Source organism: Bufo gargarizans, chromosome 2 (genome assembly GCF_014858855.1).
Source record: "Bufo gargarizans isolate SCDJY-AF-19 chromosome 2, ASM1485885v1, whole genome shotgun sequence".
Taxonomy (NCBI): Eukaryota; Metazoa; Chordata; class Amphibia; order Anura; family Bufonidae; genus Bufo; species Bufo gargarizans.
The window spans coordinates 492742946-492815034 of NC_058081.1; the positions used below are offsets into that span (position 1 = coordinate 492742946).

Below are 72089 nucleotides of genomic sequence, written 5' to 3' on the forward strand. Positions count from 1 at the left end.
ACCTGCAGGTTACACATACAGATCTGCTACACAGTACACAGCTCTGCTACCTGCAGGTTACACATACAGATCTGCTACCTGCAGGTTACACATACATCTCTGTAACACAGTACACAGCTCTGCTACATGCAGGTTACACATACATTTCTGTAACACAGTACACAGCTCTGCTACATGCAGGTTACACACACATCTCTAGTGCAGAGCTCTATTTGATGGCTACTGTTCTGTACACTCTACCAGCTGCTGTGCACATCTGACCCCTCCCACACACGTGACTTGTCACATGGTCATGACGTCATCACAGGTCCTTTGCCTCTCCAGCAGCTAGCAGCTCCGTCAGGTGAAGAGTGTGTGTAGTAGGGCGTATTTTGAGTTAGGGAGGACGGAGTTTTGGCTGATGTCTGAGGGAGGACAGAGTTTTAGCTGATGTCTGAGGTCTGATGGAGTTTTGCCTGACGGAGGACGGAGTTTTGTCTGATGTCTGAGGTCTGATGGAGTTTTGGGTGACGGAGGACGGAGTTTTGTCTGATGTCTGAGGTCTGATGGAGTTTTGGGTGACGGAGGACGGAGTTTTGTGTGATGTCTGAGGTCTGATGGAGTTTTGTCTGACGGAGGACGGAGTTTTGTCTGATGTCTGATGGAGTTTTGCCTGACGGAGGACTGAGTTTTGTCTGATGTCTGAGGTCTGATGGAGTTTTGGCTGATGTCTGAGGGAGGACAGAGTTTTAGCTGATGTCTGAGGTCTGATGGAGTTTTGGGTGACGGAGGACGGAGTTTTGGCTGATGTCTGAGGGAGGACAGAGTTTTAGCTGATGTCTGAGGTCTGATGGAGTTTTGGGTGACGGAGGACGGAGTTTTGTCTGATGTCTGAGGTCTGATGGAGTTTTGGGTGACGGAGGACGGAGTTTTGTCTGATGTCTGAGGGCTGATGGAGTTTTGTCTGACGGAGGACGGAGTTTTGTCTGATGTCTGATGGAGTTTTGCCTGACGGAGGACTGAGTTTTGTCTGATGTCTGATGGAGTTTTGCCTGACGGAGGATGGAGTTGTGGATGATGTCTGACGATGTCCTAATATGTATGCCGTACAGTCATGCTCCGTCAGGTGATGAGGGAAATAGTTCCTAATTTGTGACCCCTCTATAAGGCAGACTAGTGCACCGCCCTACAATAACACAGGGGCCACACCAGGTCTCCAACAGGGGGGCGACCATGTGGCTTGGATAATAGTCGCACTGCACAAGTAGCCTCAGCCTAAATTTGTACAGTTCCTTCAAGCACCACCACCATAAGACAGGCTGGGCTATTTATCATAGGACTACGACCCCCACAATGTGTTTCTGGCCTTAGCACCAACTCATACAAGTTTGAAAAGCGCCACAGGTCGCGCAGCTACTACTACTCTGTGTACGAGCTGCTGCTGTGTATAAACGGTCGCGGGGAGGAGCTATCACCCAGCGCATCTCAGTCCCTCATTGGTCAGCGCTTGTATCAGGAAAAGGATTGTCTGCACCCATTTTAACTGACAACCGCTACAACCAATCATACTCCTCCTTGTCGGCAGCAAGCCCCGCCCTTCTAAAGGTCCGCCCTGCCAGTGTGAGGAGGAGGGCGGGACTTCCGTTGTCAGGGTGCTGGCGGCTCGGTTGCTGCTGCGGTGTGTCTGGGGAAGGCCCGGCATGTCTGGACGGTTCTGGTGGTAAACAAGGATGAACGGCTTCAGCACCGAGGAGGACAGCAGAGATGGGCCTCCCGCCCCGGCTGCTCCGTTCTTCGGACAGACGTGCTGTCTCATAGATGGAGGGGAGCGCTGCGCACGGCCGGCGGGGAACGCGTCGTTTAGTAAGAGGGTGCAGAAGAGCATCTCCCAGAAGAAGCTCAAACTGGACATCGACAAGAGCGTGAGTGCCACCCTACTGCTCCCGTATACAGTGTGCACTGCTGCCATATACTGTGTATATACTATCTGTACTACACTGCTGTACACACATACTGCTCCCGTATACAGTGTGCTGCCATATACTGTATATACTATCTGTACTGATCTATACTGTACTGCCGTACACATACTGCTCCCGTATACAGTGTGCTGCCATATACTATCTGTACTGATCTATACTGTACTGCCGTACACATACTGCTCCCGTATACAGTGTGCTGCCATATACTATCTGTACTGATCTATACTGTACTGCCGTACACATACTGCTCCCGTATACAGTGTGCAGCCATATACTGTATATACTATCTGTACTGATCTATACTGTACTGCCGTACACATACTGCTCCCGTATACAGTGTGCTGCCATATACTGTATATACTATCTGTACTGATCTATACTGCACTGCTGTACACATACTGCTCCTGTATACAGTGTGCTGCCATATACTGTAATGTACTGATCTGTACTGCACTGCTGTACACATACTGCTCCCGTATACAGTGTGCTGCCATATACTGTATATATACACCCCTGTGTATACTAGTACGTACTGATCTATACTGCACTGCTCCGGTATACAGTGTGCTGCCATATACTGTATATATACACACCTCTGTATATACTCTGTATACTAGTACGTACTGATCTATACTGCACTGCTCCCATATACAGAGTGCTGCCATATACTTTATATATACTATCTGTACTGTAATGTACAGATCTATACTGCTGTACACATATGGCTATATATACCGTACTACAATGTGCTGCCATATACTGCTATCTTACTATAGCAGTACGTGTCAGCTTCTCCAACATACAGTCCCATGTAAATAACATTGCTCCCCTCCCTCCAGGAGAGGGTTAACAAGCCCCTTGGAGGGTCTGGAGTGAGTGCAGAGCAGGTTCAGGAAGACCCGCTATACTGTACTGTATCGCTTGTCTCCAGTGATTACGATCTTCTCCGGGCTCAGAACTCCTGTGGAAAACCGCACAGCGTTCAGTGGGGGAAAAGGTCCCAAAACAAACACAAGCGTTAAAATGCAGTTGAAGAAATCTCATTGTGTGGATTGTGATGTGTAGAGCTGGCTGTAGACATGAGATGGAGACAGGATGCCCCCCAGGCTCAGCTGCCGGCAGGAGGCCTCTTGCTCAAGGACTTAAGTCTGTGGGTGCCCTAACACACTGTACAACTTGGGGCTTGCATGGAGCTGTAGTAAGCCACCTATATCTGTGCGTGTGCAGCGCTTGTACAGGCGTTATTGTGACTTCTGATGCTGCCACATACTATGCTGCTTTACCCACTCCTATATAATACGCTGCCACATCAGTAATGCACTGCTGGGCACTTCACTATATAGCAGGGATGCCCAACCTGCGGCTCTCCAGCTGTTGCAAAACTACAATTCCCAGCATGCCTGACAGCTTACAGCTATCAGCCTACAGCCGAGCATGGTGGGAGTTGTAGTTTTACAACAGATGGAGGGCAGCAGGTTGGGCATCCCTGCTATATACGATACTACCTCATACTCTATTCTATAATATACTGCTATATACAGTGCTTCTTTACACACATTTATATAATATACTGCCATATACTCTGTCTGAACATATACTGTACTGATGGATATATCAGTATATACTACCTCATTCTTCATATTATAAAGTATTGTCATATACTATACTGCTTTACACATGTCTATATAATACCACCTATCTATAAAATAATGCACTGCTATATACTGTACTGCTGGTCACATCCCTATATACTATACTACCTTATACTCTGTGCTGTAATACAGTGCCATATTCAGTACTACTTGCAATCCATCTATATACCATACTATAATATGCCGTCATCTACTATGCAGCCTTACAAACATCTATATCTAATGTTACCATGTATCTAAACTGCTATATACTGTACTGCTGGACCCATCACTATATATTATACTCTGTACTGTAATATAGTGCCATATTCAGTACTTTTTTTCACCAGTTTATACTACCTTATAATCTACAGCAGGGATGCTCAACCTGCGGCCCTCCAGCTGTGGTAAAACTACAACTCCCATCATGCTTGGCTGTAGGCTGATTGCTGTAGGCTTTCCGAGCATGCTGGGAGTTGTAGTTTTGCAACATCTGGGGGGCCGCAGGTTGAGCATCCCTGGTCTACAGTGTAAACTATATCATAAACTACCACATATGTATACAGTAATGCACTGCTATATAGTGTTGTGCTGGACACATCACCCACTCTATGCTACACTTACTTCTTCATACTGTAAACTGTAATATACTGCCATATACTGTACTGCCACTTTTCCTGAATTAATGGCAAGCCCCCCTCTCTTTTTTGACAGGGTCTTCTATACTTTTGGATATCCTATAACCCACTCATATTTTCCAGGTCCGACACCTTTACATTTGCGACTTCCACAAGAATTTCATTCAAAGTGTTCGGAACAAGAGGAAGAGAAAAACCAGCGATGATGGGGGTGACTCTCCAGAACACGACACAGATGTTCCAGAGGTGAGTTGTCCGCACTCAGGGGTCATTAGGTTCTCTGAACGCAGATTGTGATGGACTCTAATCTAGCATAACTCAGCAGTGAGAGTTCAAATTCCCTGCAGCGCCATCACAGGGGAAATTAAGTATTACACGGTTCTCATTGAGATCGGTGGGCTGTGTGTGTAAGGCTCTGGCACGCTGGGTCCTCCAGAGTAAGGTCCAGTGTGACAAGTTCTATCTAACGTTGAAATAACTGAGGAGAACATCATGCGTTCAGACAACCATGTCTGAAGATGACATTATCTGGAAGCAGCCGAACTGCTAAAGTCCTTGTAACTGGGGGCGCTGCTGAGTTGGGCAGTCCTTCTAGCTCTTTGTTGGCTCCCTATGGTCACATCATGGAGTAACGCAGCTTCTCTGCCTCTTCTGCAGGTCGACCTCTTTCAGCTTCAGGTGAACACCCTCCGCAGGTACAAGAGGCATTACAAACTGCAGACCCGTCCAGGACTTAACAAGGCACAGCTAGCAGAGGTAGGTCCTAGTGCTGGGGGAGCTTCCACATTGTAATATGCATTTCCTCAGCAGTGGCCACTACAGGAGAAATGTATAATTACATGCAACACATAACCAGGCAAAGTCTGCTGGGATACCAGCCCTTTCATAGTGGGGACAGGGGTTGTCATTTGGAGCCATACTCCGGCAACGCGTTTCAACTGTTACAGTCTTACTCATGACTAACATGTGGCTGTCATGAGCTGCGACCAATACAGGTCAGGTGGACACAAAATGTAAATGATACCTCGATTATTGCTTGCTCTCAGGACCCCATTCACTCTATGCTGCAAAAAGATAAAATAATAAAATGTTATTGGAGGACGTGTCCCTGGGGGTTTTGAATTCCAAGGTTGCAGATTATTTGTATGTGGCTGATCCAGTGACCCCCAAACTTCATGCACTATCCAAAGTGTATAAATCCACCACTGACCCCCCCAATGAGCCCTATAGTCAGGGTGATTGGTTCAGTGTGTGAAAGGATCGGGGGGTGGCTGGACAGTCCGTTACAACCTCTGGGCTTCCTAAAGGACAGCAGAGATGTGCTCTGCGATTTAAAGGGCTTCTGTCACCCCACTAAAGTGTTGTTTTTTTTTTGGGCTAGGTGAAATTAGTTATATTGCGATATATCACAATATAATTCTGTCACTTACTTTGATCCAGCAGTTTCTTCCAAAAACGAAGTTTTATCATATGTAAATTCGGTCTCTTCCAGCAAGTAGGGCGGCTACTTGCTGGTAGCTGCCTGCAGAAATCCGCCCCCTCGCCATGTTGATTGACAGGGCCAGCCGGGATCTCCTCCTCCGGCCAGCCCTGTCGGCATTTCAAAAATCGCGCGCCTCTGTGGGTTCGGCGCAGGCGCTCTGAGATGAGGAGGCTCGTCTCCTCAGCACTCCCTCAGTGCGCCTGCGCCGATGACGTCTTCTATTTCGGTGATGTCATCGGCGCAGGCGCACTGAGGGAGTGCTGAGGAGACGAGCCTCCTCATCTCAGAGCGCCTGCGCCGAACCCACAGAGGCGCGCGATTTTTGAAATGCCGACAGGGCTGGCCGGAGGAGGAGATCCCGGCTGGCCCTGTCAATCAACACGGCGAGGGGGCGGATTTCTGCAGCAGCTAGCAGCAAGTAGCCGCCCTACTTGCTGTTAGAGACCTAATTTACATATGATAAAACTTCGTTTTTGGAAGAAACTGCTGGATCAAAGTAAGTGACAGAATTATATTGTGATATATCGCAATATAACTAATTTCACCAGCCCAAAAAAAAAAAAACACTTTAGTGGGGTGACAGAAGCCCTTTAACTAATAAGTAGTGGAGCGAGGGCATGGTATGGCTGACCTGCGATGTCTCTGCTCTATATACACCCTGTAGGCCCTCACTTTTCAATTGCAGGGGCACATTTATTAAGACCGGCGTTTCAATAACTCCTATATCAGGTGGTGGATCATCAAAGTTAGGAAGATGCGCAGGCCTCTCCATAACTTCCGAGCTGTCTTACATTTAGACCTTTTTCTAAGCTTGAAACAGGAGTACAAAATGGTCAATGAGACGGGCCTGCCGGCCCATCCCCTTCCCCGCCAACAATTTTAGACCTGGCGTGAGCTTGTCAGGGATTATGATCCTGAATACAGTTTAATATGATCTTCAGCAGGTTCTCTGTAGAAATGGAGTTCATGAAGTACAGAGAGGAGGTGGGGATGTGACTGATGAGCAGCAGCCCTTGTATGCAGTCTCCATTACCACAGTCTGTCCTCTCTCTACTTCATGTCTTCTCATGAACTCCATTCCTACAGAGATTCAGCTGAAGATCTTATCAGCTGTATTCAGGATCATAATCCCTGACAAGTAGAGCAGAGAGGAGGATGAGGCAGCTCCATAGCTCAGTGTTGTGAAGTAACTTGTCCTCCTGTGTGATTAGGACAGGTTTTGTGTCTACTAATAGGACAGCCATTTTGTTTCTCCTGATGATTGTTCACTAGACAAAACAAACCATTATAACTAATGGAAGGTATTGGAGAATATATTTATAATAAAGTCTCCTATTTTAATTCTCCCTTTAAAGTGGTTCCCCAGGATTTACATATTGTTGACCTAGGTCAGTGATGGTGAACCTTTTACAGACCGAGTGCCCAAACTGCAACATAAACCCACTTATTTATCGCAAAGTGCCAACACAGCAATTTACCTTGAATACTACAGTCCAATATAGTATATCCTCCATGTACTTTATCATTTATCTACAATAGCCTGCCTACATTCAGTGCGCTACCTGTGCTGTTCATGGTGCGCCCTGCGCTGATGACTGACAGGAGAAGTCTAAGGCATATTGGTACACCATAGACGTTTTCCAGGGTGTGGGTGCCCACAGAGAAGGCTCTGAGTGCCAGCTCTGGCACCCGTGCCATAGGTTCGCCATCACTGACCTAGGTCATCAATATAAGATCGGTGGGGGTCCTAATGCCGGCACCCCTGCCAATCAGCTGTATGAAGAGTCTCCATGAGCATTTTGGCCTCTTTCTAGGCCATATTATGTCACGTTCATTGGTCACATGACCTAGGTGCAGCTGAGCTTAAAGAGGACCTTTCACTAGTATACAAACTAAAAACGAACTCTATCTTTGGGCAGAGCGGCGCCCAGGGGTCCCCCTGCACTTACTAGTATGCCTGGGCGCCGCTCCGTTTGCCTGGCTATGAGCTGTGTGCTGCGATTGGCCAGCACTGCAGCAAGGGACACGCCTCCTACAAAAAAATCAGTCCAGTACAACAGACGGAGCTGAGACACCGGAGCCTATACTGGGCGCCGCTCTGCCCACAGATAGTTAGTTTTTAGTTTGTATACTAGTGAAAGGTCCTCTTTAAGTGAATGGGGCTGAGGTGCTGTACCAAGCATAGCCACTATACTGTGCTTGGTAACCTGCAAGGAGGCTGTGGTGCCCTTCAAACAGTTGATTGACACGGGGTGCCGGGGGATGGACCTCCACCAGTCTCATATTGATGACCTATCCTGTAGATAGATCCCCAATATTTAAATTGCAGAGAGCCCTTTTAAGGAGATCCAGTACCCACCTTTCCCCCTCAGCTTGTAATACCCGGCACAGCCACAACTAAAAGTAGAGTGCTGTGCCTGGTAAGCAAAGAAGGGGATGCCTCACTTGGTGGGGTACTGCACCTGTTCAATGATGTCATTGTCTGGAGTGCCTAGAGTCGTACATGAAGGATAGAGCATCGATATTCCGGTCCTAAGGGACCTGTTAATTCTCTAACTTGATGACTAAATGTCCTGGTTTTCCTAATTCCTCATAGTCCGGAGTCCTGCCTGCTGGTAGATACATCATAAAGTTGGTTTTCTATATGATTTTTTTTTATATTCCAGCCTAACTTTTCCACTATTTCTCACTTGTTTTCTCCAGACTGTGAGCCGGCACTTCCGGAACATTCCTGTAAATGAAAAGGAAACCTTGGCCTATTTCATCTACATGGTGAAAAGCAACCGGAGCCGCCTGGACCAGAAATCTGAAAGCGGCAAACAGCTGGACGCGTAGCCACAGAGACTATGGGTTGGAAGAAGAAGCAACAAACTGTTATTTGTACATAAGAATAGTGAATGCGGCAAGACCACACATCCTGTGCCATAGCAGATGGTCCACAGGGGCAGATGGATAGGGACCAGGGCGGCACTGCGCATTGCATGAGGCCAGAAAAGCCCCCCATCCTCTTACTGCTCTATGCCTGGAAGATGTAGCGTGAGCTGCGTCCAGAGTGGGAGTAATCCTTACTGGTGGGCACAGATCTGTGTCTGTAAATGAAAGAGACATGAATGGCCAGAGACTGGAGGGTTTTTCTTTTGCTATTGGTGACAACCAGGGTTTGTAGATCCAGATCCTGGGACTAGAGGTGAGCACATTGGTTCATAGAAATGGATTTGTCTCATCAAGCAGAGTTCTGCAACGAGGTGTCGCCAACGCAGAGGACGTTCTCTATACCGATAGATTGACAAGGCCACCATCCCGGTTGGCCTTGACAATCTTGCGGCTGTGCCATTGCTCCAAGTAGCAACGCAAGCGCAGAGGCTCTACTTCCATGAGCGGTGCAGTGACTCTTCATGTGCCACTACCCATCGAATCGCTCATTTCCACCTGGGACCTTTACCTAAGTTCTTTGCCAGTCACTTGTCTGACGCCTTAAAAGCTCTACAGAGAAACGGAGACTATCTGCCCATCGACCAGTGTGATACCATAATAGTTATACCAGTGCCAAACCAAGGAGCGCAGCACTGACGAGAAGGCACAAGGGGCATAGAAGTTCTGTGTTGTAAAATAGAAACTTCTACAAGTACTGTTTGAAACCATTCTTCACAGTCGTCAAGATCTCTGCTTGCTGACGTTAATAGGACCTTTCATTGGTTACTTCCTGTGGATGAAACTCTCTCCTGGGTATGTGATGAGCGCAATGGTCCGGGGCTTGTCACAGTAATCAGAGCTATGTCTCATAAGGTGCCCAACACCTATGTGTCTGTTGCATGACCAGTAAATAATGCATGTTCTTGTTGAATGACAGCAAGCAGAGATCTTGAAAAAGGTGAGACATCTCTCACTATCCTCATTATACATCTCTCATTATCCAGTGAAGCTTTACTTTCTGAATCCAGTTCTGTGAAGTTCTGAAAAAGATTGTATGGCATCCACTCCATGACATGTCAGAAGTGCACACTGAATTACACCGCCCCCTTCAGGGGCACTGATTGGCAGTTTTGGGTGTAGCTGTACCCACTGGTATAACATTATTGTACTCCTAGGTCCGCCGCAGGGACGCGTTTTCTTCAGTGATGTTGAGGAAGGACACCAGTCCTGAATCCTTCTGCTTTGGATATTTCACTAAGGGCAAATTCACACGCGGCAAATCTGTTGCCGAAATTTCTATGACTGAAAATCCGTTCTATTCATCCGAATGGGCAAGCACATGGGTGTCTGCAAGCAGCATTGCATGTGATTCACCCCTAGTACAGTAGGTACTTGCAGACCCCATACTGAAGCAGCTTCCCCCACTCCAGCGGGTCTGATTCTCAGCAATAATTGGCGCTCACATTGGCAGCTGCCTCTCCAGGACCGGACGTGATCTTTTTATTTTTTTACTATGTTTTCATAGCCCCCGTATATCCGATTCACCCAGACCCTTCCAGTGATTGTCACATTTACTTGTGGTTGTGATTTCCATGTTGTAACGTCGGGCACCTCTATGTATGTGATTGGCAGACAGTGCATCTGCTTGGTATAATCTGTATCCAACAATTGTTTTCTTCTTATGTGATGTTTTATAAATGAGTGTACTTCATCTGGTATTTGTCACTCAGTGTGTCTACCTGTATGACTGCGCTATAGTATTAGTCCTATAGAGAGGATTTGTCTGTAGTATTAGTCCTATAGAGAGGATCTGTCACCTCTACTGAAATGTCTCTAGTATAAGTCCTATAGAGAGGATCTGTCACCTCCGCTGACATGTTTCTAGTATTAGTCCTGTAGAGAGGACCTGTCACCTCTACTGAAATGTCTCTAGTATAAGTCCTATAGAGAGGATCTGTCACCTCCGCTGACATGTTTCTAGTATTAGTCCCGTAGAGAGGACCTGTCTCCTCTGCTGACATGTTTCTAGTATTAGTCCTGTAGAGAGGACCTGTCACCTCTGCTGACATGTTTCTAGTATTAGTCCCGTAGAGAGGACCTGTCACCTCTGCTGACATGTTTCTAGTATTAGTCCCGTAGAGAGGACCTGTCACCTCTGCTGACATGTTTCTAGTATTAGTCCTGTAGAGAGGACCTGTCACCTCTGCTGACATGTTTCTAGTATTAGTCCCGTAGAGAGGACCTGTCACCTCTGCTGACACGTTTCTAGTATTAGTCCCGTAGAGAGGACCTGTCACCTCTGCTGACATGTTTCTAGCATTAGTCCCGTAGAGAGGACCTGTCACCCTTGCTGACATGTTTCTAGCATTAGTCCCGTAGAGAGGACCTGTCTCCTCTGCTGACATGTTTCTAGCATTAGTCCCGTAGAGAGGACCTGTCTCCTCTGCTGACATGTTTCTAGTATTAGTCCCGTAGAGAGGACCTGTCTCCTCTGCTGACATATTTCTAGTATTAGTCCCGTAGAGAGGACCTGTCACCTCTGCTGACATGTTTCTAGTATTAGTCCCGTAGAGAGGACCTGTCACCTCTGCTGACACGTTTCTAGCATTAGTCCCGTAGAGAGGACCTGTCACCCTTGCTGACATGTTTCTAGCATTAGTCCCGTAGAGAGGACCTGTCTCCTCTGCTGACATGTTTCTAGTATTAGTCCCGTAGAGAGGACCTGTCTCCTCTGCTGACATATTTCTTGTATTAGTCCTTTAAAGAGGATCTGTCGCCGGGGGGGGGTCTGTCTGCACAGTTTGTCATTCATTGTCCAGTTGTTACTGACAGTTAACACCCAATCTATTCATTAAAAGGGTATATAAGATTCAAGGTGCAGATAGGGTCATTCTCAATAGCTTCACACACACGCTACTGTGCAATTCCAAGTCTAATTCTGTGTGTAAACGTATACCTGTCACCCAGCGCCTAAATAATAGACCTCAAATTTATATTCATCTAAATCTGTCATTATTGCTGTGGCTGGTCAAGTTATTTAGTGTCCGTCAAAGCACAGTTTTTGTTCTGGGTTGAAATACAATTCCCAATTTAGCAATTCTCAAAATTAGTGGTTTCTGCTGTATCAGGCCTACTTTAAATCTATCCCTAAAAGGGTATATTAGATTCAAGGTGCTGATAGGGTCATTCTCAATAACTTCACACACACGCTACTGTGCAATTCCAAGTCTAATTCTGTGTGTAAACGTATACCTGTCACCCAGCGCCTAAATACTAGGCCTCAAATTTATATTCAGCTAAATCTGTCATTACTGCTGTGCCTTTATTAGTGTAATACGGTACCTAAATAGATAGCCAGATAGTGTTAGGTGTCTGTAAAAAAAAGGCCTGAATTTGAATTCAATACATTGGGCCAAATAATATTTTTGTTATTGTGGTGAACGGTAACAATGAGGAAAACATCTAGTAAGGGACGCGGACATGGTCGTGGTGGTGTTAGTGGACCCTCTGGTTCTGGGAGAGGACGTGGCCGTCTGCCACAGCCACACGTCCTAGTGTACCAACTACCTCAGGTCCCAGTAGCCGCCATAATTTACAGTGATATTTGGTGGGGCCCAATGCCGTTCTAAGGATGTTCTAAATCCCTTTCCTCAGATACTGAGGTCAGGACTGTGTCGAATATTCTATATTCTGCCCTTGGGTTTTTACGCCCCAGGTGCATTATCTTGCACTTATCCACATTAAATTTCAGTTGCCAGAGTTCTGACCAGTTAAGGGGAGTATCGCAATACTTTTTCATGGTATCGAAACCGAATAAAAATTTTGGTATCGCAACAACTCTATTCTGAACCTTAGCACAACCTGCATGACCAGGCACCTGCATGCAAAGCATGAACTGCAGTGGAGTAAACACCTTTAAAAACAAGGAAGTCACTCAGGCTCCCCCTGCTACCTCTTCTGCTGCCGCCGCCGCCTCTGCCTCTTCCTCCGCCTCTGGAGGAACGTTGGCACCTGCCGCCCAGCAAACATGGGATGTACCACCAACACCACCACCTGCGTCACCAAGCATCTCAACCATGTCACACGGCAGCGTTCAGCTCTCCATCTCACAAACATTTGAGAGAAAGCGTAAATTCCCACCTAGCCACCCTCGATCCCTGGCCCTGAATGCCAGCATTTCTAAACTACTGGCCTATGAAATGCTGTCATTCAAGCTGGTGGACACAGACAGCTTCAAACAGCTCATGTCGCTTGCTGTCCCACAGTATGTTGTTCCCAGCCGGCACTACTTCTCCAAGAGAGCTGTGCCTTCCCTGCACAACCAAGAATCCAATAAAATCAAGTGTGCACTGCGCAACGCCATCTGTGGCAAGGTCCACCTAACCACAGATACGTGGACCAGTAAGCACGGCCAGGGACGCTATATCTCCCTAACTGCACACTGGGTAAATGTAGTGGCGGCTAGGCCCCAGGCGGAGAGCTGTTTGGCGCACGTCCTTCCGCCGCCAAGGATCGCAGGGCAACATTCTTTGCCTCCTGTTGCCACCTCCTCCTACTCAGCTTCCTCCTCCTCTTCCACCTGCTCATCCAGTCAGCCACACACCTTCACCACCAACTTCAGCACAGCCCGAGGTAAACGTCAGCAGGCCATTCTGAAACTCATATGTTTGGGGGGAGAGGCCCCACACCGCACAGGAGTTGTGGCGGGGTATAGAACAACAGACCGACGAGTGGTTGCTGCCGGTGAGCCTCAAGCCCGGCCTGGTGGTGTGCGATAATGGGCGAAATCTCGTTGCAGCTCTGGGAATAGCCGGTTTGACGCACATCCCTTGCTTGGCGCATGTGCTGAATTTGGTGGTGCAGAAGTTCATTCACAACTAGCCCGACATGTCAGAGCTGCTGCATAAAGTGCGGGCCGTCTGTTCGCGCTTCCGGCGTTCACATCCTGCCGCTGCTCGCCTGTCTGCACTACAGCGTAACTTCGGCCTTCCCCGCTCACCGCCTCATATGCGACGTGCCCACCAGGTGGAACTCCACCTTGCACATGCTGGACAGACTGTGCGAGCAGCAGCAGGCCATAGTGGAGTTTCAGCTGCAGCACGCACGGGTCAGTCGTACTGCGGAACAGCACCACTTCACCACCAATGACTGGGCCTCCATGCGAGACCTGCGTGCCCTGTTGCGCTGTTTCGAGTACTCCACCAACATGGCCAGTGGCGATGACGCCGTTATCAGCATTACAATACCACTTCTATGTCTCCTTGAGAAAACACTTAGGGCGATGATGGAAGAGGAGGTGGCCCAGGAGGAGGAGGAGGAAGAGGGGTCATTTTTAGCACTTTCAGGCCAGTCTCTTTGAAGTGACTCAGAGGGAGGTTTTTTGCAACAGCAGAGGCCAGGTACAAATGTGGCCAGCCAGGGCCCACTACTGGAGGAGGAGGTGGAGGAGGATGAAGCATGGTCACAGCGGGGTGGCACCCAACGCAGCTCGGGCCCATCACTGGTGCGTGGCTGGGGGGGAAACGCAGGACGATGACGATACGCCTCCCACAGAGGACAGCTTGTCCTTACCTCTGGGCAGCCTGGCACACATGAGCGACTACATGCTGCAGTGCCTGCGCAACGACAGCAGAGTTGCCCACATTTTAACGTGTGCGGACTACTGGGTTGCCACCCTGCTGGATCCACGGTACAAAGACAATGTGCCCACCTTACTTCCTGCACTGGAGCGTGATAGGAAGATGCGCGAGTACAAGCACACGTTGGTAGACGCGCTACTAAGAGCATTCCCAAATGTCATAGGGGAACAAGTGGAAGCCCAAGGCAGAGGAGGAGCAAGAGGTCGCCAAGGCAGCTGTGTCACGGCCAGCTCCTCTGAGGGCAGGGTTAGCATGGCAGAGGTGTGGAAAAGTTTTGTCAACACACCACAGCTAACTGCACCACCACCTGATACGCAACGTGTTAGCAGGAGGCAACATTTCACTAACATGGTGGAACAGTACGTGTGCACACCCCTCCACGTACTGACTGATGGTTCGGCCCCATTCAACTTCTGGGTCTCTAAATTGTCCACGTGGCCAGAGCTAGCCTTTTATGCCTTGGAGGTGCTGGCCTGCCCGGCGGCCAGCGTTTTGTCTGAACGTGTATTCAGCACGGCAGGGGGCGTCATTACAGACAAACGCAGCCGCCTGTCTACAGCCAATGTGGACAAGCTGACGTTCATAAAAATGAACCAGGCATGGATCCCACAGGACCTGTCCATCCCTTGTGCAGATTAGACATTAACTACCTCCCCTTAACCATATATTATTGTACTCCAGGGCACTTCCTCATTCAATCCTATTTTTATTTTCATTTTACCATTATATTGCGGGGCAACCCAAAGTTGAATGAACCTCTCCTCTGTCTGGGTGCCGGGCCTAAATATATGACAATGGACTGTTCCAATGTTGGGTGACGTGAAGCATGATTCTCTGCTATGACATGAAGACTGATTCTCTGCTGACATGAAGCCAGATTCTCTGTTACGGGACCTCTCTCCTGTGCCTGGGTGCCTGGGCCTAAATATCTGACAATGGACTGTTACAGTGGTGGGTGATGTGAAGCCTGATTCTCTGCTATGACATGAAGACTGATTCTCTGCTGACATGAAACCAGATTCTTTGTTACGGGACCTCTCTCCTCTGCCTGGGTGCCTGGGCCTAAATATCTGACAATGGACTGTTCCAGTGTTGGGTGACGTGAAGCCTGATTCTCTGCTATGACATGAAGACAGATTCTCTGCTGACATGAAGCCAGATTGTCTGTTACGGGACCTCTCTCCTCTGCCTGGGTGCCTGGGCCTAAATATATGACAATGGACTGTTACAGTGGTGACTGACGTGAAGCCTGATTCTCTGCTATGGGACCTCTCTCCTCTGCCTGGGTGCTGGGCCTAAATATATGCCAATGGACTGTTGCAGTGGTGGCTGACGTGAAGCCTCATTCTCTGCTATGACATGCAGACTAATTCTCTGCTGACATGAAGCCAGACTCTCTGTTATGGGACCTCTCTCCTCTGCCTGGGTGCCGGGGCCTAAATATAGGACAATGGACTGTTACAGTGGTGGGTGACGTGAAGCCAGATTCTCTGCTATGGGACCTCTCTCCAATTGATATTGGTTCATTTTTATTTATTTTATTTTTATTTTTATTCATTTCCCTATCCACATTTGTTTGCAGGGGATTTACCTGCATGTTGCTGCCTTTTTCAGCCCTCTAGCCCTTTCCTGGGCTGTTTTACAGCCTTTTTAGTGCCGAAAAGTTTGGGTCCCCATTGACTTCAATGGGGTTCGGGTTCGGGACGAAGTTCGGGTCGGGTTCGGATCCCGAACCCGAACATTTCCGGGAAGTTCGGCCGAACTTCTCGAACCCGAACATCCAGGTGTTCGCTCAACTCTACTATAGACTTTTATGTTCAACCGCCACACCAAACAGTGCATACAAGGCCCCATTCTTTTGATCATGGGGGTCCCAGAAGTCCAACTCCATCATCGGACACTTATCGCCTATCGCGTGAGTAAAGGCCCCTTTACACTGCTTGATGTTTGAGCAGAGTATTGCTAATGAAACTCATATGAGCGCTCATTAGTGATAATCTGCCTGTGTATAGGTGCTGCTGATTACCCAGTGAATGAACACAGGTAATAGGATAGTTCATATGGTCACCTAAATCATCAATTGCAGATAGTCTCTTTCCCAAAAGTCTACATTGGGCCTAGTAAAGGGGCCTTAAAGGAGTTATATCATAACTAATGTGAAAAATTAAATATGATACAGTACATGCAAACCTCTTTCTAACAAAGCTAGAACCAGCCCTGTACCTCACATGGATCCAGAGATCTCCCCATTCATTGCTCTGCTAGATTTATATCAAGCTGATTGCTCAAGGGGAGTATCTTTTCTGCTGCAGCTCAGGGGGCGTGTCTCAGCTCTCCCTATCACAGCTCAGGAAGCAGTTGAAGGATGAAACTGAGCATGTGCAGCCATCTAGGTGAGCAGGACAAATACAAACAGCAGGTGGCGTTATACCGGTACTTTACTTTTTGTTAACTCAGCAGCTATGCTACATTTCTTTTTTACATACAATTCTAAAAGGATTCAGTTTCAGGTACTGGTCTGAAAACCTAGAATATTTTTCGTGGGACATGTCATTCTGGATTAACCTTTTGTTTAAATTCACTTTATTGAGGTTTTTTTTTAACACAATTGGCATAAAAGTTCAGATAATAGCGTACGTACAAAGTACATATTTACGTACTAGAGTTTAGGATAAGTGTTCACAAAGTAACCAACAGAGTGTTACGTAAAGAGTCCACAAGGTATACAAGGTGTTCAACAGGCAGCTACAATAACAATACACTATTTTCTCTGTCTAACTGGTGTGTAGTTGCCATAACTGGCAATGGGACATGTCTCTATTAGGTCGCTAGCGGATACGAGAAAACCACTTTTGCCTCTGGTACTCAAACAAACTACAGACACAATAGACAAGACAAACGAAAACAAAGGACCAATGGGAAAATAGGGGGGGGGGGGGGGGAATTAGGCTATAGCTTTTAGGCTATACCTCTCCAGATCCTACACTTATTCCAAGTTTTAAAGGATAACTGTCACACTTAGACCCTAATTTCAATTTTCATATATATATAGTTACTAATAACATGATATTCCAGAATCAGTTACTATTAGACTGACGCACCCCATATTTAATAAGATTCAACCCTTAGCAACCAGTCTGCATAAAACTGCAATTTCACTATTCAGTTAAGATGGCCGCCACTGCCCTCACTCTGAGGCTAATCCCGCCTGCCCTCACTAGCCAGTAACAATAGCCCCCCAAAAGTGTCAGTAACCAAAGCCCTCCCCCTAAAGGGTTAATCTCCTGCAGCACAAAGGGGTCCTCTTACCACATGTTGCTTTCATTTATACACTGAGCAGATGGCAGATCTCCCTTCCCTGGTCTGTGCTGCTTCAACTCTACTTCTCCAGCTCTGCTGAGTGAGGGAGCGTCTGCCAAGTGCAGGGACAGGGAGAAGTGCACACAGCCCAGGCACTGGTATCAGCTGCTGGGGAGGACCTGGCTTTAATAATTTACACACAGTCCCTGGCTGTCAGTAATGTGACCTTGCACGCTGCGTCCTTCTGCGTCCTCCGTCCTTCAACAAATAGACGGACCATGCCTAGCTACCCTATTTTAAGCACAGGTAAAAGTAGGCAGTACAGGGAACAAAAATGTGGAATTAAGGGGCAATTGAATACACAGTGAAAAGTTGAAATAGGGCCACCAAGGAGATATTAATCACCACAATCCAATACTCCCAAAAATAAAAATAAATGACAGTTATACTTCAAGGAAGGACTCATGATTACTTTCAGTCCAGCCGATAAGCTCTTCAAAATTGCACACCTGATCAACCTTCAAACACCAACTTTCCAATGTAGGGGGCACAGGTTGTAACCAATGCAGCGGAATGAGTGACTTCGTCACAGCCAGTAGATGCGTAATAAGATTTGATCTAGAAGGACTATAGGAGTCCTCTGGTTTGGCTAGGAACACCATTGCAGGGGTGATGACGAATGGAGATTTTAGGAGACCTTGAATGGCTACCTCAATTTGGTTCCAGAAAGGAGCAATAGCGTCACACGTCCACCAGATGTGCAGAAAAGAACCTCTATGCTTCTGACACCTCCAACACCTGTCAGATTCAATACCCCTATGCAAAAAAAGGGACTCAGGGGTTTTGTACTAGCGACTCAATAGCTTAAAATGACTTTCTTGTAGTCTGACACAGCAAGAGAAGCCTTGGGCGTGTGACAGAATAAAGCGTGACTCTGAATCTGTTAGGGTAAGGTCGATCTCTCTTTCCCAGGAGCCCAGGTATATCGGCTTGAACTGATGTGAATTTATCGCAAACTGTTGGTACATGAATGAGATCTTCCTCATTTTGGGGAGGTCAGAAACCATCACCCTCTCGAAATCCGTGAGATTCCTAACTGCTGTGTTTAAAGCCAAGAATTTGGAGCAAATATGTCTGAAATGAGTGTAATAAAAGGACATTGTCATTGCAGGTATATTTTCAGGGAGGAAGGTCCTGAAAGTTTCCATAGAAGGAATCGACCCCTTTGAGAAAGCTTCTTGCACCGTCCACCTCTTTAGATTGCGCCATAACCCCTCCTTGGCCGAACCTGGGGAAGAGAGCAGGGCTGGTAGCGAGGACATTGGCATTAGCGGGGAAGGTTTTGGAGCTAAAGTGTTGCCCATTTGTCTCCACACTTCAACTGGGCCTTGAAACATTGGGCTCAAATCTCCATACGACATAGGATTGGATTTCGGAATCCACATGAGCCCTGAGACATCACCACCCTCTTCCATGTTAGGTAAGGCAAAGGGGTCAAACTCTCCCACTGGGAACAAAAATTGCAGCCATCTATTTAGTTGCACCGCTCTGTAATAGGACAGAACGTCGGGAAAGTCCAAACCTCCAGACTCCTTCTTTCTAATCAACATAGAGTAAGACATCCTAGATCTCCTGCCCTTCCATAGAAATCTCACAAGGAGGCTACGCACCGAAGCAAAGAAGGCAGGCGATAACAGAATCAGTACCATTTGTAGGATATAAAGGATCTTATTCTTAGGCATGATGTATGTCTTCACTAAGTTTCTCCTTCCTAGCCAAGAGATCCACAGTGGGTCATAGAATTTGAGGAGCTTATTGACCTCTGATACAAGTGGAGTAGAGTTCAAGCTATAAAGTTTGGTCATATCTCTCGAGAGGCGGATCCCTAGATATTTGATTGTAGAGGTTGCCCACAAATTGTGAACGCCTTTTCAAGTCCGATATTAAACGCTGGGGTATTGATATGTTGAGGATCTCGGACTTAGACACATTTACCTTGGAATTGGAGATAAAACTAAACTCCTGCAGCAGTTTCTCAATCTCGGAGAGGCTAGAAGCAGGTTTCGAGATTAGGAAGAGTAGGTCATCCGCGAAGGCTAGGAATTTTAGCTGTCTATCCCTTACGGTGAAACCCTGAATTAGCTTGTGTTCTCTAACTGCCTGTAGCAATGTCTCCATAACTAGAACGAACAGGGTCGGCGAGAGAGGGCAACCCTGCCTCGTTCCATTGGATATTTCAAAGGGCTGGGATAATGTGCTATTGATATTAAGCCGCACATGAGGTGAGTTATATAACGTGAAAATCGCATGAATTAGTGGGTGTGGAAATGCAAACTTTTGAAGTGTCACTTCCATAAATGCCCATTTGGCTGTCAAACGCCTTCTCGGCATCAATGCCGAGAAGTGCCAACGCAATGTTAGATTTGCGGGCCACATGAATGGCATGGAACAAACGGGTTGTATTACTCTTCCCTTCCCTACCCTGTACAAATCCCGCTTGTTCAGGCCCCACTATGGTGGGGATAACAGCTCTAAGTCTATTAGCTAACAGCTTGGCCCATATCTTACAATCTTGGTTCAACAGGGAGATTGGCCTGTAACTTCAGCACTCCGCGGGGTCTTTTCCGTCTTTATGGATTAGGGTAATAAATGCTTCCTGAGTTTGCCTGGGCAGAAAACCCCCTGTAAGCAGGGCATTGCATACCTCGGTCAAGCATGGTATGATAATTGCTTGAAACGACTTAAAGTATTGTAGGGGAAAGCCATCAGGGCCTGGACTTTTCTTTGGGGAGAAGCTATACAGTATGTTTCTGACCTCTTCTTCCAAAACTGGAGCGATTGACTGGGATTAAGACTATAGACAGACAAGACACAAACAACAAGTAAGAATCTACAGCTAATAAATTTAATAAACAGATTCTAGTAAAGAAATACAATTACTTGACAAGGAGATATTATGGGCCGAGGCCCAGAGAAACAGATGTAAAAGGAGATGTAAAAAACGCACCTGGGACGACTGATAGCTCCCTTTCACTAAGGCCCAAATTTGAGAATGGGGACAGTGAAAGGGAGGAGGGTCGGGGTAGTCAGACAAGCCCAGACATGTCGTGCATCCCAGACCACCGATAAGATGACAACTACAGGGTTGCATATGCTAATGAGCCTTGATGCTTAAAGACATATAGGGTAGTAACCTGCAGTGTCACTGCTACAGCCTCTGTAATGCTTAACTATACCTAGGTCAGGATCTCCCGGTTAAGGATAAAAAAAGCAATTGGAGAAATAAATGGTTAAGGTATTCAACTAAACAAAAAAAAAGGTAACCTGCACCTATCACTAGCGCGTGTATGGGTGCGCTTGGATGACCATTACTGTCACTATAACACCATAACACAAAGCACCTAAGCGGCCCCTAAAGCCACCAAGGAACAAACTGGCTCGACTTGATGTGACTCAGTCCATTAGGTGATTGAGTGCGTTGACTTAGATGGTGTCTTCTTCGGATTTGACTGATGTCTTCTCCGCACCTCTTTCCATGGTTCCATCTTTGGGTGCTGTGGGAGATCCTGTTCCTCTACCAACGGCAGCCACTGGATTAACCTTTTTAAAAGGGACTGTTTTATTTAGAAAACGAGTTTTCAAATCCCTAATTAAAGACCTCCATCTGTATTGGTGGAGCGTGGCTGTAAAGATCTCCCTGTTCTCTGTGGGTATTTGTGTCTGTCCATTAGTCCACCACCAGCTTACCACCATTAGGCCATTGCATACTTTCTATACAGAATTTAGACCACGTGTTTGAAGCCAATTTCACACAAGCGCTTTCAGTCCAGGAAACAACACTCCATGTGACGGCTATATTTCCCAGACTGAACGCTGCTCCTCTAACTGATCTCATAGCATCCCCATGATTCATGTGTCCCTGCCTGATCGGGAGTCTACGGTACTGTAGTATAATGCCGTCAGTACAGTACAGTGTGAAATTAGCTTAAAGGGAATGAATCATCACAGATATTGGGGGAATATCGCCAGGATATGCCCCCAATGTGTGATAGGTGTGGATCCCAGCGGTTAGACCCAAATCTATCTTTACAACAGAGCCAAACAAAGCTGTCTCTGCTATTTCCATCAGCCCCTTAGAAGTGCTTACGCAGTCCGCTCTTCATTCAATTCTATGCGAATGCTGTAAATAGATGAGCGCGGCACTGGGTTATTGTCGGTGCTCCCATAGGAATGAATAAAGGGGTGCCGCGCAAGTGCGGTACGCCCTTATTCACTTCTAAAGATAAGTGCGGGTCCTAGAGGTACAACCCGCAGCTATCAGACATTGGGGGCTTATCCTAGTGATATGACCCCAATGTCTGAAATGATACAACCCCTTTAAAACGCGTGGTTAAAATTCTGTATTGGAAGTATGCAATGGCCTAGTGGTGGTAAGCTGGCCTTAGACAGCCCATGCACATCTGCATGAAAATCACCCTTATGCTCTAATTAAGAACCCACAACAGCTTGTTGATGGTTTCCTGTTTGCAGAAGCCACAAACTAAAACCATCCTGAAAGAATTGTGAGAACGGTAGCAAGATAAGGTGAAGAACAGTGATGGCCAGTTCGCATTGTTTGCCTGCGAACATATGCGGGCTGCCATATTTTTTCACAAGTCCGGCGAGGCACAGGTAAGCCCTTACCTGTGCCGCGAGCCGGTCTGAAAACAAATGCGGTCACCGGGAGCAGGCAGTTCCGAGAACAGCCCAATAAAGGCCCCCGGTGGCTGTTCTCGGAACTGCCTGCTCCCACTGACCGCACTTGTTTTCAGACCGTCTCGCGCACAGGCACAAGTAAGGGCTTACCTGTGTCTCGCCGGACTTGTGAAAAAAGATGGCAGCCCGCATATGTTCGCGGGCGAACAATGGGAACTGGCCATCACTGGTGAAGAACATTGCCGGTTACTGAATATAAAGCAATGGGTTGAGCTCTCCAGCAGTCATGGAACGCATTGCTCCACAGCAGCTGAGGAGTCATAAATCCTGGGATCTGTGAACATACTCCCCTTGTAGTCTCCTTGAGGTAGCCTGACTTGCTCATACTAATACATTTCCCCTCCCGAAATCCTTTTGCTTTAACATTTCTCTTTTAAAACCATTTTTACACATTTGTAGTAAAGTATTAGCAATTATCTGGCAGTGTAAAGGTGCGGCCGATTTCGCTCGTTCATCGGGTAATCGCATCTTTCATGCGGTCACCTAAATCATCATTTGTGGTTATGTATGAGGACGAGCAATGGCATTAGTGATCTCCCCTCCACTGACGAGCAGGCGCTTGCCGGGAAGGAACGCTACTTTCCTGACAATCGACTGATGAATTGTCCCCTTCTTTGATTTGCCTTTGAAGTGGTTTTCTGGGATTAAATTATTGATAACCTATAGCGGAAGAAAACCTTAGTGCACTGGAGCTACGCTTGAACATGCCGGCATGAGACGTTTCCGATTTGTTCCTACTGGTCAGCCTTCTCTTTCTCATGGAATGCTATTTTGTATTGCAGTTCTGGAGATTATAGTATTTTCTGAGCTGTGGGATATCGGATTAAGGCCTCATGCACACAAACGTATTTTCTTTCCGTGTTACTCTGTGTGTATTCCGTTTCCGTATTTCCATTCCGCATGTCCTATTATTGTCCGCATTACGGACAAGGATAGTACTGTTCTATTAGGGGCCAGCTGTTCTATTCCGCAAAATACGGAATGCACACGGACGTCATCCGTATTTTTTGCGGACCGCAGAATACATACGGTCGTGTGCATGAGGCCTAAAGGAATGTTACTGTTAAGCCAGATACACTTGTATGTGCTACCTGTCCATATTATCCATCCGTATTACATACCTGAACTCACCGCATCATCACTCTCTCATGGCAGGAGAGTAAGCAGACTTGTGGGGTCGAACATGTAAGTAATGTTTTTGGGGTTTTTTGGGTTGTTTTTTTTGGTATTTTATTTCATCATCTTTCCAGCTCTCAGACAACCCTTTTATAGCAAAATAACGCCAGAGGTAGGGTTACATAAATGTTTTTGTCTTTGCTGTTAGTACAGACCACCAAAATGACAACATGCATTTAAAGGGTTTGTTCACCCCTTGGGACCTTTTCTGCAGACCCAATTGCCCTGGGTTGTATAGCTATACCCCAATTGAGGTTTTCTGCCTTTGTATGATTATGGACTTTGTCCGAGATTTTTATATATCTATTGTGATAAAGTATTATTTTCATTTTATCGTTCTCTTTAGGCAGTGATTTTTTTTTCATATAGTGAGATGCCTACTTAATTGATCTTTCCCAGTGACCTTTTCTGCAGACCCTTCCATGGTGGGCGGACATGCAGGGGGAATCATACCTGATCCCCGCTGCTGCGTTCCTACTCCATCGCTTCCCCTTGGGTGCAGCACATCTCGGGTCTCCTCGCGTCAACACCCAGTTTGATGTGGGTCACTGGGCCGATGGAGCCAATGAGTGGCCAAAACAGTTGTGTGGACCAAACCAGATGTTAATGAGGGGGGAGATCCAAGATCTGTGGTGGGGGTTATAGAGCTAAACCCAGCAGCAGTAACTATGATTCACAATGTGGGTCTAGTCACGCTGGGGGCCTGCAGAAAAGGTCCCCAGGGATGGAAAATCCTGTTAAAGCTAGGTGGCACCTCTGTCAAGCCTTGACAATATGCTTCAGGTTCTTCCACATCAAACTCTATCAAATGGTGGGTTGTTTTATTTTATTTTTAATTTTTTTTCCAAAGCTTTATTGGAATGTCTAGTAAGATACACATACAGAGAATAATCTGTACAGTAAACAATATTAAGGAACCGTACAGGAACATTTACAAAAAGATAGTACATTTGATTCTACAATGAAATGTTTATTAACATATCTGAGAGATAGCGAATCAGATTGAAATCATACTTTAGGCTTTCTAAATTCTTCCCAATCCTTCCATTTAGCTTTAAACTTAGCGTGTGTACGGCTTTCCTAGGATGCTATTTCCTCAAATCTATATAAAGAATCAATCTTGTTAATCCAATGGTCAAATGAGGGAAGGTCTGATGATAACCAGTGTCGAGCTACTAATAATAGTTTTTTAAATAAAAAAGGAACTCTAGTGGCACCGTCGGGAGGAGACAGATGTAAGAGAGCTAATTGGTGAGATAACAACACAGAAGATCTGCATATCCCATTGCTTCTCTCAAAAATTTCAGACCACCATTTTTTTTAACTGGTGGGCAATTCCACCAGACGTGATAGAAAGCACCTTCCTCCTCCCCACAGCGCCAGCATGTGTCTGTCTTGGCCGTATCGTATCTACAAGTGATGTCAGGGGTCCTATACCACCTCGTGGGCACTTTGTAGCCGTTTTCCTGCATTCTCACACATCTTGAGGAGGTGTAAGGGCTTATGAGTATTCTGGATTGATCTTCACAGGTGAGAACGAGGTCTCCAGGTCTTTTTCCCTATGACCAATGAAAGAGGGTTTGGCATCAAGATAGGGGAACTAAGTTTTGTATATAGCTGTGATATCGGTTTACGTGTGTGTGTGGGGGGGGGGGGGGGGGTACTATTACTAATCAGACTTTCAAACCATGTGAGTGGTCTGAGTAATGTTTGTAAAGGAATGTGTTTAGATATGTAAGAATGCAGGAAGGAGACTAAGCTGGGGTATAAGCCCGCTCCAGGAAGTGTTAAAGTAAGGGAATGGCCATCTCTCAGTACCCCTTTCTCATCAAACATGGAGAGAACAGGTAACTCAGATTTACGTAGCGAGCTTGGGAGACTCTGTTTCAGCTCAATAGGAGCTAGGTCAATCAAGTCTCTCACCTGTATGAAGGGGGAGGGTAGTGGGAAACCCCATGCTGAGCAGTGGAACCACCTCCATGCGTCAGTAGTAGCTTTAATTGTTGGGCATGTGGTTTGTGTGGTGATAGGATTGTTTTGGATCCCAACCAGTAGGCCTCTATTTATTTTGTTTTTTTAAGTCGTATTCTGACATCTGGATGAGAACTTAAAAGAAGGCTGCGGGTTCATTATGCAGAGCAGCAGTATAAAACTAATACTACACCCTAAAGATGTACCAATTGGTGCTTTTCCTCAGTAGCAGCCCATATGGGTGGCGAACTACAGTTCCCATCTGGCATCTGCTCCAGACTGTAGTCCTCTCCCTGTCTGGCTGCTGAAGGACAAGTCTCCTCCCTTTTGTGTATTCCATATTGTCCTCCCTCACTGCTCAGCCTTTTATAATTGTTCCCAGTTACAGCCTCCTTGAACTCCTAGTGCTGGAACTGGGCATGCTCGACCAGCTATCTCAAGCTACAGGAAATGACCCTATGAACATCATATTGTGGGCCATTAAGGGTCCTATAAACTGTCCGATGTTCAGAAAGACAAGGGTCGATTAACCGCCTTCGGACCGCCTAACGCAGATGTGCGGTCCGGAGGCGGCATCGCTGCGCAGAGTCACGCATATACGCGTCATCTCACGAGATGCGAGATGACGCGCTATGCCGGCGCGCGCATGCGCAGTTCGGGCCGGCATTTCGTCAGGGAGTAAATCGTCATCAGCTTGCCAGCCAATGATCGTGGCTGGCAAGCTGATGATTTTTAAAAAATCCAATCAGAGCGCCAGATAACAGATCATATTAGTAAATATGATCTGTTATATGGCTGCCCTGCTCCTCTGCTGGTTCTTTTCGTCGGTTGGATCCAGCAGAGGAGCAGGCTACACAGTGAGTACCCACCAACACTACACATAGGTCCAGATCACCCCCCTGAACCCCAATTAACCCTTTGATCACCCCTTTGATCGCCCCTGTCAATCACTAGTGAAAGGAAAAAAGTGATCAGTGCAAACTGTCACTTTTTTTTCCCACTGGTATTGACCGTTAGGTTTTAGGTATAGTTTAGGCCCCTTGGTTAGGTAGTTTAGGGATCGGTTAGCGCCCAGCCCACCGCACCGCAGTCCATTATTCGCTGATTAGCGTATCGCTAATCAGCATTTGTACTTTTATAGTATCTGGAAGTGATCAAAACTGATCACGGTCAGATCTATAATTGTATTAGTGTCACTTTAGTTCTCCCTCCACCCAAAACGCAGTGTTTGCCCGATCAGGCCTGATCGCTCGCCAACACGTGCGCTCGCCCACACCCGCCCCACCGCAGTGACAAAAAAAAATTTTTTTTTGATCGCTGCACATTCACTTTACACACACTGCGGCGATAAAAAAATCAGTTTTGATATTTTTATCAACCGCAGCGGCCTCCGGTACTTCGCTAGCCTCCCCTTTGTAAGACAGGCTTGCTTTTTTTTCTTGGGTAGTCTCAGGGAATACCCCTAAATTTAGTTGCCCACATGTCTAACAGGGGGTATTCTTCTGAAGAGGCCTACAGGCTTCTGACCCAGTCGGATGAGGAATGGGAACCCTCATCTGATGAATCCAGCGGGTCAGAATACGAACCTGTAGAAAGCAGTGGCTCTCTGACCCAAAGTTCGGACGAGGAGGCTGAGGTCCCTGATAGCACCAGGCGTACCCGGCCCCGTGTCGCTAGACCGCAGGTTGCGCAGGATCCGCTTCAAGAGCAGCAGAGTGGGGCTGGTGCTGTCGGATTACGTGGTGAGGCATACACCAGCAGCCCAGCCCTTCCTGGACCTAGTACCAGCACTGCCGTACGACCTGGTGAAGTAGCGAGCACCAGAAGGGCAGTTGAAGCTGGTACGGTGGCACGTGCAGTAGTGACCCCGTCGCAGCCACCGCAAAGACGTGCCCGTAGAGCCCCTAGAATCCCAGAGGTGCTGGCAAACCCTGATTGGCAGTCCCCAACTTCAGCCGCACCTGTAGTTTTCCCTTTCACTGCCCAGTCTGGAGTTCGGGTTGAGACAGCTCAGATCGGTTCGGCCCTGGGATTTTTTGAGCTGTTCTTGACTGCGGAGCTCTTAGACATAGTTGTGGCCGAAACAAACAGGTATGCCACACAATTTATAACCGCTAACCCGGGAAGCTATTATGCCCAGCCTTTCCGGTGGAAACCAGTCCAAGTTTCCGAAATTAAAACTTTTCTGGGCCTCCTCCTCAACATGGGTCTAACTAAAAAGCATGAATTGCGGTCATATTGGTCCACGAACCCGATTCATCACATGCCCATGTTCTCTGCTGCTATGTCCAGGACACGATTTGAGACCATCCTGCGTTTCCTGCACTTTGTCCCAGAGGCCACCCTGCTTTTGACCGGCTCCACAAAATTCGGCCCCTCATAGACCATTTCAACCTGAAATTTGCAGATTTGTATACCCCAGAGCAAAACATCTGCGTAGACGAGTCCCTGATACATTTTACCGGGCGCCTTGGCTTCAAACAATACATCCCAAGCAAGCGCGCCCGGTATGGGGTCAAATTGTATAAGCTCTGTGAAAGGGCCACAGGCTATACCCACAAATTTCGGATCTATGAGGGAAAAGATCAGACCCTGGAGCCGGTCGGTTGCCCTGACTACCTGGGGAGCAGTGGGAAGACAGTTTGGGACTTGGTGTCACCCTTATTCGGCAAGGGGTACCATCTTTATGTGGACAATTTTTACACAAGTGTGGCCCTCTTTAGGCATTTGTTTCTAGAACGGATTGGCGCCTGTGGTACCGCACGAACTAGTCGCGCGGGCTTCCCCCAACGGCTCGTTAGCACCCGTCTTGCAAGAGGGCAGAGGGCCGCACTGTGTAACGAAGAACTGCTCGCGGTGAAATGGAGAGACAAGCGTGACGTTTACATGCTCTCCTCCATTCACGCAGACACGACAATACAAATTGATCGAGCAACCCGTGTAATTGAAAAGCCCCTCTCAGTCCACGACTATAACCTTCACATGGGAGGGGTGGACTTCAATGACCAGATGTTGTCTCCGTATTTAGTTTCCCGCAGAACCAGACGCTGGTATAAGAAGGTGTCTGTATATTTAATTCAATTGGCTCTGTATAATAGTTTTGTTCTCTACAGTAAGGCTGGGAGAACTGGATCCTTCCTCAAATTTCAGGAAGAGATCATCGAGAACCTCCTGTACCCAGGAGGTTCAGTGGCCCCATCCACCAGTGTAGTTAGCCGTCTACACGAGCGACATTTCCCCAATGTCGTTCCTGGTACCTCAACCCAACCGTCACCCCGAAAAAGATGTTGTGTCTGTAGCAGGAGTGGAATAAGGCATGACACCCGCTATTTCTGTCCTGACTGTCCTGACCACCCTGCCCTATGCTTTGGAGAGTGTTTCCGGAAGTACCACTCACAGGTACACTATTAGCATAGGGATCATCTCACCAGGACAGGCACACAGCGCTATTAAGGCCCATTCACTCACACAGCTGCTGCAAACATCTCCTTTCACATGGGACAAAGTGCATAACGCACTTCGCCACATCTTTGGGCGATTTGCGCTTTGCACATTGACCCATGGGGAAGAAAAGGTTTGTTCTATAAAGGTAAAAAAAAAAAAAAAAACACCAGTAAGCAAAAAGGTTAATGTTCAGTTAAAAAAGTTAAAGTTTATATGTTCTGTTGCAAAGTTAATAAAATTATTGCGTTGCGGCCTGGTTTTTTTTTTAATTTTTTTTTTACCTTCCAGGTGGACCAACCGATCGACCAGCTGCAGCACTGATGTGCATTCTGACAGAAGCATTGCGCTGCTGTCAGATTACACGCAAGTCGGTGTATGCGGAGCTGCAAGACGAGATTTCTACTCTGCAGTAACAGATACGTTTGCCAAGGCATACGAGCTGAGGAGGAGGCGGCGTTCCTATGCTTTGGCAAACACTTTGTATGTAAAAAAAAAAAAATCCCGGCAATGATTTATTCATCCACATCGATTGATGTGAATGGAGAAATCTGGTTTGCCAGGGCATACGAGCTAAGTGGGTATGGATGTTGGGCGGAGCTCCTATGTCCTGGCAGACGCCTTTCCCCTCCTTTTTTTTTTTTGGTAGAGATTTTTTCATCCACATTGATCGATGCGAATGAAGAAATCTGTGCCGTTCATTTTTTTCTTTCAGCCCAGAGGCTGAACGGAAAAAAAAAATCTCATTACCTGTATGCTCAATATAAGGAGAATAGCAGAAACTCCTAATGCTGACCATACATGTAATGATTGCGGAGACCCTCAAATGCCAGGGCAGTACAAACACCCCACAACTGACCCCATTTTGGAAAGAAGACACCCCAAGGTATTCGCTGAGGGGCATATTGAGTCCATGAAAGATTTAAATTTTTGTCCTAAGTTAGCGGAAAGTGAGACTTTGTGAGGAAAAAAAAAAAAAAACAATTTCCGCTAACTTATGCCCAAAAATGGTTTTTCTATAAACTCGCCAGGCCCCTCATTGAATACCTTGGGGTGTCTTCTTTCCAAAGTGGGGTCACATGTGGGGTATTTATACTGCCCTGGCTTTTTAGGGGCCCTAAAGCGTGAGAAGAAGTCTGGGATCCAAATGTCTAAAAATGCCCTCCTAAAAGGAATTTGGGCACCTTTGCGCATCTAGGCTGCAAAAAAGTGTGACACATCTGGTATCGCCGTACTCAGGAGAAGTTGGGGAATGTGTTTTGGGGTGTCATTTTACATATACCCATGCTGGGTGAGAGAAATATCTTGGTCAAATGCCAACTTTGTATAAAAAAATTGGAAAAGTTGTCTTTTGCCAAGATATTTCTCTCACCCAGCATGGGTATATGTAAAATGACACCCCAAAACACATTCCCCAACTTCTCCTGAGTATGGCGATACCAGATGTGTGACACTTTTTTGTAGCCAAGACGGGCAAAGGAGCACATATTCCAAAGTGCACCTTTCGGATTTCACCGGTCATTTTTTACACATTTTGATTGCAAAGTACTTCTCACAAATATGGGCCCCTAAATTGCCAGGGCAGTATAACTACGCCACAAGTGACCCCATTTTGGAAAGAAGACACCCCAAGGTATTCCGTGAGGGGCATGGCGAGTTCCTAGAATTTTTTTTTTTTTTGTCGCAAGTTAGTGGAATATGAGACTTTGTAAGGAAAAAGGAGAAAAAATAAAAAATCATCATTTTCCGCTAACTTGTGACTAAAAATAAAAAATTCTAGGAACTCGCCGTGCCCCTCACGGAATACCTTGGGGTGTCTTCTTTCCAAAATGGGGTCACTTGTGGGGTAGTTATACTGCCCTGGCAATTTAGGGGCCTAAATGTGTGAGAAGAACTTTGCAATCAAAATGTGTAAAAAATGACCGGTGAAATCCGAAAGGTGCACTTTGGAGTATGTGCCCCTTTGCCCACCTTGGCAGCAAAAAAGTGTCACACATCTGGTATTGCCGTACTCAGGAGAAGTTAGGGAATGTGTTTTGGGGTGTCATTTTACATATACCCATGCTGGGTGAGAAAAATATCTTGGTCAAATGCCAACTTTGTATAAAAAAATTGGAAAAGTTGTATTTTGCCAAGATATTTCTCTCACCCAGCATGGGTATATGTAAAATGACATCCCAAAACACATTCCCCAACTTCTCCTGAGTAAGGCGATACCAGATGTGTGACACTTTTTTGCAGCCAAGGTGGGCAAAGGGACCCACATTCCAAAGTGCACCTTTCGGATTTCACCGGTCATTTTTTACACATTTTGATTGCAAAGTTCTTCTCACACATATGGGCCCCTAAATTGCCAGGGCAGTATACCTACGCCACAAGTGACCCCATTTTGGAAAGAAGACACCCCAAGGTATTCTGTGAGGGGCATGGCGAGTTCCTAGAATTTTTTATTTTTTGTCGCAAGTTAGTGGAATATGAGACTATGTAAGGAAAAAAGAGAAAAAAAAAATCATCATTTTCCGCTAACTTGTGACAAAAAAAAAAATTCTAGGAACTCACCGTGCCCCTCACGGAATACCTTGGGGTGTCTTCTTTCTAAAATGGGGTCACTTGTGGCGTAGTTATACTGCCCTGGCAATTTAGGGGCCCATATGTGTGAGAAGTACTTTGCAATCAAAATCTGTAAAAAATGGCCTGCGAAATCCGAAAGGTGCACTTTGGAATATGTGCCCCTTTGCCCACCTTGGCAGCAAAAAAGTGTCACACATCTGGTATCGCCGTACTCAGGAGAAGTTGGGGAATGTGTTTTGGGGTGTCATTTTACATATACCCATGCTGGGTGAGAGAAATATCTTGGCAAAAGACAACTTTTCCCATTTTTTTATACAAAGTTGGCATTTGACCAAGATATTTCTCTCACCCAGCATGGGTATATGTAAAATGACACCCCAAAACACATTCCCCAACTTCTCCTGAGTACGGCGATACCAGATGTGTGACACTTTTTTGATGCCAAGGTGGGCAAAGGGACCCACATTCCAAAGTGCACCTTTCGGATTTCACCGGTCATTTTTTACACATTTTGATTGCAAAGTTCTTCTCACACATTTGGGCCCCTAAATTGCCAGGGCAGTATAACTACGCCACAAGTGACCCCATTTTGGAAAGAAGACACCCCAAGGTATTCTGTGAGGGGCATGGCGAGTTCCTAGAATTTTTTATTTTTTGTCGCAAGTTAGTGGAATATGAGACTTTGTAAGAAAAAAAATAATAATAAAAATCATCATCATTTTCCGCTAACTTGTGACAAAAAATAAAAAGTTCTATGAACTCACTATGCCCATCAGCGAATACCTTAGGGTGTCTACTTTCCGAAATGGGGTCATTTGTGGGGTTTTTCTACTGTTTGGGCATTGTAGAACCTCAGGAATCATGACAGGTGCTCAGAAAGTCAGAGCTGCTTCAAAAAGCGGAAATTCACATTTTTGTAAACGCTATAACTTTTACCTAAACCATTTTTTTTTTTATCAAAAGACATGTAGAACTATAAATTTAGCGAAAAATGTATATATGGATGTCGTTTTTTTTTGCAAAATTTTACAGCTGAAAGTGAAAAATGACATTTTTTTGCAAAAAAATCGTTAAATTTCGATTAATAACAAAAAAAGTAAAAATGTCAGCAGCAATGAAATACCACCAAATGAAAGCTCTATTAGTGAGAAGAAAAGGAGGTAAAATTCATTTGGGTGGTAAGTTGCATGACCGAGCGATAAGGCTAGGTCTACACGACGACATTTGTCGCGCGACAGTTTGTTGCACCAATGTCGCGCGACAATTTTTATAATGGCAGTCTATGGTGTCGCACTGAAACATGCGACATGCTGCGACTGCGATGCGACAGTCGCAGAAAATCCATTCAAGATGGATTTTTCTGCGACTGTCGCGTCGCAGTCGCAACATGTCGCATGTTGCAGTGCGACACCATAGACTGCCATTGTAAAAATTGTCGCGCGACATTGGTGCAACAAAATGTCGCGCGACAACTGTTGCGCCCTATCTGTCGCGACGACAAATGTCGTCGTGTAGACCTAGTCTGAACGGTGAAAGGAGTGTAGTGCCGAAGTGTAAAAAGTGCTCTGGTCATGAAGGGGGTTTCAGCTAGCGGGGCTGAAGTGGTTAATGATTAACTTGTCAATCGTGGCTCGTTTGCATCGGCCTGTTGCCCTCCCAATGCAAAGTATATGTAGAAGTAATAATTGCTACTGCTAGCGGTCATTCTCCATTCTGACCTGCAACATAATTACACAGGCCGATTAATGGGAATGTTATGAACGCTTGTAACTAATAATTGGTCTGAAAATGGGGCATTGTAATAGGCCCTTAAAGGGAACCTGTCACCATGAAAATCCAATGTGAGCTACAGGCATGATGTTATAGGACAGGAAGAGCTGAGCAGATTGATATATTGTTTGTTGGGAAAAGATTCAGTAAAACTTATTCATTTAAATTCCTGGTCATTCTGGGCTTTGAAGTCATAGAGACAGTCCTATCAGTGACTGACAGCTATCTGTGTATACACAGTCATAGAGGGAAGGTTGTCAATCAGTGGTAGGACCACCTCCTTGATTTCAAAGCCAAAAAATGAATTTAAAAAAAGATGTAGTAAATCTTCTCCCATTTCAGAAGTGTGTATCCATTGGTGGAGAGCGCTTGTACGCATGGGTGGCATGGTCATAGACCCTACAGGGAGATTTCCCAGTGGGCCGATGCCCAGAGTGTCCCCCAAGCCGCCCCTCTTGGCCACCAGCCAGGTACATAAAGATCTGATGCTCTCGGCATTAATGTAGGAGCATCAGCTTCTTATGCACCTGGCCAGCAGCTGCATGTGCCCTCTAGAATTCACATTGCTGTCCTCAGCACAATGATACAGTTTTATACTGTTGCTCAAGCGGCAGTATATTGTTTTGCACTGTGGCATTTGGTTCTGCTGGGGCGGTATTTTGTGCTGCACTGTGGTATTTTGTGCTGCACTGTGGTATTTGGTTCTGCTGAGGCAGTATTTTGCTCAGCACTGTGGTATTTGGTTCTGCTGGGGCAGTATTTTGTGCTGCACTGTGGTATTTGGTTCTGCTGGGGCGGTATTTTGTTATGGTATTGTTGGCCCCACCTACTTCTGTTGTCCTGCCTTCTGTCTATTTGGACCTACCTACAACTTGGGGCCACTTTCAGTTTTTTTTTAAGTTCCCAGTCCGCCCCTGGATCTACAGGGACAAGAAAATACTTACCTTGCAATCCTCCCAGCAGCTGTGCTCCTTCACTGCCTGTGAAGCCTCCAGCACCTCCACTTCTGGGTGGACTTACAGCGGAGGAACGTCCCCCTTCTGCAGAGGCTCTGCTGCCACCAGTGAGTGCAGGCAACCAAATATAGTCCATAGAGCATTAGCAAAATCATGCAATCTTGCTGGAACACTCAGACAACGATTGACAATATTTACAGGAATCATATTGGTGGCAAAGAAACATGAACACACAGGGCTATCTCATCTTGCCCTGTCAATAGAAAGGGAGCGGAGAGTGTACTGAGCATCTAGGAGTGTAGCTGTAGTGGTGCTACAAGAGCTACTGCAGGGCCCCTGGTGCTTAAAAATACCAAAAATGCATAAATTAAAATATCTCTGCAGCCGTTCAACCTACAAAGAAAACCCTGATCAACCCTACCGGGCAATATTCTTGCTTTAATCCGTTCCCAACCAGGGCCATACATGTACAGCGCTGGCCGGGACTTTAAAGATGGCTGTCACGGCCTATGGTGTGCGCTGTGACACTGTTGCTACACTTGCGGTTGCCAGCGGCAACGTGTTGCTGTTAGAGCATGCGGTGGCAGTGTCTCTGCCTTCTGCGTGATTGCCGGGACATGGTTGCCATGCATGCTGTTGCCGGTGGTAACATGTGCATTGGTATGCTTGTGTGTGCACTTCCCCTTTAAGTGGCTTCCTTTCCTTGTCTGTTGTTGGAAGGGTTAACTCCCTTCCTAGTGTTTTGTTAACACTGGGTTTATGTGTGTGGGTGTGGCTGCTTTGGCTATTTAGCCTCTGCTGGATGCCTGAAGCTGAGGGGTACTCCAGCCATGGTGTATGCTGGAGCTATCCTCCTGGTCTTCATATTCCATCTTTCCAGTGAGGGCCACCCTTTTGGTCATAGATGTTAGATGTTCTTATGGTGTCTCACGTTTATTACAGCTATGGATGTCCTGGGTTCCTGTGTGGTTTGTGGTGTGTGCTGTGTCCCTTTAATGTTGGTGTGGACAACAGCACTTGTGCACGGGTTCCAGTCAGTGTGTCTGTGGCAGGTAAGTGTGTTACTGGTTTCACTTACCTGCCATCTTCTTATAGCTGTATGTGTTCCCCTCTCCTTGCAGCCTGGCCCCAGATAGAGACTCCTGTTCCTCCATGACTGGGATGAACAGGTCGTCTCTCCCCTGCTCCTAAGTGAGGGATTTCCAGGGCGACTCAGGATATTAGGTATCCAGGGTATGAGCCGTCCCACCATCGGATCCGCTCATACGGTGAGGAGTCAGGGAGAGGATTAGGGATGTTGTAGGAAGTGACCTGCTCCCTTATTACTCCTTTTTGGCCAGGCTGATCCCCTTTACCCTTTGACACCGCACAGTGGGGGGTTTCCCCCACTCCCCGTTGTGACCATGGACTAATGTCCGTGACCATTGCACATTTAACCCATCAGATGCCGTGGACAGCAACTCCACTCATCACTCCAGGGGCATTCATGTGCACAATAGATTTAATGGATTTACATGACCATATTCCAATACATACAGACTGCAAACAGTTTCTAAGGTTTGCTTTAAAGGTAGACGGAGAGATACATCACTTCGGAGTATATTCTGCACCTCGAGTCTGGTGGTGTAGATAATGATGTATCTAAGACAAGATAACTATTGTACCATATCTGAACGATTTTCTATTAACAGCTAAATCACAGGAGACTCTGAAAAATCACCTACAGATAACCCTGCAGATATTGACAAGACTGGGCTGGATTATCAACTTAAAAAAATCTGATCTACAGATCTACTCTTCTGGATTCAAGAAAGCAGAAATATTTCCTTCCTGTTCCCAAACATATCAAATCAAAAATCTCTCTCTTCAGGAAGAAGAAAAATTGTACCCTGAGAGTGTCACGGTGCGGTGTGGGTAGTAAACTCCACACCGAATACAAGAGGGAAGGGAAAAGGTACTAGGCCTGGAAACTAGGGAAAGGTCACCACCTAGTAGTCAGGGCTCGGTTTAGGGATTCATTATCAGTATGAACAGACCTCGATGGTAGGAATGTTCATACGCAGGAACCTAGAGCCTATCTGACCCTAAAGGCTCTGGAAATAGTGTCAGGACAAAGAAGTCCTGTTCCTTCCCAGATGAAGAAACAGGAGACTCCCTCAGGCCTAATACCAAAAGATAGGGGAACACCACCAACAAGAAATAAGGAAAAGACACTTAACTCCGAAGTACGCGGATGAGAGGGAACTAAGAGGAGAACCAACACCAGCACTTCCACAACCAAAAAGGAGCTATCAACCGCATAGTATGATGGGTGAGAACAGATTAAATAGAGGAGTTGGAATGACCACTTAAGCTACACCTGAGACAAGAGGTGTGGTCATACCCAGCAACAACACAGAAACAAGTGAAACCAAAGAGGCTGTCAGATCGCATCACATGCAGCCAGTCGCTTAGACCTTCTGACCCCTTTCACGGGAGAGACTGTGACAGAGAGAAGCTATGCAGATATTGGGTATAATGACGTCATGCATACCCATGGTTCCTTGGGCCCAATTTCATTCAAGACCTCTACAAAGAATAATATTATCCAGATGGGACAGAAACAAAAACTCCTTTAACAAGAAAATGAGTCTACCAACCAGGGTGAAGAATTCTCTGGTTTGGTGGATTGATCCAGACAATTTACAGAGAGGTGTTCCCTGGAATTCTACGTGGTAGTAAACACTGACGCCAGCAAGCAAAGCTGGGGAGCCTAAGTAGAGAACCACTTTTTTCTGAGAGAATGGTCTCCTCAGGAAAGAGACACATCTTCAAACACAAAAGAATTAAGAGCAGTTTTGAAGACATTGACAATGGCCGAAGATCTGCTGAGAGGGAGACAACGTGACTACATTTTGCAACCTCAAACATTAGAGATTAACAGGGAGTCCTTACCTCTAGGAGATTATAGATCAAATATTCTGTTAGGCCCAGACCAACATACAGTCAATTTCAGCACTATACCTGAAAGATACAGACAATGATATAGCAGACTTCCTAAGCAGGAAAAAAGTTCGACCCAGGGGAGTGGACGTTAAACAAAGAAGTATTTCAGGAAATATGTTGCAAGTGGGGCCATCCACAGATAGACTTGTTTGTAACCAAAATAAATACTCAAACATGTTTTTACTCCCGTGGACAATCCGTTGGGAGTGAATGCACTTTGCCAGGAATGGAATATAGACTTAAGGTAATGAATAGGATGCACAGGTGTGTTGGTCCTCCAAAAAGGGTGCTCACAGTCGCACAGTGTCACCACACTGTTAAATCGGACAAACAAAAGTTAGGAAAAATGGACTGGGCACACCTAGGATATGGGATCAGTCACTTTATTAGTATAGTAAAAATAGCGTTTTTGGACGGTATAAAAAGGATACAAAGAAGACTGTGACGAAACCAACCTCGCCACGGTGTTTTGGAGGGGGCTGGTTGCTAGCCTCTTGCCTCAGGATTATGGCCCATACTAACTTTAAAGAAAACATACCGGCCGCACAGCTTAAATCTGTCTTTGGAATTGTGTTTTATGTTATTATGAGTTCGGTTAAATTGTATGTTATGTGAGGGCACCCAGATAGCTAATATTATTGTATTCGTGTATTCTGAGTGCCATTCACCTAATGATATGCACTCAGACTTGAGCTATCTGGGGATATGTTAAATGTCTGTGTTTGCTGTGGGGGTGTGCCATTGTGTGTTTGGGTGGTGATTTCTGTCCTGTTGTCTCCACGTGTGTATTGGTGTTTCCCCTTTGTCCTGAGAGATAATTGGATTATCCCTCGGTTGTCTCTGGGGCAGAGAGGAGGAAACCATGATGCATTGTGGGGATGTGCTGTATCTGTTTGGTGTGTCGCAGTCTCCATTCTGGTCCCCTGGGGGCGTGTCCACCAGATATGGACCTGCATAAATACGGGCGAGTAGCCCTCAATAAAGTGTTCCTGTTTTATCCTTCATCATGCTGAGACTGGTGTTTGGATAACTGATCAAACTGGGGGATTGCTATACGCTGAAGATTTGCTATACTCCCCTGGTATAACTACTAGCTCTTGTAAGAGCTGTTCCTGCTCTCTGGCTGTAGGAGAGGTTCACCCACTGGAGCCTGGAGCCTTGTCGTAGGTCCAGCGTGGGTGGGGGACGGTGAGACCCCAACCAAGCTGCGGCGGTTCGTGGGGTCTGCAGGGCGTACGGTGTCAAGTGGAGTGCTTGGAGTCCTCGGAAAGCACTAGGAGCATCTATCGACGGAGGTACCCGGTCGGGGTGCCAGGAGATCCGTTACAAAGACAATATATTAAAACTTATAATACCACCTTAAATAAATGACATAATGTTAGACATATAATTAATAATACGTAATGAGTTGTGTAACAAATATCTGAATGGTAGCAAAGGTTATTAAATAAAGTAACGAAGTTCATAAAATGCAATAAAAATTCAATAAAAAATTCCTTTGATTGGAATGAAAGCAGTGCTTCTGTGTCCACTTGCAATAGATGATATAATGCCTTGGGTGATACACAGTTTATAATGAACCCAATTGTTCTTTGAGAGAGGGGTATTATTAGTACGTTTCTATAATGATAAGTTCCTCCTCACCAAAGTATTTCAAATGCTGATATTAAAGTCCTTAAATCTGACTTTTCTGAGCAGTCAGAAAAAGTTATTAATTCACTGTAAGGGGTCTGTAAGCAATCTGTAATTGTTCTGTGATGCGGCTAATATGAATAGTCTTCCTGGCCTGGCGGCGTCCCGCTTACGGTCAGTGTAACAACTATAATAATATTGCCGACTTTTAGTTTTGAAACAGTCTTACCGGTATAGTTAGTCTCCGGTCTTGTTATGTTCGGCGGTTTCTTCAGTCCAAAGGAAGCTTGCCCAGGTCCCCTCCTACAGTCCGGAGGATGGCGTGTCCACAGTGTTCAGCGTTTACTCCACGTGGGATCGCTTGTTAGGACGAGAACGCCGTCTCACTTTCACCTTTCAGGCTTTCACTTCTCACTTGGTCTCCGCGGTATTCGTTAATGAATATATTGATGTGGTGCACTCACATATGTTCGGGGGTCGGACCCCCGAACATATGTGAGTGCACCACATCAATATATTCATTAACGAATACCGCGGAGACCAAGTGAGAAGTGAAAGCCTGAAAGGTGAAAGTGAGACGGCGTTCTCGTCCTAACAAGCGATCCCACGTGGAGTAAACGCTGAACACTGTGGACACGCCATCCTCCGGACTGTAGGAGGGGACCTGGGCAAGCTTCCTTTGGACTGAAGAAACCGCCGAACATAACAAGACCGGAGACTAACTATACCGGTAAGACTGTTTCAAAACTAAAAGTCGGCAATATTATTATAGTTGTTACACTGACCGTAAGCGGGACGCCGCCAGGCCAGGAAGACTATTCATATTAGCCGCATCACAGAACAATTACAGATTGCTTACAGACCCCTTACAGTGAATTAATAACTTTTTCTGACTGCTCAGAAAAGTCAGATTTAAGGACTTTAATATCAGCATTTGAAATACTTTGGTGAGGAGGAACTTATCATTATAGAAACGTACTAATAATACCCCTCTCTCAAAGAACAATTGGGTTCATTATAAACTGTGTATCACCCAAGGCATTATATCATCTATTGCAAGTGGACACAGAAGCACTGCTTTCATTCCAATCAAAGGAATTTTTTATTGAATTTTTATTGCATTTTATGAACTTCGTTACTTTATTTAATAACCTTTGCTACCATTCAGATATTTGTTACACAACTCATTACGTATTATTAATTATATGTCTAACAGTATGTCATTTATTTAAGGTGGTATTATAAGTTTTAATATATTGTCTTCTTTGTATCCTTTTTATACCGTCCAAAAACGCTATTTTTACTATACTAATAAAGTGACTGATCCCATATCCTAGGTGTGCCCAGTCCATTTTTCCTAACTTTTGGAATATAGACTTAGCCTATGCCTTTTCCCCGATCCATCTTATTCTGGCAGTACTAAGGAAGATTGGCAAGAGGACAGCAAAAATTCAGCCTATCACTCCAGCCTGGCCAAAGAGGAGTTGATATCCACTTCTCAGGTCAATGTCTCTGGAAGAACCGATAACCCTTCCCAAGAGACGTGATCTTCATCTCCAGGGACCTCTAAAACACCCAGACATTGGAAAATTGAATTGGACGATCTGGATCCTGAAAAGAAGATCCTAGGAAGGCAAAGTCTTCCAGACAGAGTGTTTTCCACCTTACAGAACAGTCGAAAACCTGTTACTTTATCCATATCTAACAAGATATGGAAGAAGTTTGGCTCCTGGTTAACATCTAATCACCCTGACTATACTTCTCCTTCTGTAGCTCACATTCTAGAGCTTCTACAGTATAGTTTTGGTTTAGGGTTAAAGCCTAGTACTTTTAGGGTAAATGCACATGATCAGAATTGTGTGTGGATTTTCCATGCCGGAAAATCTCCACCTTAGGTCATGTATATTGTATTCTATGAGAATTTGTAATTTAACACTGACAAATTTAAAGTTATGCACGTGGGAAGGAATAATGCAAGTCACCCGTACTTATTAAATTGTAAAACACTCGGTAACACTGACATGGAAAAAGATCTAGGAATTTTAATAAACAGCAAACTAAGCTGCAAAAAACAGTGTCAGGCAGCTGCTGCCAAGGCAAATAAGATAATGGGTTGCATCAAAAGGGGCATAGATGCCCGTGATGAGAACATAGTCCTACCACTTTACAAATCATTAGTCAGACCACACATGGAGTACTGTGTACAGTTCTGGGCTCCAGTGAACAAAGCAGACATAGCAGAGCTGGAGAGGGTCCAGAGGAGGGCAACTAAAGTAATAACTGGAATGGGGCAACTACAGTACCCTGAAAGATTATCAAAATTAGGGTTATTCACTTTAGAAAAAAGACGACTGAGAGGAGATCTAATTACTATGTATAAATATATCAGGGTCAGTACAGAGATCTATCCCGTCATCTATTTATCCCCAGGACTGTGACGAGGGGACATCCTCTGCATCTGGAAGAAAGAAGGTTTGTACACAAACATAGAAAAGGATTCTTTACGGTAAGAGCAGTGAGACTATGGAACTCTCTGCCTGAGGAGGTGGTGATGGTGAGTACAATAAAGGAATTCAAGAGGGGCCTGGATGTATTTCTGGAGCATAATAATATTACAGGCTATAGCTACTAGAGAGGGGTCGTTGATCCAGGGATTTATTCTGATTGCCTGATTGGAGTCGGGAAGAAATTTTTATTCCCCTAAAGTGAGGAAAATTGGCTTCTACCTCACAGGGGTTTTTTGCCTTCCTCTGGATCAACTTGCAGGATGACAGGTCGAACTGGATGGACAAATGTCTTTTTTCGGCCTTATGTACTATGTTACTATGTTATGCACATGATGTGTATTTTGACCACGATGCGGATTTTAAAATCCACAGCATGTCAATTTATTTTATTTTTCCTCACCGGATGTTCTCCATTCACTTCAATGGCGAGAGGAAAATCCGCGATCTAGCCGTGCATGTCCGTATCTCTATAGCCTAAAACTTGGTGACCGAATCCCTTTAAGACTGTGTCCAGATTAAGACAAGCTGTAAAACAGACAATAATAGCCTGGGATCTTACCTTAGTCCAGATCCCCCTATGCAGTCCTCCTTTCGAGCAATTAGAGAATATTTCACTAAAATATTTATCTCTGAAGACTGAGTTTCTAGTGGCTATTACTTCAACTCACAGGATAGGGGAGATCCAGGCCTTATCTATGAAAGAACCCTATCTAAGGTTCCTAGATGATAAGATAATCTTGACACTAGATCCAGCATTCATGACGGAAAAAAAGTCCTGTTTACAAAAAAAAACTGAACTGTTATATGTGTCTATACACATGTATTAGGACGGAGCAAAACAGAATGCCTCTTAAAGGTGTCTGTTTTGCATTCCGTCCGAAAATTCTGCTATATTCTGTTATAACTCTGTTATAACAGAACCCTATAACGGAATTCCATAACGCAAATGTGAACCCGCCCTTACAAGTATTTCTGCTGATCCAAAGTGTAAGGTGGCAGTAACACAGGAGTGGTGGAAGAATAAAAGCCAAATGTTCTTCTGTGGCCAAGTCAAAGCCTAGATCTCAATCCAGTTGATAATCTGTCTGTGTCATTACTTCAGACAGTCCAAATAACCTGAAGAAACTCAAGCACATCTGCCAGAAAGAATTGGGGAAAAACCCTCACAAAACGTGTGTAAAGTTGGTACAAGCATACCCCAACAGACTTAAGGCCTCTTTCACACTGGCGTGTGCGCCCCGTTGCCGTATTGTGGAGCACATTTGCGGATCCGCAATACACGGGTGCCGTTCCGTGGGCATTCCGCATCATGGATGCGGACCCATTCACTTGAATGGGTCCGCAAATTCGGAGATGCGGAATGGTGCGGAACAGAACCCTACGGAAGCACTACGGAGTGCTTCCGTGGGGTTTCGTCCCATACTTCTGTTCCGCAAAAAGATAGAACATGTCCTATCTTTTTGCAGAACGGCCGGATCGTGGACCCATTCAAGTGAATAGGTTTGCAATCCGCTGCGACTGCCCCACGGACTGTTTGCGGGCCACAATACGGCAACGGGCTGCACACGCCAGTGTGAAAGAGGCCTTAAAGGGATTGTATGAGATTAGAAAATCATGGCAACTTTCTTCTAAAAACAGTACCACTTCTGTCCATGTGCTACATCTGGCGGTTCAACTGGCATTAACCGCTAGGCATAGCACAAACTATTATATTTCCACTACGGGATACAGACGTTGAGGAGATGAAGAAAATTTCCAAAGCAACTCCAGCTCTCAATGTTGCAGGCTTCTTAGGAAAATGTACGCATGATCAGATTTTATTGGTTTCTTTGGGTAGATTTCCCTAGCTGTAGTCTATCCCACGTGTTGCTTTGGAGCTGATATGATAAGAACACACCAGCAGATGGCAGTATTAGCACAAAAAAAAAAAAAATTCAAGCTCAAGGACTTGGAAGATTCACACAGCAGGTCTGCAGAGGGAGTTGCATAACAAAATGTAATTTATTACGTATACTACATGCAATTATAAAGTCATTGTACAACGTATTGTATATATCAATACAGAACACCCACTTCCCCATGCTAAAAAAAAAGCCTACTAAATTCGGCGTTCGGGTTATCTAAGAATTCGGTAATGGATTCTGTTGCCACAGACCATAACGGAATTCTATAATGACATGCACCACGGAAGCCTATAAGAGGCATTCTGTATTGCATTCCATCATAGAAGTCTATGGCCAGCATAGACATTAAAAAAATAATTTACAACCCTTAGGTCATTTCTTGTCCAGTTATCTGGATCTGGAACTTTCCAAACTGCAACCAGCGTTATATTCCATAATAAGGGAGTAAACAAAAAAATAAAAATTCCCGGAAATGTCCATACTCTTACAAAAAGTGTCATAATACATTACCTTGAAAACCGCTGTGAACCACCAACTTAATAAGGCCAATTCTCTCTGCTGTTGATAGCGCGTCATTCTAGAGAGCCGTCTTCTTCCTAAGTTTATAAAATTACAGGGTAAATGTTTAATTCAGCATATCTAAACAGGTTTGTCAAGGTTATTATCTCAAAATATTTTACATCTCCTTTTTCATCTGTTACCTGAATTTCTGCAACTCTCCTCTGTAAGTACTATCAAAATCTCCAAACCAGGCACTATACCGACGTCTCCCATACTAATACCTTAACTTAATAATTACTCCAATGGAAATCTTCACTAAGAAAAAAAATTAACTAAAAGTTCACTTACACCAAAAATTTAAAAAATGTAGGTACAATGTGGGGTGCACTTTACCAGTCAGGTAAATAAGGGCTGTACCCACTGGCCGATTGTCACCAGGGGCCCAGAGTCTAAAGCATTACATTTTAAGATAAGGGTCTGCAAAAAAATAAGTTCTGCTCAAAAGTCTTAATTCAGTGGTTTTGAGTAGAGCCCTCTGTTTGCCCCTGGGTATTCTTACAGACAGTGGATGTGGATCCACTGTGTCAACCAACCAGTTTGACTTTGGGCTAGTCCTGATGGCATTATCCTGGCAGTCCCCTGGTTTTCACCCTTTCCAAAGGTCATGACAAGCAACACAGGATCAGTACAGTGAACAGGCATGGGTCAGGTCAGGCGGCAAAGAGTCAGAATCCGTGAATCAGGCGGGGGCTGGTGCACAGGCAGACAAATGGATTATAGCACTTCTGCAGGATCTAGCAAGCTAGAGAAACCTATTGCTCATGAACCTTTCCCTTGGGAAATGCACCTTACATACCCACACATGTCCAGCCATTGGCTGGTGAAGATTGGTGTACACTGACCCTTTAAGAGCCGGGTAGCATATGCACCCTACTGGTCAGGGAAAGAGGCCTAGCAGCCAGACCCAGGCCTCCAACAAGGGATACAGAACTCTGGTGGCCGGCCGTGTTACCAGGAAGGCAGGGAAGTATCAGCGGGGCTTAGCCATCGGGCAGGGGCATGGTAAGTGATGTGGTACCCATATCCTCCCTTGATGGCAGCATACACAAAGCGCCATCATGATAGGTATCGCTGCAGATAAAGTACATTTTCTAGTTCCCCACAAACAAGCCTGTCAGAGGAGGGGGCGACCTTGCACAGAATGATTGACAGCTCTCCTTGTGTCAATCTCTATACCTGAAGGATGTCAATCATCCTATGTGGACAGTGTAATCAGGACTTTCTCTGTTTTTGCTAGGAGTCCTGTCAGAATTTTACACTGCTTTTTACTCAGAAATCCTACTCTAAATCATATAAACCTGTATGCGAAACACAGCATGAACGTCTATTTATGTCTCTGGGCATCTTGTCTGGCTTTGTGTATCTTGCAGTGTGGCTCCTTGGCTCCAAATAACTTGGTAATAATAATAGTATTTTGGGACCTACAATTATATGCAATTATTTTTCTCATTGCGGTTTTTCTTGCTCAAATACCAGAAAAGAAAATAAGAAAAGCCATCCCTAATCTGTCCACATCACCCAACTCTTCATCCATTATGACAGGCACCTCTGCTTGGACTAATGACCCATTTACAACCCCCTAGTGAGTCCTGTGGCTCTTGAAGCCCTTTCTATTGTTTTTAGGAGGAAAGGATTGAACCAATCTGATCTTATCTCAGCAAAAGTGGATATTTTTTAAGAAAAGTAAAGCCATTAATAACGTACATGTGTATGTCTGTGTCTAGGTAAATGTGCCTGTGGCAGTAGCCTATCCTAAAGAGGTCCATAAACAAAAATATTTCTTGGCCCCCAAAAATTATACTGAACAGTTTACTGTCAACATATATGTTTGGCACTGTCAAATGGGCAAGAAACAGAGATGGCAACAAGCCCCTCAATTGCATTACAGTCACTTTGCTAGTGTTTCACATGCACTACATCACAGGTTTTTACATAGCGGGATTTAGGGTTTAGTGATAATATCCACAGTGGTCTGGAGAGGGTTCTGTAATTAATATCTGTGGTAGCGTAGAGTGGTGAGGTGATTAACCATAATATCATTAATGGTCTAGGTTGGTAATGAGTTGGGTCCAAACTCTTTATCTGTAATTATAAAGTACTGGGTGAACAACAAGATGAAGTTAGTTTTATGCTCTTCCTGGACCAGTGACTGCAAAATTATTGGGGGAGATTTAGTAAACTTTTTACTCCACAAAAGTGTAGTTAAAAGTCACAATTGCTTCATAATTTGAGACTTTTTGAGTTTCTCGTCATTTTTCTAAAGTGTCGGGGAAAGAGGTGGGGTTCAGTCGCTGGGATTTGATGTAGAGAGCTGAGGACATGGGTTGCTAGATGGCCGCTAGCAGATCCGCAATACCCATAGCTCTGTGTGCTTTTATTGTGTAAAAAAAATGATTTCCAGAACTGCGCATGCGCTAGCTCGCGCATCGCGAGATTACGGCGCTCTGGCTTTCTGACGTCGGGGATCAAGGAGGAGATTCTGAGGATGCGGGGCGGTGCTGGGCTCCTTCACCCTGGACTCATCTCACGTACAGGACACATCTGAGGGTAATTTGCATATGGATCAAAATATATTTTTTTCACAATAAAAGCACACAGAGCTATGGGGACTGGGTATTGTGGATGTGCTCGCAGCCATCTGGCAACCCATGTCCTCAGCTCTATACATCACATCCCGGTGACAGGTTTCCTTTAAGTGTGCTTCAGCATCTAGCTGGCATAGATTTCAGTTTCTGATGCGTAGATGGCCAGAGATGCACCTAATTTATTAAGAGGCATTTGCATCTTATATTAGGCAGATCTCACTAAACCACACATGGGATCAAGACTGGTGTAGGAAACGCCAGAATTGATTAATCTCTCCCATTATTCATAAAAGTGAAAGTTGAGATGAGATATTTCACTGACATTGATGTTCTTGAAGACATCTCCCTGACCTCGGTCCACTAACCTTCTCTTAACTTATAATAGGAAGGATTGTGGTGATTTCAAGGGTATTCCCAACATGTCAGGAATATCGAGCACTTCCACTGTAAAGTGTTAAGTGCCGTTCACCTGCCAAACTTACACGGCACAGATCTGTTAAACCATAAACTGTAATGTGTTCTGCCATGTTTATGACTGCGAGGAGAAGCCAAGAAAAATGATTTAAGGTTATTTCTAGCATATATGTTTTGATGGTATGGAAACTTTTACATAATCTTTCATTTACCAAAATATTCTCAAATGTGAGGATAAAATATCAAAAATTGTAAAATGTTTGTGGTAAACTGAAAAGTTCTGGATGATATTTCATTGTGAAGTACAATGAATATTCAGGTATTCAGTGGGACAGCTCCTGGTTTCTGTGGATCCTTGGCTGAGTCACACTAGCTCCCTTGTTTACCTCATGCTTGACTTGACAAGTGTTGAGTAAGGTTATCCCGATCGTAATTTGCTCCACCAAGCCCACCGGGCCCTGACATCTACCTACAGTAGCTTAACCTGGTGATGATACCAGCCCTGAGACTTCAATAGACAAGTATTTCTACAGGTTTGATGATTCTTTATGGGTCATCCATGTTTATATGATGAGATGTAAAGAGAATTTGTTTCTGTATTCCTTCCACAGCAGGGAAATTCACAACATTTTTCAAAAAATTCTGGGTGCTTTCTCCATGGTCTTTAATTTCCACATTGCATTGGTGTTGATATGATATCACAAGTCAATGAACTGAGCAGCTCGTGGATCTGCACAATCTACATACATAGGACCACACTGATTAAGACTGTCATTTCATACACCATACAAAAAAAAAAAGTTTGTTGGAGAGAATTAAGCACACGCCTCAGTTAATTTGAAACATTTTGGGCTGTTCTGAAGTTAGAAAATGAAATCTCTCCCATGACCAGGTATAGATTTGTTCCAAAATTTTCACTTAACTATGAAATCTAAAAGTTGTGCACCATGCCCACTTTGCCACATTATTTCCAAATTTTGGCGACTGAAGCAAAAAAGCAAAACTTTTCCCAACATGATCTGCGAAAATTTTTGATGCCGTTTATGACAAAAAGTTAATTCATGTGGTGTGCTGTCTTAGGAAATAGGTTTGACCTAATTCCACCAGGAAATAAAACTGTCTGTTTTATTTGGAGCACATAAGCTTTTCTCAGAAAGGCTTCGTGTTGTAACTGCTGTTTGTGGCTTATGTGCTCCAAATAAAGAAGCTTAAACTACGTGCCTTTTACTCATGCTATAAATTATACTAAAGTTTTTATGTCCTTCTGCAAAATGGCTAATTCAGCCATTGCTTGTTTGTTTTGTGCCAGTCTGCCTGATTAGGAGATGGGGTTTGATGCATCCCACAGGGAAGCTCACTCATGATAAATGGGCCTGTCAGTAAGTGATTGATACTTCTAATGAACCTGGCATCATCCCACAAGTGTGGCCTGGCTTTAAAAAAAAATCAGCCTCCCACTAAGAATTAGTAGAGCGTGAGTTCCACTGACAAGAGGGTAGTCACTGTGCAGTGAGGGATCTGTAAGACCTTGGACCTGCCTTGGTTGGGATTACCTGGACTCTAGAGAACTTTTTCACAAAAAAGGACTTTGGGGGACATTTGTCATTTTCAGATGTTTTTGTGTCATTTTTTTAAGTCTGTTTTGTGTGCCAAATGTCTGAAATGGCGCACCTTAATTATAGTTTGGCGTGAGTGCAATGTGCTTTACGCCTGTTGGTGTAAAAGTACACCAGGGGGTTGCCTGGCGTGGAGATGTGACTTTTGTGAAAATCACACATAGTAATTGTGCCATAATCCACATCTAATCCCACTATTATCCCTTAAACATAGACCACTTTGAAAAGCGGCGAGGATCACCAAATGTCGCAAAATTTGACCAAATGATGCAGAAAACGCAGCAATCGACATGACTTGCCACGTTTTTAAGCCACAAAACTGAGGTATCTGATTTGCTAAATGTCCCCCCTTTGTTTGTAACCGGCTATGTGCTAACCCGACCCAGCATCATAGAAATTCAGCACTGCAGGCCTAAGGCATCGCTCACATTTCCGTTTTAACAGATTTTAATGTGTATGTTCACAATTTTTTTTTTCATTGATCGTGGGTCAGTGAACAAACCCTGGAGACATGCATTACTTTGGTCCGTGATGCGTGCAAAACATCCCCATTATGGTCTTTGAGCCCATGAAAAAACACGGACAGAACACGAATGGTGTCCGTGTTTGGTCTGTTTTTCACTGACTACTGATCGGGATGCTCTGGAAATTAACTTTCAGAAGAGCACTGTCTGTGGAATATCGATAACAGACGGCGGACAAAAAACGGATACACTGACCAAACACGGAACCTTCACGTACGTGTTCAGAAATGAAATACAGACTGAAAATGTGGATGTGGCCTGAAAATGTATGCAAAGGGGAATAATTAGCGCTGTATCGGCGCTATATACTAGCAGTTTTCTACAGTGTCTATTTCCATGGAGATGCAACGGAAATTTGGTCTGTAATCAGGACTATTTAGATTTGAGATACTTTTGCAACCAATTTTTTATTGTTTCAAAGTGTACATGCCCTTTAAGGGTTACATAATATGCCATTGCTGATTACTTTACTTACATTTATTTAAATGGATATGATGTAAGGAAAAAGATCCGAGTTGTCAGACCTCAATGATGTCATATTTTGAAAGTGTTTTCTTGTAGATACTCTTCAAAGAGATGTGCTGCACTTCTGGGCCGGGGGTAACTATAGAGGGTAAAGAGGTAGAAACTTGCAATGGCCCCTTGGCCAGACTGCCACATACTGTGAAGCTAGCCATATAGCTTTGGCTGATAGCTGTCACTCCCAACCTGCTCCCCTATATACATGCATGCTCAGCCGAGCATGCATATGTTATCAATGAGGACTCTTCTGCTGGAAGCTTACCCTCCTAATAACAAAAGGATCAGACATGTTGAAATCCAACTGTCTGATCTTTATCTCCCGCCAACATCTGTTGTCAGGAGGCCCCACCATTCATACATATGGTTCTTTTCATGGTAGTGTATAGAGCCAGCTGAGTCCTCTGACTCCACCGACTTCTCTTCCCTCAGAATGATTTCCCTTTAAAGAGGACCTGTCACATTTCCTGATGAGTCTGTTTTAGTATTCTTGCATCAAATAATTCTGCGCTGTTCCTCTGTTATTCCTGAAAAAAATGTAAGAATATATGCACAACTATAAGTGACATTTCCGCTTGTCAAAGAGATGCGTCCCTATGTAGCATCAGGCTGTCAGCACTCAATTTATTGATACATTTGTAGGAGGAATAACAGAGGAACAGTACAACGCAGAGAAACATGTGCAAAGATGCTCCAGAGTTCTCATTTCACAAGGAATACACATATGTACTAAGACAGACATGTCAGGAGTGGTGAGAGGTCCTCTTCTGGAAGCCTGGCGCACATAGAGAAGTAAGGCCTCACACACAGGACAGAAGGGTTTCTGCTTTTATTTATATTATGCACTTATATAGCGCTACTATATTCCGTAGCGCTTTACAGACATTAGCATCACACTGTCCCCAATGGGGCTCACAATCTAAGGTCCCTATCAGCATGTCTTTGGAGTTTGCTTAAACCCCTTTCAATGACCCTTGGCCCATTTTTCCACTGCCTCATTTGCTTAAAGTTGTTCCTTTAGAGCAGGCATGGCCAACCTGCGGCTCTCCAGCTGTTGTAAAACTACAACTCCCACCATGCCCTGCTTCAGGGTGATAGCTGTAGGCAGTCTAAGCATGCTGGGAGTTGTAGTTTTGCAACAGCTGGAGAGCCTCAGGTTGGCCATGCCTGCTTTAGAGGGTAGAGTCCTGACCAAGTTTTCACCTCCAGTAGAAGATGGGATAATCCCAACTAAGACTGGGCCCCATAGCAGTCGCATGGTCTACCGCTATGGTAGTTACGCCCCTGCTTCAGTGATATCACACATACTGTACATTTCCAGCTTTTTATTTATTTAATTATTAAAGGGGTTATCTGAGACTGGAAATGTCCCCCATACGCGCGGGCCCCTCACACTGATTCTACTTACCTGGCTCCCTGCGCTGCTCCTGGTCCCCGCTTGGCTGCAGCTGCTTCTCTCCGTGCACAGATGAACACTTCCAGTGTTGGGGGCAGGCGGTGACGAGGACGAGCCTCCCTAGCAGGTGACACTAGGGAGGCTCATCACCGCCTGCCATTGGCTGCTCCCCCTGACACCGGATGTTTTCATCCGTGCACGGGGAGAAGAAGCTGCAGCGGTGCAGAGACCAGGAGGGTAGCGGGGAGCCAGGTAAGTAGAATCAGTGTAAGGGACCCAGGCATATGGGGGACATTTTGGGACTCGGATAACCCCTTTAACTAAGGTTGTTTCATCACAGACAATCCCTTTAATCAGAGAGCTGCCAGGGATGATCAGCTTATGTCTCTATAATGTCCATTGATGACCTCAGTAAAATCTTGCTATCATTCACGCCTCTGCATAAATGGTCAATAGGTAGCAGATTATGAAAGGACACTTCGGTGAGGGCCTTTTATGCTGGCTGTTGTACAGGGCAATGGTTGTGAAGGAAACGTTTGACTCTTGGCCATGGGCTGGGGCTGGTATTGCGCCTCGGCTCCACTCACTTAAATGCCGCAATGACAGACACAATTAATAGGTCAACAGCCGTGTTTCTAGTAACAAGAAAGGGACCTTTTGGTTTCAAATCCCCTGAAACCTCTTAAGAAGGTGATCACTTAAATAGCAATCTATTAAAGGTACCAGATTGACTTTGCCCTATGATTTCTTCTACTTGAGACTGTGGCATTGCTTCCCTAATGCTTTCTGCTCCTACAGAGTAAATCCAACCATATGTATCCTCACCATCTTTGGGATCTGCCAAAAGTTTGTGTGATATCCCTTTATCCTTTCATCAGAGAATAAGATAAGTTATCAGCAGTGCTGCAGATTGCTACATGGAGATATACATACTGGTGGGTTCCCTTCTTCAGCTTAACCAGATGACCCCACAATTACTCTCTCCTTGCAGCCCCCCTGTCCACCTTCTGGTTCTGGTGTCAACATGCTGTTTTATTTGGCTCCGAGATGTCTGGAGAACGCTCCACGTTAACTATTCCTTAACCACTTGCAAGATAAGACAAGACTCCCAGGAGATCAGATAAACAGATCTATAACAGCTTGTAGGGATACAGAGGTGTGGGCTAGTTCCCAGTGCAGGCCTATAGAGGGGCCTATAAAGGCAGCAGCCTCTCAGAAGTCTCAGAATTCACTCCAGTTAAAGTCACACTTCTGGGCACTAATCTCAAGCTTTATAATGTTTTTTATACCGTAGTCTGTGCTTAGGAAATTGCTGAGTGACAATGACAAGCAATATGACCGAAGAAATCCTAAAAAGGTTGTCATCCAGCTTTCCCAGAGTCGTGAACAGTAAATGATATCCAACTGAACTTATCAACTATTTTTTCTTAAAATGTGCCTACAATTATAAAGAATAATATGTGAAAGAGAGATTATAGATCTATCTATCTATCTATCTATCTATCTATCTACTATATCTATCTGTCTATCTACTATATCTATCTGTCTATCTATCTTTCTACAGTATCTATCTATTTATCTATCTATCTATGAATCTGTCTATCCAAATATTAATACATAGATTAATGACAGATATATAGATATAACAATGCTAGATAGATGGATACAGTAAACAGATAGATAGATAAAGGAGAGGTAGATCAATAACAGATAGATCAGTGACTGCAGCTTAGCAGCATTGTGTATAGGAGGCCCTGTCTCCATATAAACTTGGTCTGCTGTTCTGTATCTCCTTCATGCTTTACACTGCAGCACTGCCTGTTCAATTTTGCTGCTGTTTGTAAGTTGAAGTGGAGAGATGATTAGGTTACAGTAAGGACAGAAGATTATAAACTACAGGGACCCAAACTCTCAGAGAGAAGAAGACTATCAGGAAGCTGCTGCATGTAGATGGAGGAGAGGGGCATTAATAAGGGGGAAGGGCCTGGGGAGGTGCTTTCATCAGCCATTGATTAGTAAACTCTTGACTCCTCCTCTTGAACGTTACAGAACTTGCTGCGGAAGGAGAGGTTTTGGGGAAGTTGCTTGGGGCGTTTCCAAATTTTGCGCCTTGTTACGCCCTTGGGTACAGTAATGCCCCTTAGACTACTTTGGGGGCTGTATTATGGCTGTGTACCACTTGAATATTACTCTAGTGTCAATTTAAATTGACTCAACAATTTGGACAACCCCCTTCGTAATCACCAGTGTGGGCACAACACAAAAATTCACATCTCATATACTGCAGACCTTCTTATGAGAAGGTCGAGGCCTTATCCAAGCAATCAACAGTGGACAAAAATCTCTCCCTTACTTTTCAGAAAGAGGTTCTGCATCATCTGCATCTCAAATTCTCAAAGTATTTCATATAATATAAAGATCTGACCCCTAAGTTTTGGAACTATACAGATTTAAAAAGAAATTATCAACAACCAAATCAAACTAAAAATGTCAAGCAGAAATCTGCATCCATTAAACAAACACTATCCACATATCTTAATTCATTAACATATTAGATGCTCTGCGATGCCCATTGTGGCACGGCATCGCTTTAACTACTGCGCATGCGCCGGCAAACGCCATTCGCCGAAACATACGCAGTAGTTAAAGCGATGCCGTGCCAACAATGGACATCGCAGTGTGCATGCCCGGCCCGGCGAGGCAGTGCGCAGGCACGGGATCTCGGCCGGACCGAAGGATGACGCAAGGGAATAGGAGTTCGGGCATAGGCTGGGGAGGGGAGTCAATGAAAAAAGGCAGAGCAGCCTGGGCTCCAACACAGTGAACGCCGCCCCTGGGCACTTTCGAGTGCTCATTTGAATATGAATCAAAGTTCGTTTTTCAAGCTTCTGCAAGTGTAAAGAACAAGACAAAGGTACCATTACATTCATGTATAGGTGTGCTATAGGACAATGTAAGCAGTGTATATGGCCATATGGAGGTGACAGATCCCCTTTAACCACTTCCCATCTGGGCCATTTGCCCCCTTCCTGACCAGGCCTAATTTTGCAAAACTGACATATCTCACTTTATGTGGTAATAACTTTGGAACGCCTTTATTTATCCAAGTCTTTCAGAGATTGTTTTCTCGTGACACATTGTACTTCATGATAGTCATAAATTTGAGTCAAAATATTTCACCTTTATTTATGAAAAAATCCCAAATTTACCCAAAAATTGGAAAAATTCGCAATTTTCTAAATTTCAATTTCTCTGCTTTTAAAACAGAAAGTGATACCTCATAAAATATTTATTACTTAACATTCCCCATATGTCTACTTTATGTTGGCATCATTTTGGAATTGTCATTTTATTTTTTTAGGACGTTAGAAGGCTTAGAAGTTTAGAAGAAATTCTTCAAATTTTTAAGAAAATTGCCAAAACCCACTTTATAAGGACCAGTTCAGGTCTGAAGTCACTTTGTGGGGCCTACATAGTGGATACCCCCATAAATGACCCCATTGTAGAAACTACACCCCTCAAGGTATTCAAAACCGATTTTACAAACTTTGTTAACCCTTTAGGCGTTCCACAAGAATTAAAGGAAAATGGAGATCAAATTTTAAAATTTCACTTTTTTGGCAGATTTTCCATTTTAATCCAATTTTTTCTTTAACACATCGATGGTTAACAGCCAAACAAAACTCAATATTTATTACCCAGATTTTGCGGTTTACAGAAACACCCCACATGTGGTCATAAACTGCTGTATGGGCACACGGCAGGGCGCAGAAGAAAAGGAACTCCACATGGTTTTTAGATGCCATGTCCCATTTGAAGCCCCCTGATGCACCCTTACAGTAGAAACTCCCAAGAAGTGACCCCATTTTGGAAACTAGGGGATAAGGTGCCAGTTTTATTAGTACTATTTTTGGGTACATATGATTTTTTGATCATTCATTATAACACTTTATGGGGCAAGGTGACCAAAAAATTGGTTGTTTTAGCACAGTTTCTATTTATTTATTTTTACAGCGTTCACCTGAGGGGTTCAGTCAAGTGACATTTTTATAGAGCAGATTGTTACGGACGTGGCGATACCTAATATGTATACTTTTTCTCATTTATTAAAGTTTTACACAATAATAGCATTTTTGAAACAAAAAAATTATGTTTTAATGTGTCCATGTTCTGAGAGCTATAGTTTTTTTTATTTTTTGAGACATTTTCTTATGTAGGGGCTCATTTTTTGCGGGATGAGGTGACGGTTTTATTGGTACCATTTTGTGGGACATACGCGTTTTTGATCAGTTGGTGCTGCACCTTTTGTGATGCAAGGTGACAAAAATTGCTTGTTTTGACACCGTTTTTTTTTTTACGGTGTTCATCTGAGAGGTTAGCTCATGTGATATTTTTATAGAGCTGGTTTTTACGGACGCGGCAATACCTAATATGTATACTTTTTTTATTTGTTTCACTTTAACACAATAATAGCATTTTTGAAACAAAAAAATGATGTTTTAGTGTCGCCATGTTCTAAGAGCTGTAGTTTTTTTATTTTTTGAGAGATTTTCTTATGTAGGGGCTCATTTTTTGCGGGATGAGGTGACGGTTTTATTGGTACCATTTTGTGGGACATACGCATTTTTGATCAGTTGGTGTTGCACCTTTTGTGATGCAAGGTGACAAAAATTGCTTGTTTTGACACAGTTTTTTTTGTTTTTATTTTACGATGTTCATCTGAGGGGTTAGCTCATGTGATATTTTTATAGAGCTGGTTTTTACGGATGCGGCAATACCAAATATGTCTATTTTATTTTATTTTTTCTATTTTAAATTTTTTTTTTTTTATTCCTTACTTGGGGACCTTTTTTTTTTACATGTGAAACTTTATTTTATTTTATTTTATTTTTTCAACCCTTTATTTTTTTATTTTTATTTTTTACACTTTTCGTCCCCCATAAGGTCATACAAGACCTCTGGGGGACATTTGCTTCACTTTTTCATTTTTTTTTCACTGTTGATTTCTCCTGTAACTGGGGCTGACATAGTAGCCCCAGTTACAGAAGAAATGCACCCCCCAGAGAGGCTGTACAGCGTGATTCTGCGCTGTACAGCCTCAGAGCAGGGCTGATCGAGGTCTCTGTAAGACCTCACACAGCTCCTGCACGCTCCGGTCCCGGCGGTCACATGACCGCCGGGCCGGAACAGGAAGCGCATATCGCTCGGTGAGCGCTGTGTCTGCGGCGATCCGGAAGGCAGGGACACCTGACTGACAGCGGGCAACCCGATCAGCAGCTAGCTGCACGATTAGCGTGTAGCTGCTGTTTCTGAAAGGACGCTTTAAAGCGTGCTTTCAGAAATAGAGGTCCGCCCATTGGACGTTTATATCCTATGGGCGGACGTAAAGTGGTTAAAGGGAACCTGTCACCTTGATTTTGTGTATAAAGCTGAGGACATGGGTTGCTAGATGGCCGCTAGCACATCCGCAATACTCAGTCCCCATAGCTCTGTGTGCTTTTATTGTGTAAAAAAACCTATTTGATACATATGCAAATTAACCTGAGATATGTCCTGTACGTGAGATGAGTCCAGCGTGAAGGAGCCCAGCACCGCCCCGCATCCTCTGAATCTCCTCCTTGCTCCCCGACATCAGAAAGCCAGAGCGCCGTAATCTCGCGAGCTAGCGCATGTGCAGTGACATGATAGTGTTTCTTCCCTGTGCTGGCATCAGCCTCAGGGAAGGAACTGCATATGCACTAGCTTGCGCTTCGCGAGATTACAGCGCTCTGGCTTTCTGACGTCGGGGAGCAAGGAAGAGATTCTGAGGATACGGGGTGGTGCTGGGCTTCTTCACGCAGGACTCATCTCACATACAGGACACATCGCAGGGTAATTTGCATATGGATCAAATCGTTTTTTTTACACAATAAAAGCACACAGAGCTATGGGGACTGGGTATTGCGGATGTGCTAGCGGCCATCTAGCAACCCATGTCCTCAGCTCTATACCCAATATCCCGGTGACAGGTTCCCTTTAAGATGTAAAAACCACATCATCTGCCATGAGACAGCTGAGAAGACACCAACCAATTTTATTGCTGATCCCAAAGTTGCAAATAAGTGGCTCCTAATACCACAAGGCATGTCCCCGGGAGAAAAAACTGAAAGTGGGGAACCCCCACAAAAAAGACCCCAGGATGCTGATGCTATGGAGCCATTCCTTTTCCACAAAGTATCACCTGCTAAAATAAAAACACCAAAGAGCTGTAAGCGACAATGTAATAGAAAGACTCGTCAAAAACAAAACACAGTCGTGAAGGATGATGTCTCTGAAGACCTTTTGAAGGCATCTTGTGAAGCTTCCAAAGTCAGTCTTAAAAGGAAAGCACCAACCTCCAATGTCAGTCCGGGACATTTCAACCAGCCAAAAGACCTGCGGCAGAAAACATGTCCGCACCATCTACCAAAAATGTAGGAAGCCCGGAGCTGGGAACACCACAAGTAGAGATGGCCTATACCCAGAGAGCATAGAACAACTTGACTCCAAAGCACTTATCCATCCTGAAGAATCAGTTTGGGGAATTTGATGGCCTGGATCCCGCTGCTGCTATTCTCTTACCAGGGTTCAGTGTGCTAAAGAAGGCCGTACAAATCCACTATGACGAGGACAGAGTGCACTGGCTGACCACCTGCTTCAAAAATGGCGACATCCTAGTGGCTGACAGCATCAAAACCAGCAATTTGCCTCTATCTGTTTGCAAGCAGATTAATAACATCTACAGTAGTGGTCCACGAGCCCCTGAAACATCTAAAATTTCTCAACGTGGATCAGCAAAGAAACACTTATGACTGTAGCATTTGCCTTTGTTTCTGGCAGATGATGGTGAACCCACAGCGATCTTCCAGCACAACATGATGAGAGACCATCTAATATCCTGCTTGCATAATGGCAGGATCACAGGCTTTACCAAAAAGTTAAATTAGCGACTCCATGTCCTTCATGACATGTCAAGTCTATGATGGGCCAAGATATCGCCCCGACCAGAAGCCTAATATGATCAAAACAGACCTGGATCCTCTACGCCACCAAAGCTGCAGTCTCTACCCAACCCCAGATTACAACCGTTTCCCCATGATACAGATCTAGAACCTACAGTCTTGGCATCGGTAAGTAACCAGTGACCTTTCTAAGTTTGATCATCTTCATGTACTGATTGTAATAATGTCTTCTCATGTGATAATATACGTATATGTAATAAGTACTTAGACAACCACCAAACATTCTGGATAATCACACCCCACAAACATTGGCCTTTTACCCTATAGGCCCCATAACTTTGCTGTGTCTATAGTTATACCTATTAATGAGGGGGGTGTCCTAATGTATTATTCTAACTTGGTTCTAGAGACCTTATTATCAGTTGTGTGTGTCCCAGGGACAGATTATAGCGGTCGCATCCATGAGAAAACCTTGTATCTTCATTGGGTATATTGATGATTTGTGATTTTTCTGCTTCTTGATATTTATTTATTTATATAAGTTTTTTTCTCTATAACTTGGACACAGTGGTATCCACTGGTCACCACTGGAAATAAAAACATCCTGGGGTTAAGAAGGCAATTGCAGCAGATCGGATCACCAGAGGTTTGAGACAAAATGAGGCGCAGAATAAACCATCTCCTGATCTTCACCAGTGACCCCTGTTAGAAGGTATTGGTCTAAGAACCCAAAAAGATCCCTAAATAAGGTAAGATCCTTGTTATAGGAGTCATAAAATGTAATGTGATTTATGACAGAGCTCATAATAGTAACACACATGATGCCAAGTTCTGGAGACACCAGAGTAATGACACAGAATAATTTAGGGTTTAGATACTCCATGAAGATTACCTTGACCCTGATATGTAGATCACTTTGAGCAATGGCTCCCAGAATTTTAACTATGGAAGTGTGTAAGAAAACAGGGGTTTTGGCAATTTGTATCAGGAAATGTGAGCTCCAAACCCTATAAAGATATATGAAAATAAATCAGCCCACAATTATGAGGTGTATTCTGTTTATGTTAGATACAGCAGTTGGTCCCAGAACAAGAATAACAGCTATAAAAGTCAATAAGAATGAAAAGCAATGGTATCACTGTTAGAAACATGGGCCCAAGTTTAATATAGTTAAATGGATTACAATGACCCACAGTGACCGGGAGTAAATTGTGTGTCACTTGTGTGTTCAGTTATAATTAGTTATATTTTTTGAATCTGCAGATCACTGTACCAGAGCGGGGCGGGGGGCTCACTGTGTCCCTGCAATGAATATGGGATACAGCTGGAGGTGATGACTCTACCACAAGTCAGCCACCGTGTCAGGATCAGATAACCTGCACTTCAGCGAGAGGCAGATTCCGGGCTCGGTCTCTGCACTCACCCACTGGACTTTCTGCAGTCAGACATATTCACTAAAGAAGTGTGTTTCCTGCTGCATCAAAGACAGATTCCAGGCTTGGTCTCTGCAATAACCACTGGACTTGACTTTCACCGGACTTTCCGCAGACAGATGTATTCAAGGAAGAAGTGAGTTTCCTGCTGCATTAAGAGGCATACTGGGCCCGGTCTCTGCATTCACCACTGGACTTGTCATTCACTGGACTTTTCACAGTCAGATGTATTCACTGAAGAAGTGAGTTTCCTGCTGCATCAAAAGGCATATTCCAGGCTTGGTCTCTGCACAAGTCAACGCACTTGACATTCACCATTGATTCAAGCAAAGATCTACCGTCTTTGTCACATGCCATCGTTTTCCTCCACCGCCTAGGGGAAGGGCAGTCCTTCAGCCATGGTTCACTAGAGGGTTCCTCCACTGGGGGTTTTTCCTCTCCTGAGTGCTGAAGGCCCAACTCTTCATAAGTCAAAGGCCCATCAACAACAGGGCCACATTTAAGACCAGTGCTCTGACTTGTAATGAGGACGTCTACTGTACTTTTGATACCTTGCAGTTAATATAGAAGTCAGTGTATATTAAGTAGTAGTGGTCTTTATGAATCTTCATAGTCAACTGGATGGGGGTGCAGGGTGTCGGACCTCTGCTGATCAAATAGTGATGGCCTTTCTTGGTTTTACAGCTCAGTTTATTTTTTTATACTCTACCTACAGGATGGGGATAGGTATCTGATTGGTGGGGACTTATAGCTCCCCAATGATGATGAGAATGGGGATCCTGTGTCCCCCAAAAAATGGAATGGTAGGTCAACCATGTGCCCTTCTGCTTCTTTCAATGTCTATAGGACGTCTGGAAATAGCTGAGCATAGTACTCGGCTATCTCCAGTAGTCCCATAGAGAGTGAACAGAGTAGTTACGTGCACACTCGACCTGCCACTTCATTCTTAAGGGAAGACAGGATCCAGTTCTCGTGATGAGTGATAGTCCCAGATATTCTGTGGATAGTTTCTGTCAATACAAAACTTTCCCTATCTCCGGACCACGTACCTATTGAAGTCAACGGGTCTGCAAAAAATGTACAAGTAAAATGGACCATATCCATATATTTTGCTGATCCGTGATTTGCAGACCGGAAAAAGAATATGGTTGTGTGCATGGGGCCTTATAAAGATTCTACTGAAAAAATAAAAAAATTAAGAGGTACAGTAAGTGGTGTACCTTCAACGGAGGCAAACCACGCAGCTGCTATAGGGCCCCTGGAGGAAGAGTGCCTGGTCTTCGACAAAAGGTCCCACCTTCTAATTATACTTAATTCATGCTCCTGTCTTGAGTCCCTGTCCGGCTCAGCCTCTGCGTTCCAGCTCCCTGCTTCCTCTGTCCTCTGTACTCCCCCCCCCCTTATACCTTACCGTATATACTCGAGTATAAGCCGACCCGAGTATAAGCTGAGGCCCCTAATTTTACCCCCAAAAAATGGGAAAAATTATTGACTCGAGTATAAGACTAGGGTGGGAAATGCAGCAGCTACTGGTAAATTTCAAAAATAAAAATAGATACCGTACCAATAAAATTCGATTTTTGGGAAAATACCAGTTCATGCGAATGCAATTTTTTTGCTAATTTTCGCAATCAAGAAAATACCCCTCCCTACTTCATACTTGGCCAGAGAGGGGGGATGTCCAGGGGGAGGGAGGGCTGTCCAGGGGGAGGGAGGGCTGTCCAGGGGGAGCGGAGGCTGTGCAGGGGCCAGTACTTACTGCCGGTGTAAATCTCGCGGTCTGCTCCCAGTGTAAATCTCGCGGCCCGCGTGTCTCGTAACAGAGGTGCCGCGCGGATGTGCTGGGAGCTGGCCGGAGCAGCTGTAAAGGTAAGTAACAGCTTCTCCGGCCCCCAACATGTCATGGTCTGTATTATGGCAATGTAAGTTGCCATAATACAGACCTAGACTCGAGTATAAGACGAGGGGGCTTTTTGAGCACAAAAATATGTGCCAAAAAACTCGTCTTATACTCGAGTATATACGGATTTGGTTGTATAATTGGAATAGATATAAATACAGGAATTATTATTTATAATTAGAAATATGGTAAATGTATGGATGTCAGGATCCACCATGAATATTTCCTTCCCTATCTTTTGCTTACAGTCTGCGAGGCTAATGCACGGGAAAGTTGGGTGTGTGGATGTGAAATACTCTTAGCACATTTGAAGATAGCCCATACTTTGCATACTTTCACTCTCTAAAATTAGACTGTAGTGAGGCAGGGAGTGGGTCTTGTGTATAACTCTGTCTCGTACTGGTCACGCTTCTGAGGTATCAGTAACATTAGGGACCTGGACCTGCTTTATCTTCAGGAAAAATATAATTTAATATTTAATATAATTATCTAATATTTACATCCTCCTGGGTGTTCCTTAGGTGAATGTGACTGTAGACCAAATGATACCAGCAGTAATAATACATGAACATTTCAGAGTCAATATAATCCTTTGAGGAGCCAATTTTTTTGATGTGTTAAGTTTCATTGATTATTAGGCAAACTTCACACTTGCAGGGAAAACTATCTGGCAGGCTGTTCTTACAGAGTACAGCCTGCTAGAGTTCTCCGGAGCGCCATAGCCGCCAAATGGTGCCGGATGCCTGCCGCATCCTATTGACTATAATGGGATCTGGTGCTCCCCGACCTAAATGCCGTGAATTGGGCCAGACAAAAAACATTGTGTGCAGCAATATGTGTCTGCCTGATCCTGGCTTTTATGCTGGGTATTAATAAAGCCTCATAGCTGGCAGAGGATCCGCTGAAGTTATGAAGAGGCGCAGGCCTCTCCATAACTTCGGCGCATCCAGTGCCAGTTCTAAATGTTAAGACAGCTTCCTGTCTTACAGTTAGACCATTTTCTACGCCTAAAACAGGCGGCCCGCCCCCTTCCTTGCCCATGCCACACCCACAATTTTAGACCTGGCATGAGCAGGGCGAAGGCACAGATAGTGACACAACTAACCATTGTGTCGCCATCTGAGCTTAAAATACGCCTAATTTAGGCGTATTTCAGAATAGTAAATGACCCCTTTTGTATTCTCAAAGAAATACTCTGTAAGGGTCCATTCACACGTCCGCAATTTTCGTTCCGCAAATTCATTTCTATGGCCGGATTCGGAATTGCGGACCCGCACTTCCGGGTCCGCAATTCCGTTCCCGAAAAAAATTGAACGTGTCCTATTCTTGTCCGCAATTGCGGACAAGATTAGGCATTTTCTATTAAGTGCCGGTGATGTGCGGTCCGCAAACTGCGGAACGCACATCGCCGATGTCCTTGTTTTGCGGATCCGTGGATCCGCAAAACACACACGGACGTGTGAATGGACCCTAAGGCTTTATTTACACAGTCAGTGCTTGGTTTGGTCAGTTATTTCCATCAGTGAACCAAAACTAGGAGTGGAGCCTCCGCAGGCATAAGGTATAAGGGAAAGATCTGCACCTGGTCTGTGTTTAGAGCAGCACCTGGTTTTGGCTCACAATCATAGATGAAAATCAGTGACCGAACACTAAGGACTCTTTCACACGGCTGTCATGTTTTCGGGCCGGATAAGATGCGGCTACGTCGTGGGAAAGTGCGTGATTTTTCCGCGCGAGTGCAAAACATTTTAATGCGTTTTGCACGCGCTTGAGAAAAATCTCCATGTTTGGTACCCAAATCCGAACCCGGACTTCTTCACAGAAGTTTGGGTTTGGGATCGGTGTTGTGTAGATTGTATTATTTTCCGTTATAGTTGCTAGGAGATGATCGGGATGGGGACCCGATCATTATATTATTTTCCCTTATAACATGGTTATAAGGGAAAATAATAGCATTCTTAATACAGAATGTGTAGTAAAATAGGGCTGGAGAGGTTAAAAAAAAAATTTAACTCACCTTAATCCACTTGTTTGCGCAGCCCGACTTCTCTTCTGTCTTCTTTCTTCAGGACCTGGGTAAAGGACCTGTGGTGATGTCACTGCGCTCATCACATGGTCCATTACATGGTCCATCGGGTAATGGATCATGTGATGGACCATGTGATGAGCGCAGTGACGTCACAACAGGTCATTTTCCTCCTGCACAGCAAAGAAAAAGAAAGAAGAGAAGCCAGGCTGCGCGAACAAGTGGATTAAGTTTTTTTTTTTTTTTTTAAACCCCTCCAGCCCTATTTTAGTAAGCATTCTGTATTAAGAACCATGTTATAAGGGAAAATAATATAATGATCGGGTCCCCATCCCGATCATCTCCTAGCAACCATGCGTGAACATCGCACCACATCCGCACTTGCTTGCACAAGTGATGCGTGAAAATCACCGCTCATGTGCACAACCCCATAGAAATGAATGGGTCCGGATTAAGTGCGGGTGCAATGCATTCACGTCACGCATTGCACCCGCGCGGAAATCTCGCCCGTGTGAAAGAGGCCTAAGGCCTCATGCACACTACAGTATTTTTTGACGGTCCGCAAAAACGGGGTCCGTAGGTCCGTAATTCGTGACCGTCCGTGGGTCTTCCTTGATTTTTGGAGGATCCACGGACATGAAAAAAAAGTCGTTTTGGTGTCCACCTGGCCGTGCGGAGCCAAACGGATCCGTCCTGAATTACAATGCAAGTCAATGGGGACGGATCCGTTTGATGTTGACACAATATGGTGCCATTTCAAATGGATCCGTCCCCATTGACTTTCAGTGTAAAGTCTGGAGTCCCTTTTATACCATCGGATCGGAGTTTTCTCCAATCCGATGGTATATTTTAACTTGAAGCGTCCCCATCACCATGGGAACGCCTCTATGTTAGAATATACTGTCGGATATGAGTTACATCGTGAAAACTAATTTCTGACAGTATATTCTAACACAGAGGCGTTCCCATGGTGATGGGGACGCTTCTAGTTCGAATATACTACAAACTGTGTACATGACTGCCCCCTGCTGCCTGGCAGCACCCGATCTCTTACAGGGGGCCGTGATCAGCACAATTAACTCCTCAGGTTCCGCACCTGAAGGGGTTAATTGTACTATCATATCCCCCTGTAAGAGATCAGTGCTGCCAGGCAGCAGGGGGCAGACCCCCCCCCTCCCCAGTTTGAATATCATTGGTGGCCAGTGCGCCCCCCTCTCCCTCCCTCTATTGTAATAAATCGTTGGTGGCACAGTGTGCGCCCCCCATCGGCCCCCCCCTCCCTCCCTCTATTGTAATAAATCATTGGTGGCACAGTGTGCACCCCCCATCGCCCCCCCCCCTCCCTCTATAGCAGTAACAACATTGGTGGCCAGTGTGCGGCCTCCCATCTCCCCCCCCCCCGATCATTGGTGGCAGCGTAGTTCCGATCGGAGTCCCAGTTTAATCGCTGGGGCTCCGATCGGTAACCATGGCAACCAGGAAGCTACTGCAGCCCTGGTTGCCATGGTTACTTAGCAATAGTACAATAGTAGAAGATTCATAGTTACCTGCTGGCTGCTGCGATGTCTGTGACCGGCCGGGAGCTCCTCCTACTGGTAAGTGACAGTTCATTTAGCAATGCGCCGCACAGACCAGTCACTTACCAGTAGGTGGAGCTCCCGGCCGGACACGAACATCGCAGCAGCCAGCAGGTAACTATGAATCTTCTACTATTGTACTATTGCTAAGTAACCATGGCAACCAGGACTGCAGTAGCGTCCTGGTCGCCATGGTTACCGATCGGAGCCCCAGTGATTAAACTGGGACTCCGATCGGAACTCCGCTGCCACCAATGATCGGGGGGGGCGGGAGATGGGAGGCCGCACACTGGCCACCAATGTTGGTAATGCTATATAGGGAGGGGGGCCGATGGGGGCGCACACTGTGCCACCAACGATTTATTACAATAGAGGGAGGAAGGGGGGGCGATGGGGGGCGCACACTGTGCCACCAACGATTTATTACAATAGAGGGAGGAAGGGGGGGGCGATGGGGGGCGCACACTGTGCCACCAACGATTTATTACAATAGAGGGAGGAAGGGGGGGCCCGATGGGGGCGCACACTGTGCCACCAACGATTTATTACAATAGAGGGAGGAAGGGGGGGGGCCCGATGGGGGCGCACACTGTGCCACCAACGATTTATTACAATAGAGGGAGGAAGGGGGGGGGGCCGGGGGGCCGCACACTGGCCACCAAGCTATTATTACAATAGAGGAAGGGAGGGGGGGGGGCCGCACTGGCCACCAATGATATTCAAACTGGGGAGGGGGGGGTCTGCCCCCTGCTGCCTGGCAGCCCTGATCTCTTACAGGGGGATATGATAGTACAATTAACCCCTTCAGGTGCCGCACCTGAAGGGGTTAATTGTGCTGATCACGGCCCCCTGTAAGAGATCGGGTGCTGCCAGGCAGCAGGGGGCACTCTTGTACACAGTTTGTAGTGTATTCTAACTAGAAGCGTCCCATCACCATGGGAACGCCTCTGTGTTAGAATATACTGTCGGATCTGAGTTTTCACGAAGTGAAAACTCAGCTCTGAAAAAGCTTTTATGCAGACGGATCTTCGGATCCGTCTGTATGAAAGCAACCTACGGCCACGGATCACGGACATGGATGCCAATCTTGTGTGCATCCGTGTTCTTTCACGGACCCATTGACTTGAATGGGTCCGTGAACCGTTGTCCGTCCAAAAAATAGGACAGGTCATATTTTTTTGACGGACAGGATACACGGATCACGGCCTCGGATACACGGCCACGGATGCACACAACGGTCGTGTGCATGAGGCCTAACTGTGTTAAAGAGGACCTTTCATCTGTATTACTTATAGAAGCTAAATACCTGTACTTGCGGGGTATCACCCGCTGCTGCTGCCACCCAGTTTTTTTTTCTAAACATCGCCCCGCTGCGCCCTCCTGAAGTTTTCACGCTCAGTATAGAAAAACTGAGCATCAGTACAGGGAAGAGGAGACGCCAGGGTTTCTCAATGGGCGTATCCTTCTCCCTGGCTGTGCCGAGGTCCAATCATATCGGAGAGATTCACAGCCAGGGAGAAGGTGAGCTTCTTTTCCTCCCTGGCTGTGCTGCTCCCCACTGTGATTGGATCGCGGCAAAGCTAGGGAGAAGGAGATGCCCATTGAGAAAACCTGGCGTCTCCTCCTCCCTGTACCGATGCTCAGTATTTACATACTGAGCACAAAAACTTCAGGACGGTGTAGGGTAGCATCAACGGTACAGGTATTTTGCTCCTATAAGTAATACAGATAAAAGGTCCTCTTTAATGAGCCCACTATATGCCACTATATGCCTTTCTATAGGTATTTTATTACAACTCTATTCCCATTTACATTTTGGTTTAACCATTTCCCTACCTCCGTACAACTATAAACGTCGGTGGTACTGTCTTTAAAAATGGCGTCCACTCCAGAGTACTGTGGGTACCAAAGCCACTGGGTTCCTGCTGTTTCACACAGCAGACAACCAGGGCTTATGTCTACGATTGGCAATAATGCCGATCATAGACATTTGACCTCAGATGCAATGGTCAAATTTGACCACAGTATCTGAAAGGTAAAAAACCCAAAAGCGTGCACTTTCCAAGCAGGAACACCTTCCCCTGGCTGAGATCAGGAAAGGGGTTCTCTAGTAATAGGCCAGAGTCTATACAAGACTTCTAGGCCTGTTACTGGTATAGTCTAATGCAGGCCTGCTGTGGGCAGCACAGCATTGGAATATACTGAATTTTATGTTTACTAAAGCTTAAAAATATGGCTATGAAACAAAAAAAAAAATCCAAAGTTTTTATTTTTTTCCCAGCATTAAAACACAAAAAACTATATAAATGTGGTATCGTTGTAACTGTAAGTCAGTTTTACTACATAGTGAACGCCATGAAAACAAAACCTATAATACTGAATTAGCTTTTTTCCAATTCCACCATGTTTGGAATTTTTTTTCCAGCTTGTGCCCCCTTCACAATGCTCCCTTTACAATAGTTATCTTCCCTAAGTGTCCTCGGCACAGTAAGAATACCTTTAGTACCCCCTCACAATACTATTGACCCGCTTAGTGTTAACTTACATACACCAGAGTTACACCCTTAGTGTCCCCTCACAATTGTGCTACCCCCTTAGTGCCCAAGTAGTGCTGCCCCTGTATTTTTAGTAAAATATTAATAGTAATACTCACCTAGCCCCTTTGCACCGATGAATGGAGCACATCACCCCCCGGCCTGTGCTCTCTCCTGCTCAGCCCAGTGGTGATGATGTCATTGTATTGCCTGCGCGTGGGGTAGAGCACAGGCAGATGAATGGTGGCGCAGGGACCTGTTTGACCATTATATTCAACCGTATCGTCTTCAGGACACAGATTGCTTCTTAAACTTCTTAAAATACAGTTTATTAGGATATTATATGCACAAGGAAACAGAAGGAGGCGCTATCCTACACCACTACCGCAAATACATTTGAGATCCGCAAGCCTGACACGGTTCTTGATTGCATTTTATGTCCATGCCTGTTACATCTGTAATTCCATCCATTTCACATGTTTTATGGGAAGCGATATTACTAAAGATATACTCAGAGCATATTCCCTCAGTGGAGATTATCTGTGTCATAACACAGAGCGCACGGCTACACTTCCACTGCGCCTGCTACTTCCATTTTGTCACATTTGAACCTCAACACTATATTTCAATCCTTGGCAGCTGCCCCTGGAAGTCCCCGCATAACACAAAGTGCTTTGCAGCCCCTCTGGGTTTCTCGGGCTGGCCTTTTGCAGTCCCAGTGTGATCATTACTGCGGAGGTGTTTTTCCTCATTAAAATGGTTTGGTCTTTTTGATTTAATTTTCCTTGGCTTTTCTTTGAGTCTGTTATTTATTCCCCGCCCGGACTAGAAAGAAGGGCTTTATAAAGGCCAGATTGTTATGTACGGGCTGCAGTGGGGATAAGTATAAAGGTGCCTTTCAGTTTGCCACATTAACACTAATGGGCCTTCCACCTCCAGCCTTAAAATGCGTTGCGGAATAGACTGTTATGTTACATAGTCAGCCCTTTGACACTCCTTATATGTGTCTGAGCCTATTATAGGACTACAAGAGAATTTCTAGCATTGTGTTATGTAACGTGAAATCTGAACTTCTGCCTAAGTAGAGCTTGGCCGCTCTTGGACTGCTGGTTGCGAGAGAAAAGGTCTGGATTGGACAGCAGTATTGGGACTTGTATATTAACAGGCCGCACCTGAGCGGGTCGGCATGTGCCTGAGCTTATGTGGCAAAACATTCATGGGAATGCCATATTTTTATCTTAGCAGAAGATATTGTTTAATGCCATTTGTAAAGGTAAAGTCAAAATCTTCCACTAGAAAAATCATCACATTTATAAAAAAAAAAAAAAGGTCTGAGGTTAGAAAGAAAGGGTCTCATTGGAATAGGCTGCAATACTAGACACAGCCCACTGAAAAGGGTGGCGCTCTTTCTGAAAAAGGCAGATCCTTTGTGTTAAGCAACCCTTGTTACAGTATGTTAATAAAGAATGGTAAAGGCACCTTCACACGCGGCTTGTTTTGTTGCCGAAAATTTCTGCGACTGAAAATCACTTCCATTTGTTTCCCAATTCAGTCAGCACACGATCCACAACACGAGCTGCACGGGAAAGAGCGTTCCCCACAAACAATTGTGGAAGAAGTCCCAGCAAGCTCTCCTTGATATAATAAGGTACTTTCTTTATTTCCAACGCATAATCAAAAGATTACAGGATGCGTTTCGACCCTTCCAGCCTTCCTCAACTGTTGAGGAAGGCTGGACGGACAGAAACGCGTCCTGTAATCTTTTGATTATGCGTTGGAAATAAAGAAAGTACCTTATTATATCAAGGGGCTCTTACTGGGATTTATTCTGCAATGAAAATCAGTTCCATTCATCTGAATGGGGTTTGCAGAAATCCATGTACTTGCCACCTAAACAGTTCAGATGACTGGAACTGATTTTCAGTTGCAGAAATTTTCTGCAACAAAATCTGCCACGTGTGACGGCGTCCTGAAGCTACCTGCACGTGTTGCGCATTACATGTGGTTTTTCACACAAAAATCATCGTAATACAGCACCAGCAAAGGGAATGAGATGTGACAGACCTCCTATATATTTTCTGAGTGGAAATTGACCACCTGTTTCTGCAGATTTCACCCTTTGCAATGCAGAGGGTGTGATCGGGGTAAATCTGCACCAAAACCCCCAAGTAACACATGCGACCATGTAGTGCATGGTCGTCCTGTGCTCATCCCCTTACATAAACAGCCTGGGGGAGAGTTATCAAACTGGTGGAAAAGAAAACTAGCTTAGTTGCCCATAGCAACCAATCAGATCCCACCTTTCATTTTCCACAGTAGCTCTGAGAAATGAAAGGTGGAATCTGATTGGTTGCTATGGGCTCCTTTACATCAGTTTTGATAAATTCTCCCCTTGTGTTGTAAATGATGGTTTGTGGTTGCAGAGATCTAGCGATTTCAAATCAAGTCCATTTTTTTCAACCCCCTTTACCCCCTTTACTTTTCAGCTAACAATGAACTCAATGACAGAGCAGGGCACGAAAAACAGAACTCTTGAACGTGATTTCAGTACACTTCCACATGTTCTCCTGACGGGCTCCTGCTGGGATCATTTGTACATCGATTTCCTCAGGCTTTTCGTCTATTTTTTATTTATTTTTGTGTTACGCCATTTCTACACCAAGCCATTATATACTGCTTTTTGATGGAAATGGAAGGTCTGGAAATTGACCAACAAAACAGTTCTGTGTGTGTCTGGAGATCACAGCCTGAAATCAGGCAAGACCTACTGTGTGCCGCCCATGCCTCTCATTCATGTGCTGCCCCCCATATGCCCCCAGATTGTGCCATTACCTCCCATATGCCCCCAGATTGTGCCATTGCCCCCCATGATGCCCCCTGCAGCAAGTCTCTGTGTTATGGCAGCAGCTCAGGAACAGAAATCAGTGCTTGCACAGATCCCGGCCGTTTAACCACATAGATGCCTCGGACAGCACTCGCCTGCGGCATCAATGGGGTTGAGAGGGAGGGAGCTCCCTCTGTCTTCCATCGGGCTGCTACTGCTGTGATGGCAGTAGCCCGATGGTTGCCATGGCAACCGGACACCTTACAAAAGCCTGAGGGTCTGATCAGCCTTAGGGCTCATGCACACGACCGTATGTATTTTGCGGTCCGCAAAAAATACGGATGATGTCCGTGTGCATTCCGTATTTTGCGGAACTGAACAGCTGGCCCCTGATAGAAAAGTCCTATCCTTGTCCGTAATGCGGACAATAATAGTACATGTTCTATTTTTTTGTGGGAATGGAAATACGGACATACGAAAATGGAATGCACACAGAGTAGCTTCAGTTTTTTTTGCAGACCCATTGAAATGAATGGTTCCATATATGGTCCGCAAAAAAAATGGAACGGACATGGAAAGAATATACGTTTGTGTGCATGAGACCTTAGTGTAAGTGTAGCACTGACTATACAGTGCATTGCAATAGATGACTATTGCAATGCACTGTATAGTGATCAGGCCCACTGGATCCTCAAGATAAAAAAAAATCAATACAAAAAATAAATAAGATTGTCTTTTCTCATATCCGTTCATTTATAAGTCACTAAAAATGAAAAAATAAAAAACTACATGATTGGTATCGCCCCGCCCGTAATGACCTGATCTATAAAAGTATCATGTTACTAATCCCGTGTGGTGAACGCTGTAAAACAGTAATGTAAAAAACAATGACAGAATTCCTGTTTTTGTCACCTCACCGCCAAAAAATACATAAATAACAAGTGATCAAAAAGACATATATATCCAAAAATATCAATAAAACTATAGCCTCCACACATCTACATTGGTGAAAAAAATATATATTATGGATTTTAGTATATGGCGATGCAAAATATCACAAAAGGGATTTTATGCTAAAATAGTAGTAAACCATAAAAAAACTATGTAAATTTGGTATCGCCATAACCATATCAACCCGCCATAATCATATAATATTAACCATGAGGAACCCCATAAAAAATAAAAATAAAAAACACTGACAGAATTGACGTTTTTGCCCACTTCACCTCCACAGAAAATGGTATAAAAAGTGATCAAAAAGATATATGTACCCAAAAATCATACAAATAAAAACTAGCCCCCGTACAGCTACATTGGTGAAAAAATAAAAATGTTTTGGACTTTAGTATATGGCGTTGCAAAATATCATTTGTTTTTAACACAAAAGGAATTTTATGCTGAAAAAGTAGTAAAGCATAAAAAAACTATATAAATTTGGTATCACCATAACCATATCAGCCCACAGAATAAAATATTCATACAATATTTACCACAAGAGGAACCCCATAAAAAAGAAAAAGAAAAAACACTGACAGAATTGCCATTTTTGCACTTCACCTCCACAAAAATTGGTATAAAAAGTGTTCAAAAAGACATATGTACCTAAAAATGATACCAATAGAAACTACAGCTCGTCCCTCAAAAAACTAGCCCCAATATAGCTACATTGGTGAAAAAATAAAAATTTTATGGACTGTAGTATATGGCATTGCAAAATATTATTTATTTTTAACACTAAAGCGATTTTATGCTGAAAAAGTAGTAAAACAAACAAAAAACTATATAAATTTGGTATCGCCATAACCGTATCAACCCACAGAATAAAATAATCATACAATATTTACCACAAGAGGAACCCCATATAAAAATAAAAAACACTGACAGAATTGCCATTTTTGCCCACTTCACCTCCACAAAAAATTGTATAAAAGGTGTTAAAAAAGACATATGTGAACAAAAAGGATACC

The 72089-nt window shown here is 44.8% G+C and overlaps 1 protein-coding gene across 1 annotated transcript; it reads left to right on the forward strand.

Moving 5' to 3' along the window:
• The first annotated feature begins 1593 nt into the window (after positions 1-1593).
• Positions 1594-10337, forward strand: SAP30L (SAP30 like). Its single transcript, XM_044277885.1, has 4 exons — positions 1594-1901; positions 4354-4476; positions 4888-4986; positions 8417-10337. The coding sequence occupies exons 1-4, from the start codon at positions 1710-1712 to the stop codon at positions 8546-8548; spliced, it is 546 nt and encodes a 181-aa protein (XP_044133820.1). The 5' UTR covers positions 1594-1709; the 3' UTR covers positions 8549-10337.
• Positions 10338-72089: the final 61752 nt, after the last annotated feature.

Bases quoted from the DNA above. Each gene is read 5' to 3' on its own strand.
- SAP30L (XM_044277885.1), top strand. From the start codon at position 1,710: ATGAACGGCTTCAGCACCGAGGAGGACAGCAGAGATGGGCCTCCCGCC. The intron at 1,902-4,353 runs GTGAGTGCCACC...CATATTTTCCAG, and splicing joins AACTGGACATCGACAAGAGC to GTCCGACACCTTTACATTTG. The intron at 4,477-4,887 runs GTGAGTTGTCCG...CCTCTTCTGCAG, and splicing joins ACGACACAGATGTTCCAGAG to GTCGACCTCTTTCAGCTTCA.